General features: G+C 59.5%; 1 protein-coding gene across 1 annotated transcript; it reads left to right on the top strand.

Moving 5' to 3' along the window:
• Nucleotides 1-17,889: 17,889 nt before the first annotated feature.
• LOC140392379 (chloride channel protein-like) lies at nt 17,890-67,140 on the top strand. The gene is made up of 4 exons (XM_072477671.1): nt 17,890-17,940; nt 51,225-51,329; nt 57,859-57,945; nt 66,000-67,140. Exons 1-4 carry the CDS (start codon nt 17,926-17,928, stop codon nt 66,213-66,215), a joined length of 423 nt encoding a protein of 140 aa, XP_072333772.1. The 5' UTR covers nt 17,890-17,925; the 3' UTR covers nt 66,216-67,140.
• Nucleotides 67,141-70,789: the final 3,649 nt, after the last annotated feature.

Below are 70,789 nucleotides of genomic sequence, written 5' to 3'. Positions count from 1 at the left end.
TATCCCCCTCACTTTCTGTCGCTCGTCCGCTCTCTTGTCTTTCCCCCTCACTCTCTCTCCCTCCCTCGCTCTCTCTGTCTATCCCCCTCACTCTCTGTCGTTCTCCCGCTCTCTTGTCTCTCCCCCTCACTCTCTCTCCCTCCCTCGCTCTCTCTGTCAATCCCCCTCACTCTCTGTCTCTCCCCCGCTCTCTTGTCTCTCCCCCTCACTCTCTGTGCCTCCCCCGCTCTCTTGCCTCTTCCCCTCACTCTCTGTCTCCCCCCTCGCTCTCTCTGTCTCTCCCCCTCGCTCTGTCGCTCCCCCGCTCTCTTGCCTCTCCCCCTCACTCTCTGTCTCCCCCCCCTCGCTCTCTCTGTCTATCCCCCTCACTCTCTGTCGCTCCCCCGCTCTCTTGTCTCTCCCCCTCACTCTCTATGTCCCCCCGCTCTCTCTGTCTCTCCCCCTCACTCTCTGTCGCTCCCCCGCTCTCTTGTCTCTCCCCCTCACTCTCTGTCTATCCCACTCACTCTCTGTCGCTCCCCCGCTCTCTTGTCTCTCCACCCTCACTCTCTGTCTCCCCCCCGCTCTCTCTGTCTCTCCCCCTCACTCTCTCTCCCTCCCTCGCTCTCTCTGTCAATCCCCCTCACTCTCTGTCTCTCCCCCGCTCTCTTGTCTCTCCCCCTCACTCTCTGTGCCTCCCCCGCTCTCTTGCCTCTTCCCCTCACTCTCTGTCTCCCCCCTCGCTCTCTCTGTCTCTCCCCCTCGCTCTGTCGCTCCCCCGCTCTCTTGCCTCTCCCCCTCACTCTCTGTCTCCCCCCCCTCGCTCTCTCTGTCTATCCCCCTCACTCTCTGTCGCTCCCCCGCTCTCTTGTCTCTCCCCCTCACTCTCTATGTCCCCCCGCTCTCTCTGTCTCTCCCCCTCACTCTCTGTCGCTCCCCCGCTCTCTTGTCTCTCCCCCTCACTCTCTGTCTATCCCACTCACTCTCTGTCGCTCCCCCGCTCTCTTGTCTCTCCACCCTCACTCTCTGTCTCCCCCCCGCTCTCTCTGTCTCTCCCCCTCACTCTCTGTCGCTCCCCCGCTCTCTTGACTCGCCCCCTCACTCTCTGTCTCTCCGCTCTCTCTGTCTCTCCCCCTCACTCTGTCTCTGTCCGCTCTCTCTGTCTCTCCCGCTCACTCTGTCTCTCCCCACTCTCTCTGTCTCTCCCCCTCACTCTCTGTCGTCCCCCGCTCTCTTGTCTCTCCCCCTGACTCTCTGTCTCTCCCCCTCGCTCTCTCTGTCGCTCCCCCCACTCTCTGTCTCTCCCCCTCGCTCTCTCTGTCTCTCCCCCTCGCTCTCTCTGTCTCTCCCCCTCACTCTCTGTCTCTCCCCGATCTCTATGTCTCTCCCCGCTCTCTTGTCTCTCCCCCTCACTCTCTGTCTCTCTCCCCTCTCTCTGTCTCTCCCCCTCACTCTCTGTCGCTCCCCCGCTCTTTTGACTCTCCCCCTCACTCTCTGTCTCTCTCCCCTCTCTCTGTCTCTCCCCCTCACTCTCTATCTCTGTCCGCTCTCTCTGTCTCTCCCCCTCACTCTCTGTCGTCCCCCACTCTCTTGTCTCTCCCCCTCACTCTCTGTTTCTCCCCCCCGCTCTCTCTGTCGCTCCCCCCACTCTCTGTCTCTCCCCCTCGCTCTCTGTCATTCCCCGCTCTCTCTGTCTCTCCCCCTCACTCTCTGTCTCTCTCCGCTCTCTCTGTCTCTCCCCCTCACTCTCTGTCTCTGTCCGCTCTCTCTGTCTCTCCCCCTCACTCTCTGTCTCTCCCCGCTCTCTCTGTCTCTCCCCCCACTCTCTGTCTCTCCCCCTCGCTCTCTCTGTCGCTCCCCCCACTCTCTGTCTCTCCCCCTCGCTCTCTCTGTCTCTCCCCTCGCTCTGTCGCTCCCCCGCTCACTAGCCTCTCCCCCTCACTCTCTGTCTCCCCCCTCACTCTCTCTGTCTATCCCCCTCACTCTCTGTCGTTCTCCCGCTCTCTTGTCTCTCCCCCTCACTCTCTATGTCCCCCCGCTCTCTCTGTCTCTCCCCCTCACTCTCTGTCGCTCCCCCGCTCTCTTGTCTCTCCCCTCACTCTCTGTCTCTCCCCGCTCTCTCTGGCTCACCCCCTAGCTCTGTCGCTCACCCGTTCTCTCTGTCTATCCCCCTCACTTTCTGTCGCTCGTCCGCTCTCTTGTCTTTCCCCCTCACTCTCTCTCCCTCCCTCGCTCTCTCTGTCTATCCCCCTCACTCTCTGTCGTTCTCCCCGCTCTCTTGTCTCTCCCCCTCACTCTCTCTCCCTCCCTCGCTCTCTCTGTCAATCCCCCTCACTCTCTGTCTCTCCCCCGCTCTCTTGTCTCTCCCCCTCACTCTCTGTGCCTCCCCCGCTCTCTTGCCTCTTCCCCTCACTCTCTGTCTCCCCCCTCGCTCTCTCTGTCTCTCCCCCTCGCTCTGTCGCTCCCCCGCTCTCTTGCCTCTCCCCCTCACTCTCTGTCTCCCCCCCCTCGCTCTCTCTGTCTATCCCCCTCACTCTCTGTCGCTCCCCCGCTCTCTTGTCTCTCCCCCTCACTCTCTATGTCCCCCCGCTCTCTCTGTCTCTCCCCCTCACTCTCTGTCGCTCCCCCGCTCTCTTGTCTCTCCCCCTCACTCTCTGTCTATCCCACTCACTCTCTGTCGCTCCCCCGCTCTCTTGTCTCTCCACCCTCACTCTCTGTCTCCCCCCCGCTCTCTCTGTCTCTCCCCCTCACTCTCTCTCCCTCCCTCGCTCTCTCTGTCAATCCCCCTCACTCTCTGTCTCTCCCCCGCTCTCTTGTCTCTCCCCCTCACTCTCTGTGCCTCCCCCGCTCTCTTGCCTCTTCCCCTCACTCTCTGTCGCTCCCCCGCTCTCTTGTCTCTCCCCCTCACTCTCTATGTCCCCCCGCTCTCTCTGTCTCTCCCCCTCACTCTCTGTCGCTCCCCCGCTCTCTTGTCTCTCCCCCTCACTCTCTGTCTATCCCACTCACTCTCTGTCGCTCCCCCGCTCTCTTGTCTCTCCACCCTCACTCTCTGTCTCCCCCCCGCTCTCTCTGTCTCTCCCCCTCACTCTCTCTCCCTCCCTCGCTCTCTCTGTCAATCCCCCTCACTCTCTGTCTCTCCCCCGCTCTCTTGTCTCTCCCCCTCACTCTCTGTGCCTCCCCCGCTCTCTTGCCTCTTCCCCTCACTCTCTGTCTCCCCCCTCGCTCTCTCTGTCTCTCCCCCTCGCTCTGTCGCTCCCCCGCTCTCTTGCCTCTCCCCCTCACTCTCTGTCTCCCCCCCCTCGCTCTCTCTGTCTATCCCCCTCACTCTCTGTCGCTCCCCCGCTCTCTTGTCTCTCCCCCTCACTCTCTATGTCCCCCCGCTCTCTCTGTCTCTCCCCCTCACTCTCTGTCGCTCCCCCGCTCTCTTGTCTCTCCCCCTCACTCTCTGTCTATCCCACTCACTCTCTGTCGCTCCCCCGCTCTCTTGTCTCTCCACCCTCACTCTCTGTCTCCCCCCCGCTCTCTCTGTCTCTCCCCCTCACTCTCTGTCGCTCCCCCGCTCTCTTGACTCGCCCCCTCACTCTCTGTCTCTCCGCTCTCTCTGTCTCTCCCCCTCACTCTGTCTCTGTCCGCTCTCTCTGTCTCTCCCGCTCACTCTGTCTCTCCCCACTCTCTCTGTCTCTCCCCCTCACTCTCTGTCGTCCCCCGCTCTCTTGTCTCTCCCCCTGACTCTCTGTCTCTCCCCCTCGCTCTCTCTGTCGCTCCCCCCACTCTCTGTCTCTCCCCCTCGCTCTCTCTGTCTCTCCCCCTCGCTCTCTCTGTCTCTCCCCCTCACTCTCTGTCTCTCCCCGATCTCTATGTCTCTCCCCGCTCTCTTGTCTCTCCCCCTCACTCTCTGTCTCTCTCCCCTCTCTCTGTCTCTCCCCCTCACTCTCTGTCGCTCCCCCGCTCTTTTGACTCTCCCCCTCACTCTCTGTCTCTCTCCCCTCTCTCTGTCTCTCCCCCTCACTCTCTATCTCTGTCCGCTCTCTCTGTCTCTCCCCCTCACTCTCTGTCGTCCCCCACTCTCTTGTCTCTCCCCCTCACTCTCTGTTTCTCCCCCCCGCTCTCTCTGTCGCTCCCCCCACTCTCTGTCTCTCCCCCTCGCTCTCTGTCATTCCCCGCTCTCTCTGTCTCTCCCCCTCACTCTCTGTCTCTCTCCGCTCTCTCTGTCTCTCCCCCTCACTCTCTGTCTCTGTCCGCTCTCTCTGTCTCTCCCCCTCACTCTCTGTCTCTCCCCGCTCTCTCTGTCTCTCCCCCCACTCTCTGTCTCTCCCCCTCGCTCTCTCTGTCGCTCCCCCCACTCTCTGTCTCTCCCCCTCGCTCTCTCTGTCTCTCCCCTCGCTCTGTCGCTCCCCCGCTCACTAGCCTCTCCCCCTCACTCTCTGTCTCCCCCCTCACTCTCTCTGTCTATCCCCCTCACTCTCTGTCGTTCTCCCGCTCTCTTGTCTCTCCCCCTCACTCTCTATGTCCCCCCGCTCTCTCTGTCTCTCCCCCTCACTCTCTGTCGCTCCCCCGCTCTCTTGTCTCTCCCCTCACTCTCTGTCTCTCCCCGCTCTCTCTGGCTCACCCCCTAGCTCTGTCGCTCACCCGTTCTCTCTGTCTATCCCCCTCACTTTCTGTCGCTCGTCCGCTCTCTTGTCTTTCCCCCTCACTCTCTCTCCCTCCCTCGCTCTCTCTGTCTATCCCCCTCACTCTCTGTCGTTCTCCCGCTCTCTTGTCTCTCCCCCTCACTCTCTCTCCCTCCCTCGCTCTCTCTGTCAATCCCCCTCACTCTCTGTCTCTCCCCCGCTCTCTTGTCTCTCCCCCTCACTCTCTGTGCCTCCCCCGCTCTCTTGCCTCTTCCCCTCACTCTCTGTCTCCCCCCTCGCTCTCTCTGTCTCTCCCCCTCGCTCTGTCGCTCCCCCGCTCTCTTGCCTCTCCCCCTCACTCTCTGTCTCCCCCCCCTCGCTCTCTCTGTCTATCCCCCTCACTCTCTGTCGCTCCCCCGCTCTCTTGTCTCTCCCCCTCACTCTCTATGTCCCCCCGCTCTCTCTGTCTCTCCCCCTCACTCTCTGTCGCTCCCCCGCTCTCTTGTCTCTCCCCCTCACTCTCTGTCTATCCCACTCACTCTCTGTCGCTCCCCCGCTCTCTTGTCTCTCCACCCTCACTCTCTGTCTCCCCCCCGCTCTCTCTGTCTCTCCCCCTCACTCTCTGTCGCTCCCCCGCTCTCTTGACTCGCCCCCTCACTCTCTGTCTCTCCGCTCTCTCTGTCTCTCCCCCTCACTCTGTCTCTGTCCGCTCTCTCTGTCTCTCCCGCTCACTCTGTCTCTCCCCACTCTCTCTGTCTCTCCCCCTCACTCTCTGTCGTCCCCCGCTCTCTTGTCTCTCCCCCTGACTCTCTGTCTCTCCCCCTCGCTCTCTCTGTCGCTCCCCCCACTCTCTGTCTCTCCCCCTCGCTCTCTCTGTCTCTCCCCCTCGCTCTCTCTGTCTCTCCCCCTCACTCTCTGTCTCTCCCCGATCTCTATGTCTCTCCCCGCTCTCTTGTCTCTCCCCCTCACTCTCTGTCTCTCTCCCCTCTCTCTGTCTCCCCCCGCTCTCTCTGTCGCTCCCCCCACTCTCTGTCTCTCCCCCTCGCTCTCTGTCATTCCCCGCTCTCTCTGTCTCTCCCCCTCACTCTCTGTCTCTCTCCGCTCTCTCTGTCTCTGCCCCTCACTCTCTGTCTCTGTCCGCTCTCTCTGTCTCTCCCCCTCACTCTCTGTCTCTCCCCGCTCTCTCTGTCTCTCCCCCTGACTCTCTGTCTCTCCCCCTCGCTCTCTCTGTCGCTCCCCCCCACTCTCTGTCTCTCCCCCTCGCTCTCTCTGTCTCTCCCCTCGCTCTGTCGCTCCCCCGCTCACTAGCCTCTCCCCCTCACTCTCTGTCTCCCCCCTCACTCTCTCTGTCTATCCCCCTCACTCTCTGTCGTTCTCCCGCTCTCTTGTCTCTCCCCCTCACTCTCTATGTCCCCCCGCTCTCTCTGTCTCTCCCCCTCACTCTCTGTCGCTCCCCCGCTCTCTTGTCTCTCCCCTCACTCTCTGTCTCTTCCCGCTCTCTCTGTCCCTCCCCCTCGGTCTCTCTGTCTCTCCCCGCTCTCTCTGGCTCACCCCCTAGCTCTGTCGCTCACCCGTTCTCTCTGTCTATCCCCCTCACTTTCTGTCGCTCGTCCGCTCTCTTGTCTTTCCCCCTCACTCTCTCTCCCCCCCTCGCTCTCTCTGTCTATCCCCCTCACTCTCTGTCTCTCCCCCGCTCTCTTGTCTCTCCCCCTCACTCTCTGTGCCTCCCCCGCTCTCTTGCCTCTCCCCCTCACTCTCTGTCTCCCCCCTCGCTCTCTCTGTCTCTCCCCCTCGCTCTGTCGCTCCCCCGCTCTCTTGCCTCTCCCCCTCACTCTCTGTCTCCCCCCCCTCGCTCTCTCTGTCTATCCCCCTCACTCTCTGTCGCTCCCCCGCTCTCTTGTCTCTCCCCCTCACTCTCTATGTCCCCCCGCTCTCTCTGTCTCTCCCCCTCACTCTCGGTCGCTCCCCCGCTCTCTTGTCTCTCCCCCTCACTCTCTGTCTATCCCACTCACTCTCTGTCGCTCCCCCGCTCTCTTGTCTCTCCACCCTCACTCTCTGTCTCCCCCTCACTCTCTGTCTCTCCCCACTCTCTCTGTCTCTCCCCCTCACTCTCTGTCGTCCCCCGCTCTCTTGTCTCTCCCCCTGACTCTCTGTCTCTCCCCCTCGCTCTCTCTGTCGCACCCCCCACTCTCTGTCTCTCCCCCTCGCTCTCTCTGTCTCTCCCCCTCGCTCTCTCTGTCTCTCCCCCTCACTCTCTGTCTCTCCCCGATCTCTATGTCTCTCCCCGCTCTCTTGTCTCTCCCCCTCACTCTCTGTCTCTCTCCCCTCTCTCTGTCTCTCCCCCTCACTCTCTGTCGCTCCCCCGCTCTTTTGACTCTCCCCCTCACTCTCTGTCTCTCTCCCCTCTCTCTGTCTCTCCCCCTCACTCTCTATCTCTGTCCACTCTCTCTGACTCTCCCCCTCACTCTCTGTCGTCCCCCACTCTCTTGTCTCTCCCCCTCACTCTCTGTTTCTCCCCCCCGCTCACTCTGTCGCTCCCCCCACTCTCTGTCTCTCCCCCTCGCTCTCTCTGTCTCTCCCCCTCGCTCTCTGTCATTCCCCGCTCTCTCTGTCTCTCCCCCTCACTCTCTGTCTCTCTCCGCTCTCTCTGTCTCTCCTCCTCACTCTCTGTCTCTGTCCGCTCTCCCTGTCTCTCCCCCTCACTCTCTGTCTCTCCCCGCTCTCTCTGTCTCTCCCCCTCACTATCTGTCTCTCCCCCTCGCTCTCTCTGTCGCTCCCCCCACTCTCTGTCTCTCCCCCTCGCTCTCTCTGTCTCTCCCCTCGCTCTGTCGCTGCCCCACTCACTAGCCTCTCCCCGTCACTCTCTGTCTCCCCCCTCACTCTCTCTGTCTATCCCCCTCACTCTCTGTCGCTCTCCCGCTCTCTTGTTTCTCCCCCTCACTCTCTATGTCCCCCCGCTCTCTCTGTCTCTCCCCCTCACTCTCTGTCGCTCCCCCGCTCTCTTGTCTCTCCCCTCACTCTCTGTCTCTCCCCGCTCTCTCTGTCTATCCCACTCACTCTCTGTCTCTGTCCGCTCTCTCTGTCTCTCCCCCTCACTCTCTGTCTTTCCCCGCTCTCTCTGTCTCTCCCCCTCACTCTGTCTCTCCCCCTCACTCTGTCTCTCCCCCTCACTCTGTCTCTGTCCGCTCTCTCTGTCTCTCCCGCTCACTCTGTCTCTCCCCGCTCTCTCTGTCTCTCCCCCTCACTCTCTGTCATTCCCCGCTCTCTCTGTCTCTCCCCCTCACTCTCTGTCTCTACCCCTCGCTCTCTCTGTCTCTCCCCCTCACTCTCTGTCTCTTCCCGCTTTCGTCTCTCCCCCTCACTCTCTGTCTCCCCCCCTCGCTCTCTCTGTCTCTCCCCGCTCTCCCCTTCGCTCTCTCTGTCTCTCCCTGCTCTCTGTCTCTCCCCGCTCTCTCTGTCCCTCCCCCTCGGTCTCTCTGTCTCTCCCCGCTCTCTCTGGCTCACCCCCTAGCTCTGTCGCTCACCCGTTCTCTCTGTCTATCCCCCTCACATTTTGTCGCTCGTCCGCTCTCTTGTCTCTCCCCCTCACTCTCTCTCCCCCCCCTCGCTCTCTCTGTCTATCCCCCTCACTCTCTGTCTCTCCCCCGCTCTCTTGTCTCTCCCCCTCACTCTCTGTCGCTCCCCCGCTCTCTTGCCTCTCCCCCTCACTCTCTGTCTCCCCCCTCGCTCTCTCTGTCTCTCCCCCTCGCTCTGTCGCTCCCCCGCTCTCTTGCCTCGCCCCCTCACTCTCTGTCTCTCCGCTCTCTCTGTCTCTCCCCCTCACTCTGTCTCTGTCCGCTCTCTCTGTCTCTCCCGCTCACTCTGTCTCTCCCCGCTCTCTCTGTCTCTCCCCCTCACTCTCTGTCGTCCCCCGCTCTCTTGTCTCTCCCCCTGACTCTCTGTCTCTCCCCCTCGCTCTCTCTGTCGCACCCCCCACTCTCTGTCTCTCCCCCTCGCTCTCTCTGTCTCTCCCCCTCGCTCTCTCTGTCTCTCCCCCTCGCTCTCTCTGTCTCTCCCCCTCACTCTCTGTCTCTCCCCGATCTCTATGTCTCTCCCCGCTCTCTTGTCTCTCCCCCTCACTCTCTGTCTCTCTCCCCTCTCTCTGTCTCTCCCCCTCACTCTCTGTCGCTCCCCCGCTCTTTTGACTCTCCCCCTCACTCTCTGTCTCTCTCCCCTCTCTCTGTCTCTCCCCCTCACTCTCTATCTCTGTCCGCTCTCTCTGACTCTCCCCCTCACTCTCTGTCGTCCCCCACTCTCTTGTCTCTCCCCCTCACTCTCTGTTTCTCCCCCCCGCTCACTCTGTCGCTCCCCCCACTCTCTGTCTCTCCCCCTCGCTCTCTCTGTCTCTCCCCCTCGCTCTCTGTCATTCCCCGCTCTCTCTGTCTCTCCCCCTCACTCTCTGTCTCTCTCCGCTCTCTCTGTCTCTCCTCCTCACTCTCTGTCTCTGTCCGCTCTCCCTGTCTCTCCCCCTCACTCTCTGTCTCTCCCCGCTCTCTCTGTCTCTCCCCCTCACTATCTGTCTCTCCCCCTCGCTCTCTCTGTCGCTCCCCCCACTCTCTGTCTCTCCCCCTCGCTCTCTCTGTCTCTCCCCTCGCTCTGTCGCTGCCCCACTCACTAGCCTCTCCCCGTCACTCTCTGTCTCCCCCCTCACTCTCTCTGTCTATCCCCCTCACTCTCTGTCGCTCTCCCGCTCTCTTGTCTCTCCCCCTCACTCTCTATGTCCCCCCGCTCTCTCTGTCTCTCCCCCTCACTCTCTGTCGCTCCCCCGCTCTCTTGTCTCTCCCCTCACTCTCTGTCTCTCCCCGCTCTCTCTGTCTATCCCACTCACTCTCTGTCTCTGTCCGCTCTCTCTGTCTCTCCCCCTCACTCTCTGTCTTTCCCCGCTCTCTCTGTCTCTCCCCCTCACTCTGTCTCTCCCCCTCACTCTGTCTCTGTCCGCTCTCTCTGTCTCTCCCGCTCACTCTGTCTCTCCCCGCTCTCTCTGTCTCTCCCCCTCACTCTCTGTCATTCCCCGCTCTCTCTGTCTCTCCCCCTCACTCTCTGTCTCTACCCCTCGCTCTCTCTGTCTCTCCCCCTCACTCTCTGTCTCTTCCCGCTTTCGTCTCTCCCCCTCACTCTCTGTCTCCCCCCCTCGCTCTCTCTGTCTCTCCCCGCTCTCCCCTTCGCTCTCTCTGTCTCTCCCTGCTCTCTGTCTCTCCCCGCTCTCTCTGTCCCTCCCCCTCGGTCTCTCTGTCTCTCCCCGCTCTCTCTGGCTCACCCCCTAGCTCTGTCGCTCACCCGTTCTCTCTGTCTATCCCCCTCACATTTTGTCGCTCGTCCGCTCTCTTGTCTCTCCCCCTCACTCTCTCTCCCCCCCCTCGCTCTCTCTGTCTATCCCCCTCACTCTCTGTCTCTCCCCCGCTCTCTTGTCTCTCCCCCTCACTCTCTGTCGCTCCCCCGCTCTCTTGCCTCTCCCCCTCACTCTCTGTCTCCCCCCTCGCTCTCTCTGTCTCTCCCCCTCGCTCTGTCGCTCCCCCGCTCTCTTGCCTCTCCCCCTCACTCTCTGTCTCCCCCCCTCGCTCTCTCTGTCTATCCCCCTCACTCTCTGTCGCTCCCCCGCTCTCTTGTCTCTCCCCCTCACTCTCTATGTCCCCCCGCTCTCTCTGGCTCTCCCCCTCACTCTCTGTCGCTCCCCCGCTCTCTTGTCTCTCCCCCTCACTCTCTGTCTATCCCACTCACTCTCTGTCGCTCCCCCGCTCTCTTGTCTCTCCACCCTCACTCTCTGTCTCCCCCCCGCTCTCTCTGTCTCTCCCCCTCACTCTCTGTCGCTCCCCCGCTCTCTTGACTCGCCCCCTCAATCTCTGTCTCTCCGCTCTCTCTGTCTCTCCCCCTCACTCTGTCTCTGTCCGCTCTCTCTGTCTCTCCCGCTCACTCTGTCTCTCCCCGCTCTCTCTGTCTCTCCCCCTGACTCTCTGTCTCTCCCCCTCGCTCTCTCTGTCGCTCCCCCCACTCTCTGTCTCTCCCCCTCGCTCTCTCTGTCTCTCCCCTCGCTCTGTCGCTCCCCCGCTCACTAGCCTCTCCCCCTCACTCTCTGTCTCCCCCCTCACTCTCTCTGTCTATCCCCCTCACTCTCTGTCGCTCTCCCGCTCTCTTGTCTCTCCCCCTCACTCTCTATGTCCCCCCGCTCTCTCTGTCTCTCCCCCTCACTCTCTGTCGCTCCCCCGCTCTCTTGTCTCTCCCCCTCGCTCTCTGTCTCTCCCCGATCTCTATTTCTCTCCCCGCTCTCTTGTCTCTCCCCCTCACTCTCTGTCTCTCTCCCCTCTCTCTGTCTCTCCACCTCACTCTCTGTCGCTCCCCCGCTCTTTTGACTCTCCCCTCTCTGTCTCTCTCCCCTCTCTCTGTCTCTCCCCCTCACTCTCTATCTCTGTCCGCTCTCTCTGTCTCTCCCCCTCACTCTCTGTCGTCCCCCACTCTCTTGTCTCTCCCCCTCACTCTCTGTTTCTCCCCCCCGCTCTCTCTGTCGCTCCCCCCACTCTCTGTCTCTCCCCCTCGCTCTCTCTGTTTCTCCACCTCGCTCTCTCTGTCTCTCCCCCTCGCTCTCTGTCATTCCCCGCTCTCTCTGTCTCTCCCCCTCACTCTCTGTCTCTCTCCGCTCTCTCTGTCTCTCCCCCTCACTCTCTGTCTCTGTCCGCTCTCTCTGTCTCTCCCCCTCACTCTCTGTCATCCCCCGCTCTCTTGTCTCTCCCCCTGACTCTCTGTCTCTCCCCCTCGCTCTCTCTGTCACTCCCCCCACTCTCTGTCTCTCCCCCTCGCTCTCTCTGTCTCTCCCCTCGTTCTGTCGCTCCCCCGCTCACTAGCCTCTCCCCCTCACTCTCTGTCTCCCCCCTCACTCTCTCTGTCTATCCCCCTCACTCTCTGTCGCTCTCCCGCTCTCTTGTCTCTCCCCCTCACTCTCTATGTCCCCCCGCTCTCTCTGTCTCTCCCCCTCACTCTCTGTCGCTCGCCTGCTCTCTTGTCTCTCCCCTCACTCTCTGTCTCTCACCGCTCTCTCTGTCTATCCCACTCACTCTCTGTCTCTGTCCGCTCTCTCTGTCTCTCCCCCTCACTCTGTGTCTCTCCCCGCTCCCTCTGTCTCTCCCCCTCACTCTGTCTCTGTCCGCTCTCTCTGTCCTCCCGCTCACTCTGTCTCTCCCCGCTCTCTCTGTCTCTCCCCCTCACTCTCTGTCGTCCCCCGCTCTCTTGTCTCTCCCCCTGACTCTCTGTCTCTCCCCCTCGCTCTCTCTGTCGCTCCCCCCACTCTCTGTCTCTCCCCCTCGCTCTCTCTGTCTCTCCCCCTCACTCTCTGTCTCTCCCCGATCTCTATGTCTCTCCCCGCTCTCTTGTCTCTCCCCCTCACTCTCTGTCTCTCTCCCCTCTCTCTGCCTCTCCCCCTCACTCTCTGTCTCTCTCCCCTCTCTCTGTCTCTCCCCATCACTCTCTGTCTCTGTCCGCTCTCTCTGTCTCTCCCCCTCTCTCTCTGTCGTCCCCCACTCTCTTGTCTCTCCCCCTCACTCTCTGTTTCTCCCCACTCTCTCTGTCTATCCCACTCACACTCTGTCGCTCCCCCTCTCTCTTGTCTCTCCCCCTCACTCTCTGTCTCCCCCGCTCTCTCTGTCTCTCCCCCTCACTCTCTGTCGCTCCCCCGCTCTTTTGACTCTCCCCCTCACTCTCTATCTCTCTCCCCTCTCTCTGTCTCTCACCCTCACTCTCTGTCTCTCTCCGCTCTCTCTGTCTCTCCCCCTCACTCTCTGTCTCTGTCCGCTCTCTCTGTCTCTCCCCCTCACTCTCTGTCTCTCCCCGCTCTCTCTGTCTCTCCCCCTCACTCTGTCGTTCCCCGCTCTCTTGTCTCTCCCCCTGACTCTCTGTCTCTCCCCCTCGCTCTCTCTGTCGCTCCCCCCACTCTCTGTCTCTCCCCCTCGCTCTCTCTGTCTCTCCCCTCGCTCTCTCTGTCTCTCCCCTCGCTCTGTCGCTCCCCCGCTCTCTAGCCTCTCCCCCTCACTCTCTGTCTCCCCCCTCGCTCTCTCTGTCTATCCCCGTCACTCTCTGTCGCTCTCCCGCTCTCTTGTCTCTCCCCCTCACTCTCTATGTCCCCCCGCTCTCTCTGTCTCTCCCCCTCACTCTCTGTCGCTCAGCCGCTCTCTCTGTCTATCCCCCTCACTTTCTGTCGCTCGTCCGCTCTCTTGTCTCTCCCCCTCACTCTCTCTCCCCCCCCCTCGCTCTCTCTGTCTATCCCCCTCATTCTCTGTCTCTCCCCCGCTCTCTTGTCTCTCCCCCTCACTCTCTGTCGCTCCCCTGCTCTCTTGCCTCTCCCCCTCACTCTCTGTCTCCCCCCCTCGCTCTCTCTGTCTCTCCCCCTCGCTCTGTCGCTCCCCCGCACTCTTGCCTCTCCCCCTCACTCTCTGTCGCTCCCCCGCTCTCTTGTCTCTCCCCTCACTCTCTGTCTCTCCCCGCTCTCTCTGTCTATCCCACTCACTCTCTGTCGCTCCCCCGCTCTCTCTGTCTCTCGCCCTCACTCTCTGTCGCTCCCCCGCTCTCTTGACTCTCCCCCTCACTCTCTGTCTCTCCCCACTCTCTCTGTCTATCCCACTCACACCCTGTCGCTCCCCCTCTCTCTTGTCTCTCCCCCTCACTCTCTGTCTCCCCCGCTCTCTCTGTCTCTCCCCCTCACTCTCTGTCGCTCCCTCGCTCTTTTGACTCTCCCCCTCACTCTCTGTCTCTCTCCCCTCTCTCTGTCTCTCACCCTCACTCTCTGTCTCTCTCCGCTCTCTCTGTCTCTCCCCCTCACTCTCTGTCTCTCCCCGCACTCTCTGTCTCTCCCCCTCACTCTGTCGTCCCCCGCTCTCTTGTCTCTCCCCCTGACTCTCTGTCTCTCCCCCTCGCTCTCTCTGTCGCTCCCCCCACTCTCTGTCTCTCCCCCTCGCTCACTCTGTCTCTCCCCTCGCTCTGTCGCTCCCCCGCTCTCTAGCCTCTCCCCCTCACTCTCTGTCTCCCCCCTCGCTCTCTCTGTCTATCCCCCTCACTCTCTGTCGCTCTCCCGCTCTCTTGTCTCTCCCCCTCACTCTCTATGTCCCCCCGCTCTCTCTGTCTCTCCCCCTCACTCTCTGTCGCTCAGCCGCTCTCTCTGTCTATCCCCCTCACTCTCTGTCGCTCGTCCGCTCTCTTGTCTCTCCCCCTCACTCTCTGTCGCTCCCCCGCTCTCTTGCCTCTCCCCCTCATTCTCTGTCTCCCCCCCTCGCTCTCTCTGTCTCTCCCCCTCGCTCTGTCGCTCCCCCGCACTCTTGCCTCTCCCCCTCACTCTCTGTCTCCCCCCCTCGCTCTCTCTGTCTATCCCCCTCTCTCTCTGTCGCTCCCCCGCTCTCTTGTCTCTCCCCCTCACTCTCTATGTCGCCCCGCTCTCTCTGTCTCTCCCCCTCACTCTCTGTCGCTCCCCCGCTCTCTTGTCTCTCCCCCTCACTCTCTGTCTATCCCCCTCACTCTCTGTCTCTCCGCTCTCTCTGTCTCTCCCCCTCACTCTGTCTCTGTCCGCTCTCTCTATCTCTCCCGCTCACTCTGTCTCTGTCCGCTCTCTCTGTCTCTCCCCCTCACTCTCTGTCGTCCCCCACTCTCTTGTCTCTCCCCCTCACTCTCTCTGTCTCTCCCCTCACTCTCTGTCTCTCCCCGCTCTCTCTGTCTATCCCACTCACTCTCTGTCGCTCCCCCGCTCTCTCTGTCTCTCCCCCTCACTCTCTGTCGCTCCCCCGCTCTCTTGACTCTCCCCCTCACTCTCTGTCTCTCCCCGCTCCCTCTGTCTATCCCACTCACACTCTGTCGCTCCCCCGCTCTCTTGTCTCTCCCCCTCACTCTCTGTCTCCCCCGCTCTCTCTGTCTCTCCCCCTCACTCTCTGTCTCTGTCCGCTCTCTCTGTCTCTCCCCCTCACTCTCTGTCGTTCCCCGCTCTCTTGTCTCTCCCCCTCACTCTCTGTTTCTCCCCCCCGCTCTCTCTGTCGCTCCCCCCACTCTCTGTCTCTCCCCCTCGCTCTCTCTGTCTCTCCCCCTCACTCTCTGTCATTCCCCGCTCTCTCTGTCTCTCCCCCTCACTCTCTGTCTCTACCCCTCGCTCTCTCTGTCTCTCCCCCTCACTCTCTGTCTCTCCCCGCTTTCGTCTCTCCCCCTCACTGTCTGTCTCCCCCCCTCGCTCTCTCTGTCTCTCCCCGCTCTCCCCTTCGCTCTCTCTGTCTCTCCCCGCTCTCTCTGGCTCACCCCTAGCTCTGTCGCTCACCCGCTCTCTCTGTGTATCCCCCTCACTTTCTGTCGCTCGTCCGCTCTCTTGTCTCTCCCCCTCACTCTCTCCCCCCCTCGCTCTCTCTGTCTATCCCCCTCACTCTCTGTCTCACCCCCACTCTCTTGTCTCTCCCCCTCACTCTCTGTCGCTCCCCCGCTCTCTTGCCTCTCCCCCTCACTCTCTGTCTCCCCCCATTCGCTCTCTCTGTCTCTCCCCCTCGCTCTGTGGCTCCCCCGCTCTCTTGCCTCTCCCCCTCACTCTCTGTCTCCCCCCTCGCTCTCTCTGTCTATCCCCCTCAGTCCCTGTCGCTCCCCCGCTCTCTTGTCTCTCCCGCTCACTCTCTGTCTATCCCACTCACTCTCTGTCGCTCCCCCGCTCTCTTGTCTCTCCACCCTCACTCTCTGTCTCCCCCCCAGCTCTCTCTGTCTCTCCCCCTCACTCTGTCTCTGTCCTCTCTCTCTGTCTCTCCCGCTCATTCTCTGTCTCTCCCCGCTCTCTCTGTCTATCCCCCTCACTCTGTCTCTGTCCGCTCTCTCTGTCCTCCCGCTCACTCTGTCTCTCCCCGCTCTCTCTGTCTCTCCCCCTCACTCTCTGTCGTCCCCCGCTCTCTTGTCTCTCCCCCTCACTCTCTCTCCCCCCCCTCGCTCTCTCTGTCTATCCCCCTCACTCTCTGTCTCTCCCCCGCTCTCTTGTCTCTCCCCCTGACTCTCTGTCTCTCCCCCTGACTCTCTGTCTCTCCCCCTCGCTCTCTCTGTCGCTCCCCCCACTCTCTGTCTCTCCCCCTCGCTCTCTCTGTCTCTCCCCCTCACTCTCTGTCTCTCCCCGATCTCTATGTCTCTCCCCGCTCTCTTGTCTCTCCCCCTCACTCTCTGTCTCTCTCCCCTCTCTCTGTCTCTTCCCCTCACTCTCCGTCGCTCCCCCGCTCTTTTGACTCTCCCCCTCACTCTCTGTCTCTCTCCCCTCTCTCTGTCTCTCCCCCTCACTCTCTGTCTCTGTCCGCTCTCTCTGTCTCTCCCCCTCACTCTCTGTCGTCCCCCACTCTCTTGTCTCTCCCCCTCACTCTCTGTTTCTCCCCCCCGCTCTCTCTGTCGCTCCCCCCACTCTCTGTCTCTCCCCCTCGCTCGCTCTGTCTCTCCCCCTTGCTCTCTGTCATTCCCCGCTCTCTCTGTCTCTCCCCCTCACTCTCTGTCTCTCTCCGCTCTCTCTGTCTCTCCCCCTCACTCTCTATCTCTGTCCGCTCTCTCTGTCTCTCCCCCTCACTCTCTGTCTCTCCCCGCTCTCTCTGTCTCTGCCCCTCACTCTCTGTCGTCCCCCGCTCTCTTGTCTCTCCCCCTGACTCTCTGTCTCTCCCCCTCGCTCTCTCTGTCGCTCCCCTTCTCTCTGTCTCTCCCCCTCGCTCTCTCTGTCTCTCCCCTCGCTCTGTCGCTCCCCCGCTCTCTAGCCTCTCCCCCTCACTCTCTGTCTCCCCCCTCGCTCTCTCTGTCTATCCCCCTCACTCTCTGTCGCTCTCCCGCTCTCTTGTCTCTCCCCCTCACTCTCTATGTCCCCCTGCTCTCTCTGTCTCTCCCCCTCACTCTCTGTCGCTCCCCCGCTCTCTTGTCTCTCCCCTCACTCTCTGTCTATCCCCGCTCTCTCTGTCTATCCCACTCACACTCTGTCGCTCCCCCGCTCTCTTGTCTCTCCCCCTCACTCTCTGTCTCTCCCGCTCTCTCTGTCTCTCCCCCTCACTCTCTGTCGCTCCCCCGCTCTTTTGACTCTCCCCCTCACTCTCTGTCTCTCTCCCCTCTCTCTGTCTCTCCCCCTCACTCTCTGTCTCTGTCCGCTCTCTCTGTCTCTCCCCCTCACTCTCTGTCGTCCCCCGCTCTCTTGTCTCTCCCCTCACTCTCTGTCTCTCCCCGCTCTCTCTGTCTATCCCACTCACTCTCTGTCATCCCCCGCTCTCTTGTCTCTCCCCCTGACTCTCTGTCTCTCCCCCTCGCTCTCTCTGTCGCTCCCCCCACTCTCTGTCTCTCCCCCTCGCTCTCTCTGTCTCTCCCCCTCACTCTCTGTCTCTCCCCGATCTCTATGTCTCTCCCCGCTCTCTTGTCTCTCCCCGCTCTCTCTGTCTCTCCCCCTCGTTCTCTCTTTCTATCCCCCTCACTCTGTGTTGCTCCCACTCACTCTATATCTCTCATCGCTCTCTCTGTCTCTCCTCTGCTTCCTCTGTCCTCTCCCCCTCGCTCTCTTGTCTCTCACCCTCATTCTCTGTCTCTCCCCGCTCTCGTCTCTCCCCCTCACTCTCTGTCTCTCTCCCCTCTCTCTGTCTCTCCCCCTCACTCTCTGTCTCTGTCTGCTCTCTCTGTCTCTCCCCCTCACTCTCTGTCGTCCCCCACTCTCTTGTCTCTCCCCCTCACTCTCTGTTTCTCCCCCCGCTCTCTCTGTTGCTCCCCCCACTCTCTGTCTCTCCCCCTCGCTCTCTCTGTCTCTCCCCCTCGCTCTCTGTCATTCCCCGCTCTCTCTGTCTCTCCCCCTCGTTCTCTCTGTCTATCCCCCTCACTCTGTGTTGCTCCCACTCACTCTATATCTCTCATCGCTCTCTCTGTCTCTCCTCTGCTTCCTCTGTCCTCTCCCCCTCGCTCTCTTGTCTCTCACCCTCATTCTCTGTCTCTCCCCGCTCTCGTCTCTCCCCCTCACTCTCTGTCTCCCCCCCCTCATCCTCTCTGTCTCTCCCCGTTGTCTGTCTCTCCCTCTCGCTCTCTCTGTCTCTCCCCCTCGGTCTCTCTGTCTCTCCCCCTCGGTCTCTCTGTCTCTCCCCGCTCTCTCAGTCTCTCCCCCTAGCTCTCTCTGTCTTTACCCGCTCTCTCTGTCCTCTCCCCCGCTCTCTCTTTCTCTTAACGTTCTCTCTCTCTCTCCCTCTCCCTTCAACGTCCACTCTCTCCGCTGTACTCTCTGCCTCTCCCTCGCTGTCTAGCTCACTGATTCTCTTGCTGAGTTATTGTTTATTATTTTTAGGAAAATGATTGGAAGCTTCTGGATACGATGAGCTCAGAAGAGGTGAGATCAATCTTACAGCCACCCGGACTGATTCACCCCCTCCCTAACCCAGGGTCACTGGACAGGGATCAGGAGCAGGAACCCGGACTGATTCACTCCCTCCCTAACCCAGGGTCACTGGACAGGGATCAGGAGCAGGAACCTGGGCTGATTCACTCCCTCCCTAACCCAGGGTCACTGGACAGGGATCAGGAGCAGGAACTGGGCTGATTCACTCCCACTCCCTAACCCAGGGTCACTGGACAGGGATCAGGAGCAGGAACTGGGCTGATTCACTCCCACTCCCTAACCCAGGGTCACTGGACAGGGATCAGGAGCAGGAACCCGGGCTGATTCACCCCCTCCCTAACCCAGGGTCACTGGACAGGGATCAGGAGCAGGAACCCGGACTGATTCACCCCCTCCCTAACCCAGGGTCACTGGACAGGGATCAGGAGCAGGAACCCGGGCTGATTCACCTCCTCCCTAACCCAGTGTCACTGAACAGGGATCAGGAGCAGGAACCCGGACTGATTCACCCCCTCTCTAACCCAGGGTCACTGGACAGGGATCAGGAGCAGGAACCCGGGCTGATTCAACCCCCTCCCTAACCCAGGGGTCACTGGACAGGGACCAGGAGCAGGAACCCGGACTGATTCACCCCGTCCCTAACCCAGGTTCACTGGACAGGGATCAGGAGCAGGAACCCGGACTGATTCACCCCCTCCCTAACCCAGGGCCACTGGACAGGGACCAGGAGCAGGAACCCGGGCTGATTCACCTCCTCCCTAACCCAGGGTCACTGGACAGGGATCAGGAGCAGGAACCCGGACTGATTCAACCCCCTCCCGAACCCAGGGTCACTGGACAGTGATCAGGAGCAGGAACCCGGGCTGATTCACCCCCTCCCTAACCCAGGGTCACTGGACAGGGATCAGGAGCAGGAACCCGGACTGATTCACTCCCTCCCTAACCCAGGGTCACTGGACAGGGATCAGGAGCAGGAACCCGGACTGATTCACACCCTCCCTAACCCAGGGTCACTGGACAGGGATCAAGAGCAGGAACCCGGACTGATTCACCCACTCCCACACCCAGGGTCACTGGACAGGGATCAGGAGCAGGAACCCGGACTGATTCACCCCCTCCCTAACCCAGGGTCACTGGACAGGGATCAGGAGCAGGAACCCGGACTTATTCACCCACTCCCACACCCAGGGTCACTGGACAGGGATCAGGAGCAGGAACCCGGACTGATTCACCCCCTCCCTAACCCAGGGTCACTGGACAGGGATCAGGAGCAGGAACCCGGGATGATTCACTCCCATTCCCTAACCCAGGGGTCACTGGACAGGGATCAGGAGCAGGAACCCGGACAGATTCACCCCCTCCCTAACCCAGGGGTCACTGGACAAGGATCAGCAGCAGGAACCCGGACTGATTCACCCCCTCCCTAACCCAGGGTCACTGGACAGGGATCAGGAGCAGGAACCCGGACTGATTCACCCCCTCCCGAACCCAGGGTCACCGGACAGGGATCAGGAGCAGGAACTGGACTGATTCACCCCCTCCCTAACCCAGGGTCACTGGACAGGGATCAGGAGCAGGAACCCGGACTGATTCACCCCCTCCCTAACCCAGGGTCACTGGACATGGATCAGGAGCAGGAACCTGGGCTGATTCACTCCCTCCCTAACCCAGGGTCACTGGACAGGGATCAGGAACAGGAACCCGGGCTGATTCACTCCCTCCCTAACCCAGGGTCACTGGACAGGGATCAGGAGCAGGAACCCGGGCTGATTCACCACCTCCCTAACCCAGGGTCACTGGACAGGGATCAGGAGCAGGAACCGGGGCTGATTCACTCCCACTCCCTAACCCAGGGTTCACTGGACAGGGATCAGGAGCAGGAACCATGGCTTATTCACCCCCTCCCTAACCCAGGGTCACTGGACAGGGATCAGGAGCAGGAACCCGGACTGATTCACTCCCATTCCCTAACCCAGGGTTCACTGGACAGGGATCAGGAGCAGGAACCCGGACTGATTCACCCTCTCCCTAACCCAGGGTCACTGGACAGGGATCAGGAGCAGGAACCCGGACAGATTCACTCCCTCCCTAACCCAGGGTCACTGGACAGGGATCAGGAGCAGGAACCCGGACTGATTCACCCCCTCCCTAACCCAGGGTCACTGGACAGGGATCAGGAGCAGGAACCCGGGCTGATACACCCCCTCCCTAACCCAGGGTCACTGGATCAGGAGCAGGGGCAGGAACCCGGGCTGATTCACCCCCTCCCTAACCCAGGGTCACTGGACAGGGATCAGGAGCAGGAATCCGGACTGATTCACCCCCTCCCTAACCCAGGGTCACTGGACAGGGATCAGGAGCAGGAACCCGGGCTGATACACCCCCTCCCTAACCCAGGGTCACTGGATCAGGAGCAGGAGCAGGAACCCGGACTGATTCACCCCCTCCCTAACCCAGGGTCACTGGACAGGGATCAGGAGCAGGAACCCGGGCTGATACACCCCCTCCCTAACCCAGGGTCACTGGATCAGGAGCAGGGGCAGGAACCCGGACTGATTCACCCCCTCCCTAACCCAGGGTCACTGGACAGGGATCAGGAGCAGGAACCCGGACTGATACACCCCTACCTAACCCAGGGTCACTGGACAGGGATCAGGAGCAGGAACCCAGACTGATTCACCCCCTCCCTAACCCATGGGTCACTGGACAGGGATCAGGAGCAGGAACCCGGGCTGATTCACCCCCTCCCTAACCCAGGGTTCACTGGACAGGGATCAGGAGCAGGAACCCGGACTGATTCACTCCCTCCCTAACCCAGGGTCACTGGACAGGGATCAGGAGCAGGAACCCGGACTGATTCACTCCCTCCCTAACCCAGGGTCACGGGACAGGGATCAGGAGCAGGAACCCGGACTAATTCACCCCCTCCCTAACCCAGGGTCACTGGACAGGGATCAGGAGCAGGAACCCAGACTGATTCACCCCCCTCCCTAACCCAGGGTCACTGGACAGGGATTAGGAGCAGGAACCCGGACTGATTCACTCCCATTCCCTAACCCAGGGTTCACTGGACAGGGATCAGGAGCAGTAACCCGGACTGAATCACTCCCTCCCTAACCCAGGGTCACTGGACAGGGATCAGGAGCAGGAACCCGGACTGATTCACCCCCTCCCTAACCCAGGGTCACTGGACAGGGATCAGGAGCAGGAACCCGGACTGATTCACTCCCTCCCTAACCCAGGGTCACTGGGCAGGGATCAGGAGCAGGAACCCGGGCTGATACACCCCCTCCCTAACCCAGGGTCACTGGATCAGGATCAGGAGCAGGAACCCAGACTGATTCACCACCTCCCTAACCCTTGGGTCACTGGACAGGGATCAGGAGCAGGAACCCGGGCTGATACACCCCCTCCCTAACTCAGGGTCACTGGACAGGGATCAGGAGCAGGAACCCGGACTGATTCACTCCCTCCCTAACCCAGGGTCACTGGACAGGGATCAGAGCAGGAACCCGGACTGATTCACTCCCTCCCTAACCCAGGGTCACTGGACAGGGATCAGGAGCAGGAACCCGGACTGATTCACCCCCTCCCTAACCCAGGGTCACTGGACAGGGATCAGGAGCAGGAACCCGGACTGATTCACCCCCTCCCTAACCCAGGGTCACTGGACAGGGATCAGGAGCAGGAACCCGGACTGATTCACTCCCTCCCTAACCCAGGGTCACTGGACAGGGATCAGGAGCAGGAACCCGGACTGATTCACCCCCTCCCTAACCCAGGGTCACTGGACAGGGATCAGGAGCAGGAACCCGGGCTGATACACCCCCTCCCTAACCCAGGGTCACTGGATCAGGAGCAGGGGCAGGAACCCGGGCTGATTCACCCCCTCCCTAACCCAGGGTCACTGGACAGGGATCAGGAGCAGGAACCCAGACTGATTCACCCCCTCCCTAACCCAGGGTCACTGGACAGGGATCAGGAGCAGGAACCCGGGCTGATACACCCCCTCCCTAACCCAGGGTCACTGGATCAGGAGCACGAGCAGGAACCCGGACTGATTCACCCCCTCCCTAACCCAGGGTCACTGGACAGGGATCAGGAGCAGGAACCCGGGCTGATACACCCCATCCCTAACCCAGGGTCACTGGATCAGGAGCAGGGGCAGGAACCCGGGCTGATTCACTCCCTCCCTAACCCAGGGTCACTGGACAGGGATCAGGAGCAGGAACCCGGACTGATTCACCCCCTCCCTAACCCAGGGTCACTGGACAGGGATCAGGAGCAGGATCCCGGACTGATACACCCCTACCTAACCCAGGGTCACTGGACAGGGATCAGGAGCAGGAACCCAGACTGATTCACCCCCTCCCTAACCCATGGGTCACTGGACAGGGATCAGGAGCAGGAACGCGGGCTGATTCACCCCCTCCCTAACCCAGGGTCACTGGACAGGGATCAGGAGCAGGAACCCGGGCTGATTCACCCCCTCCCTAACCCAGGGTTCACTGGACAGGGAGCAGGAGCAGGAACCCGGACTGATTCACTCCCTCCCTAACCCAGGGTCACTGGACAGGGATCAGGAGCAGGAACCCGGACTGATTCACTCCCTCCCTAACCCAGGGTCACGGGACAGGGATCAGGAGCAGGAACCCGGACTGATTCACCCCCTCCCTAACCCAGGGTCACCGGACAGGGATCAGGAGCAGGAACCCGGACTGATTCACCCCCTCCCTAACCCAGGGGTCACTGGACAGTGATCAGGAGCAGGAACCCGGACTGATTCACCCCCTCCCTAACCCAGGGTCACTGGACAGGGATCAGGAGCAGGAAACCAGACTGATTCACCCCCCTCCCTAACCCAGGGTCACTGGACAGAGATCAGGAGCAGGAACCCGGACTGATTCACTCCCATTCCCTAACCCAGGGTTCACTGGACAGGGATCAGGAGCAGGAACCCGGACTGATTCACTCCCTCCCTAACCCAGGGTCACTGGACAGGGATCAGGAGCAGGAACCCGGACTGATTCACCCCCTCCCTAAGCCAGGGTCACTGGACAGGGATCAGGAGCAGGAACCCGGACTGATTCACCCCCTCCCTAACCCTGGGTCACTGGACAGGGATCAGGAGCAGGAACCCGGGCTGATACACCCCCTCCCTAACCCAGGGTCACTGGACAGGGATCAGGAGCAGGAAACCAGACTGATTCACCCCCCTCCCTAACCCAGGGTCACTGGACAGAGATCAGGAGCAGGAACCCGGACTGATTCACTCCCATTCCCTAACCCAGGGTTCACTGGACAGGGATCAGGAGCAGGAACCCGGACTGATTCACTCCCTCCCTAACCCAGGGTCACTGGACAGGGATCAGGAGCAGGAACCCGGACTGATTCACCCCCTCCCTAACCCAGGGTCACTGGACAGGAATCAGGAGCAGGAACCCGGACTGATTCACCCCCTCCCTAACCCAGGGTCACTGGACAGGGATCAGGAGCAGGAACCCGGGCTGATACACCCCCTCCCTAACCCAGGGTCACTGGATCAGGAGCAGGAGCAGGAACCCAGACTGATTCACCCCCTCCCTAACCCATGGGTCACTGGACAGGGATCAGGAGCAGGAACCCGGGCTGATACACCCCCTCCCTAACTCAGGGTCACTGGACAGGGATCAGGAGCAGGAACCCGGACTGATTCACTCCCTCCCTAACCCAGGGTCACTGGACAGGGATCAGGAGCAGGAACCCGGACTGATTCACTCCCTCCCTAACCCAGGGTCACTGGACAGGGATCAGGAGCAGGAACCCGGACTGATTCACCCCCTCCCTAACCCAGGGTCACTGGACAGGGATCAGGAGCAGGAACCCGGACTGATTCACCCCCTCCCTAACCCAGGGTCACTGGACAGGGATCAGGAGCAGGAACCCGGGCTGATACACCCCCTCCCTAACCCAGGGTCACTGGACAGGGATCAGGAGCAGGAACCCGGGCTGATTCTTCCCCTCCCTATCCCAGGGTCACTGGACAGGGATCTGGAGCAGGAACCCGGGCTGATTCACCCCCTCCCTAACCCAGGGTCACTGGACAGGGATCAGGATCAGGAACCCGTGCTGATTCACCCCCTCCCGAACCCAGGGTCACTGGACAGGGATGAGGAGCACGAACCCGGGCTGATTCACCCCCTCCCTAACTCAGGGTCACTGGATAGGGATCAGGAGCAGGAACCCGGGCTGATTCACCCCCTCCCTAACCCAGGGTCACTGGACAGGGATCAGGAGCAGGAACCCGGACTGATTCACCCCCTCCCTAACCCAGGGTCACAGGACAGGCATCAGGAGCAGGAACCCGTGCTGATTCACCCCCTCCCTAACCCAGGGTCACTGGACAGGGATCAGGAGCAGGAACCCGGACTGATTCACTCCCTCCCTAACCCAGGGTCACTGGACAGGGATCAGAGGCAGGAACCGGACTGATTAACCCCGTCCCTAACCCAGGGATCACTGGACAGGAATCAGGAGCAGGAACCCGGACTGACTCACTCCCTCCCTAACCCAGGGTCACTGGACAGGGATCAGGAGCAGGAACCCGGGCTGATTCACCCCTCCCTAACCCAGGGGTCACTGGACAGGGATCAGGAGCAGGAACCCGGACTGATTCACTCCCTCCCTAACCCAGGGTCACTGGACAGGGATCAGGAGCAGGAGCCCGGACTGATTCACTCCCTCCCTAACCCAGGGTCACTGGACAGGGATCAGGAGCAGGAACCCGGGCTGATTCACTCCCTCCCTAACCCAGGGGTCACTGGACAGGGATCAGGAGCAGGAACCCGGACTGATTCACCCCCTCCCTAACCCAGGGTCACTGGTCAGGGATCAGGAGCAGGAACCCGGACTGATTCACCCCCTCCCTAACCCAGGGGTCACTGGACAGGGATCAGGAGCAGGAACCCGGACTGATTCACTCCCTCCCTAACCCAGGGTCACTGGACAGGGATCAGAGTCAGGAACCCGGACTGATTCACCCCCTCCCTAACTCAGGGTCACTGGACAGGGATCAGGAGCAGGAACCCGGGCTGATTCTTCCCCTCCCTAACCCAGGGTCACTGGACAGGGATCAGGAGCAGGAACCCGGGCTGATTCATCCCCCTCCCTAACCCAGGGTCACTGGACAGGGATCAGGAGCAGGAACCCGGGCTGATTCACCCCCTCCCTAACCCAGGATCACTGGACAGGGGTCAGGAGCAGGAACCCGGGCTGATTCATCCCCTCCCTAACCCAGGGTCACTGGACAGGGATCAGGAGCAGGAACCCGGACTGATTCACTCCCTCCCTCACCCAGGGTCACTGGACAGGGATCAGGAGCAGGAACCCGGACTGATTCACCCCCTCCCTAACCCAGGGTCACTGGACAGGGATCAGGAGCAGGAACCCGGACTGATTCACCCCCCCATCCCTAACCCAGGGTCACTGGACAGGAATCAGGAGCAGGAACCCGGACTGATTCACCCCCTCCCTAACCCAGGGGTCACTGGACAGGGATCAGGAGCAGGAACCCGGGCTGATTCACCCCCTCCCTAACCCAGGGTCACTGGACAGGGATCAGGAGCAGGAACCCGGACTGATTCACCCCCTCCCTAACCCATGGTAACTGGACAGGGATCAGGAGCAGGAACCCGGGCTGATTCACCCCCTCCCTAACCCAGGGTCACTGGACAGCGATCAGGAGCAGGAACCCGGGCTGATTCACCCATTCTTCCCTAAGCCAGGGTCACTGGACAGGGATCAGGAGCAGGAACCCGGACTGATTCACCCATTGTTCCCTAAGCCAGGGTCACTGGACAGGGATCAGGAGCAGGAACCCGGGATGATTGACTCCCATTCCCTAACCCAGGGGTCACTGGACAGGGATCAGGAGCAGGAACCCGGACTGATTCTCTCCCATTCCCTAACCCAGGGTCACTGGACAGGTATCAGGAGCAGGAACTGGGGCTGATTCACCCCCCTCCCTAACCCAGGGATCACTGGACAGGGTTCAGGAGCAGGAACCCGGGATGATTCACCCCCTCCCTAACCCAGGGTCACTGGACAGGGATCTGGAGCAGGAACCCGGGCTGATTCACCCCCTCCCTAACCCAGGGGTCACTGGACAGGGATCAGGAGCAGGAACCCGGACTGATTCACCCCCTCCCTAACCCAGGGTCACTGGACAGAGGTCAGGAGCAGGAACCCGGACTGATTCACCCCCCTCCCTAACCCAGGGGTCACTGGACAGGGATCAGGAGCAGGAACCCGGGATGATTCACCCCCCTCCCTAACCCAGGGTCACTGGACAGGGATCAGGAGCAGGAACCCGGACTGATTCACCCCCTCTCCCTAACCCAGGGTTCACTGGACAGGGATCAGGAGCAGGAACCCGGGCTGATTCACTCCCACTCACTAACCCAGGGTCACAGGACAGGGATCAGGAGCAGGAACCCGGACTGATTCACCCCCTCCCTAACCCAGGGTCACTGGACAGGGATCAGGAGCAGGAACCCGGGCTGGTTCACCCTCTCCCTAACCCAGAGTCACTGAACAGGGATCAGGAGCAGGAACCCGGGCTGATTCACCCCCTCCCTAACCCGGGGGGTCACTGGACAGGGATCAGGAGCAGGAACCCGGGCTGATTCACCCCCTCCCTAACCCAGGGTCACTGGACAGGGATCAGGAGCAGGAACCGGACTGATTCACCCCCTCCCTAAACCGGGGGTCACTGGACAGGGATCAGGAGCAGGAACCCGGACTGATTCACTCCCTCTCTAACCCAGGGTCACTGGACAAGGATCAGGAGCAGGAACCCGGACTGATTCACCCCCTCCCTACCCCAGGGTCACTGGACAGGGATCAGGAGCAGGACCCGGGTTGATTCACCCCCTACCTAACCCAGGGTCACTGGACAGGGATCAGGAGCAGGAATCCGGACTGATTCACCCCCTCTCTAACCCAGGGTCACTGGACAGGGATCAGGAGCAGGAACCCGGGCTGATTCACTCCAATTCCCTAACCCAGAGTCACTGGACAGGGATCAGGAGCAGGAACCCGGACTGATTCACTCCCTCCCTAACCCAGGGGTCACTGGACAGGGATCAGGAGCAGGAATCAGGCTGATTCACCCCGTCCCTAACCCAGGGTCACTGGACAGGGATCAGGAGCAGGAATCCGGCTGATTCACCCCCTCCCTAACCCAGGGTCACTGGACAGGGATCAGGAGCAGGAACCCGGGATGATTTACTCCCATTCCCTAACCCAGGGGTCACTGGACAGGGATCAGGAGCAGGAACCCGGACTGATTCACCCTCTCCCTAACCCAGGGTCACTGGACAGGGATCAGGAGCAGGAACCCGGACTGATTCACTCCCTCCGTAACCCAGGGTCACTGGACAGGGATCAGGAGCAGGAACCTGGGCTGATTCACCTCCTCCCGAACCCAGGGATCCCTGGACAGGGATCAGGAGCAGGAACCCGGGCTGATTCACCCATTCTTCCCTAAGCCAGGGTCACTGGACAGGGATCAGGAGCAGGAACCCGGGATGATTCGCCCCCTCCCTAACCCAGGGGTCACTGGACAGGGATCAGGAGCAGGAACCCGGACTGACTCACCCCCGCCCTAACCCAGGGTCACTGGCCAGGGATCAGGAGCAGGAACCCGGGCTGATTCACCCATTCTTCCCTAAACCAGGGTCACTGGACAGGGATCAGGATCTGGAACCCGGGCTGATTCACCCCCTCCCTAACCCAGGGTCACTGGACAGGGATCAGGAGCAGGAACCCGGACTGATTCACACCCTCCCTAACCCAGGGTCACTGGACAGGGATCAGGAGCAGGAACCCGGACTGATTCACCCCCTCCCTAACCCAGGGTTCACTGGACAAGGATCAGGAGCAGGAACCCGGACTGATTCACCCCCTCCCTAACCCAGGGTCACTGGACAGGGATCAGGAGCAGGAACCCGGACTGATTCACCCCCTCCCGAACCCAGGGCCACCGGACAGTGATCAGGAGCAGGAACCGGACTGATTCACCCCCTCCCTAACCCAGGGTCACTGGACAGGGATCAGGAGCAGGAACCCAGGCTGATTCACCCCCTCCCTAACCCAGGGTCACTGGACAGGGATCAGGAGCAGGAACCCGGGCTGATTCACCCCCTCCCTAACCCAGGGTCACTGGACATGGATCAGGAGCAGGAACCTGGGCTGATTCACTCCCTCCCTAACCCAGGGTCACTGGACAGGGATCAGGAACAGGAAACCGGGCTGATTCACTCCCTCCCTAACCCAGGGTCACTGGACAGGGATCAGGAGCAGGAACCCGGGCTGATTCACCCCCTCCCTAACCCAGGGTCACTGGACAGGGATCAGGAGCAGGAACCGGGGCTGATTCACCACCTCCCTAACCCAGGGTCACTGGACAGGGATCAGGAGCAGGAACCCGGGCTGATTCACCCCCTCCCTAACCCAGGGTCACTGGACAGGGATGAGGAGCAGGAACCCGGACTGATTCACTCCCATTCCCTAACCCAGGGTTCACTGGACAGGGGTCAGGAGCAGGAACCCGGACTGATTCACTCCCTCCCTAACCCAGAGTCACTGGACAGGGATCAGGAGCAGGAACCCGGACTGATTCACCCCCTCCCTAACCCACGGTCACTGGACAGGGATCAGGAGCAGGAACCCGGACTGATTCACCCCCTCCCTAACCCAGGGTCACTGGACAGGGATCAGGAGCAGGAACCCGGGCTGATACACCCCCTCCCTAACCCAGGGTCACTGGATCAGGAGCAGGGGCAGGAACCCGGGCTGATTCACCCCCTCCCTAACCCAGGGTCACTGGACAGGGATCAGGAGCAGGAACCCGGACTGATTCACCCCCTCCCTAACCCAGGGTCACTGGACAGGGATCAGGAGCAAGAACCCGGGCTGATACACCCCCTCCCGAACCCAGGGTCACTGGATCAGGAGCAGGAGCAGGAACCCGGACTGATTCACCCCCTCCCTAACCCAGGGTCACTGGACAGGGATCAGGAGCAGGAACCCGGGATGATTCACCCCCCTCCCTAACCCAGGGTCACTGGACAGGGATCAGGAGCAGGAACCCGGGCTGATTCACCCACTCCCTAACCCAGGGTCACTGGACAGGGATCAGGAGCAGGAACCCGGGCTGATTCACCCACTCCCTAACCCAGGGGTCACTGGACAGGGATCAGGTGCAGGAACCCGGACTGATTCACCCCCTCCTTTACCCAGAGTCACAGGACAGGGATCAGGAGCAGGAACCCGGACTGATTCACTCCCTCCCTAACCCAGGGTCACTGGACAGGGATCAGGAGCAGGAACCCGGACTGATTCACTCCCTCCCTAACCCAGGGTCACTGGACAGGGAACAGGAGCAGGAACCCGGACTGATTCACCCCCTCCCTAACCCAGGGTCACTGGACATGGATCAGGAGCAGGAACCCGGGCTGATTCACCCCCTCCCTAACCCAGGGTCATTGGACAGGGATCAGGAGCAGGAATCCGGACTGATTCACCCCCTCCCTAACCCAGAGTCACAGGACAGGGATCAGGAGCAGGAACCCGGACTGATTCACTCCCTCCCTAACCCAGGGTCACTGGACAGGGATCAGGAGCAGGAACCCGGACTGATTCACTCCCTCCCTAACCCAGGGTCACTGGACAGGGAACAGGAGCAGGAACCCGGACTGATTCACCCCCTCCCTAACCCAGGGTCACTGGACATGGATCAGGAGCAGGAACCCGGGCTGATTCACTCCCTCCCTAACCCAGGGTCACTGGACAGGGATCAGGAGCATGAACCCGGGCTGATTCACCCCCTCCCTAACCCAGGGTCACTGGACAGGGATCAGGAGCAGGAACCCGGACTGATTCACCCCCTCCCTAACCCAGGGTCATTGGACAGGGATCAGGAGCAGGAATCCGGACTGATTCACCCCCTCTCTAACCCAGGGTCACTGGACAAGGATCAGGAGCAGGAACCCGGGCTGATTCACCCCCTCCCTAACCCAGTGTTCACTGGTCAGGGATCAGGAGCAGGAACCCGGGATGATTTACTCCCTCCCTAACCCAGGGTCACTGGACAGGGTTCAGGAGCAGGAACCCGGGCTGATTCACCCCCTACCTAACCCAGGGTCACTGGATAGGGATCAGGAGCAGGAACCCGGGCTGATTCACTCCAATTCCCTAACCCAGAGTCACTGGACAGGGATCAGGAGCAGGAACCCGGGCTGATTCACCCCGTCCCTAACCCAGGGTAACTGTACAGGGATCAGGAGCAGGAACCCGGGCTGATTCACCCATTCTTCCCTAAGCCAGGGTCACTGGACAGGGATCAGGAGCAGGAACCCGGAATGATTTACTCCCATTCCCTAACCCAGGGGTCACTGGACAGGGATCAGGAGCAGGAACCCGGACTGATTCACTCCCTCCGTAACCCAGGGTCACTGGACAGGGATCAGGAGCAGGAACCTGGGCTGATTCACCTCCTCCCGAACCCAGGGATCCCTGGACAGGGATCAGGAGCAGGAACCCGGGCTGATTCACCCATTCTTCCCTAAGCCAGGGTCACTGGACAGGGATCAGGAGCAGGAACCCGGACTGACTCACCCCGCCCTAACCCAGGGGTCACTGGCCAGGGATCAGGAGCAGGAACCCGGACTGATACACCCCCTCCCTAACCCAGGGTCACTGGACAGGGATCAGGAGCTGGAACCCGGGCTGATTCACCCCCTCCCTAACCCAGGGTCACTGGACAGGGATCAGGAGCAGGAACCCGGACTGATTCATACCCTCCCTAACCCAGGGGTCACTGGACAAGGATCAGGAGCAGGAACCCGGACTGATTCACCCCCTCCCTAACCCAGGGTCACTGGACAGGGATCAGGAGCAGGAACCCGGACTGATTCACCCCCTCCCGAACCCAGGGTCCCCGGACAGGGATCAGGAGCAGGAACCCGGACTGATTCACCCCCTCCCTAACCCAGGGTCACTGGACAGGGATCAGGAGCAGGAACCCAGGCTGATTCACCCCCTCCCTAACCCAGGGTCACTGGACAGGGATCAGGAGCAGGAACCCAGGCTGATTCACCCCCTCCCTAACCCAGGGTCACTGGACATGGATCAGGAGCAGGAACCTGGGCTGATTCACTCCCTCCCTAACCCAGGGTCACTGGACAGGGATCAGGAACAGGAACCCGGGCTGATTCACTCGCTCCCTAACCCAGGGTCACTGGACAGGGATCAGGAGCAGGAACCCGGGCTGATTCACCCCCTCCCAAACCAGGGTCACTGGACAGGGATCAGGAGCAGGAACCGGGGCTGATTCACCACCTCCCTAACCCAGGGGTCACTGGACAGGGATCAGGAGCAGGAACCCGGGCTGATTCACCCCCTCCCTAACCCAGGGTCACTGGACAGGGATCAGGAGCAGGAACCCGGACTGATTCACTCCCTCCCTAACCCAGGGTCACTGGACAGGGATCAGGAGCAGGAACCCGGACTGATTCACTCCCTCCCTAACCCAGGGTCACTGGACAGGGATCAGGAGCAGGAACGCGGACTGATTCACCCCATCACTAACCCAGGGTCACTGGACAGGGATCAGGAGCAGGAACCCGGACTGATTCACCCCCTCCCTAACCCAGAGTCACTGGACAGGGATCAGGAGCAGGAACCCGGACTGATTCACCCACTCCCTAACCCAGGGTCACTGGACAGGGATCAGGAGCAGGAACCCGGGCTGATACACCCCCTCCCTAACCCAGGGTCACTGGATCAGGAGCAAGGGCAGGAACCCGGGCTGATTCACCCCCTCCCTAACCCAGGGTCACTGGACAGGGATCAGGAGCAGGAACCCGGGCTGATACACCCCCTCCCTAACCCAGGGTCACTGGATCAGGAGCAGGAGCAGGAACCCGGACTGATTCACCCCCTCCCTAACCCAGGGTCACTGGACAGGGATCAGGGGCAGGAACCCGGGCTGATTCACCCCCTCCCTAACCCAGGGTCACTGGACAGGGATCAGGAGCAGGAACCCGGGCTGATACACCCCCTCCCTAACCCAGGGTCACTGGATCAGGAGCAGGAGCAGGAACCCGGACTGATTCACCCCCTCCCTAACCCAGGGTCACTGGACAGGGATCAGGAGCAGGAACCCGGGCTGATACACCACCTCCCTAACCCAGGGTCACTGGATCAGGAGCAGGGGCAGGAACCCAGGCTGATTCACTCCCTCCCTAACCCAGGGTCACTGGACAGGGATCAGGAGCAGGAACCCGGACTGATTCACTCCCTCCCTAACCCAGGGTCACTGGACAGGGATCAGGAGCAGGAACCCGGACTGATACACCCCTACCTAACCCAGGGTCACTGGACAGGGATCAGGAGCAGGAACCCAGACTGATTCACCCCCTCCCTAACCCATGGGTCACTGGACAGGGATCAGGAGCAGGAACCCGGGCTGATTCACCCCCTCCCTAACCCAGGGTCACTGGACAGGGATCAGGAGCAGGAACCCGGGCTGATTCACCCCCTCCCTAACCCAGGGTTCACTGGACAGGGATCAGGAGCAGGAACCCGGACTGATTCACTCCCTCCCTAACCCAGGGTCACTGGACAGGGATCAGGAGTAGGAACCCGGACTGATTCACTCCCTCCCTCACCCAGGGTCACGGGACAGGGATCAGGAGCAGGAACCCGGACTGATTCACCCCCTCCCTAACCCAGGGTCACCGGACAGGGATCAGGAGCAGGAACCCGGACTGATTCACCCCCTCCCTAACCCAGGGGTCACTGGACAGGGATCAGGAGCAGGAACCCGGACTGATTCACCCCCTCCCTAACCCAGGGTCACTGGACAGGGATCAGGAGCAGGAACCCAGACTGATTCACCCCCCTCCCTAACCCAGGGTCACTGGACAGGGATCAGGAGCAGGAACCCGGACTGATTCACTCCCATTCCCTAACCCAGGGTTCACTGGACAGGGATCAGGAGCAGGAACCCGGACTGATTCACACCCTCCCTAACCCAGGGTCATTGGACAGGGATCAGGAGCAGGAATCCGGACTGATTCACCCCCTCCCTAACCCAGAGTCACAGGACAGGGATCAGGAGCAGGAACCCGGACTGATTCACTCCCTCCCTAACCCAGGGTCACTGGACAGGGATCAGGAGCAGGAACCCGGACTGATTCACTCCCTCCCTAACCCAGGGTCACTGGACAGGGAACAGGAGCAGGAACCCGGACTGATTCACCCCCTCCCTAACCCAGGGTCACTGGACATGGATCAGGAGCAGGAACCCGGACTGATTCACTCCCTCCCTAACCCAGGGTCACTGGACAGGGATCAGGAGCAGGAACCCGGACTGATACACCCCTACCTAACCCAGGGTCACTGGACAGGGATCAGGAGCAGGAACCCAGACTGATTCACCCCCTCCCTAACCCATGGGTCACTGGACAGGGATCAGGAGCAGGAACCCGGGCTGATTCACCCCCTCCCTAACCCAGGGTCACTGGACAGGGATCAGGAGCAGGAACCCGGGCTGATTCACCCCCTCCCTAACCCAGGGTTCACTGGACAGGGATCAGGAGCAGGAACCCGGACTGATTCACTCCCTCCCTAACCCAGGGTCACTGGACAGGGATCAGGAGTAGGAACCCGGACTGATTCACTCCCTCCCTCACCCAGGGTCACGGGACAGGGATCAGGAGCAGGAACCCGGACTGATTCACCCCCTCCCTAACCCAGGGTCACCGGACAGGGATCAGGAGCAGGAACCCGGACTGATTCACCCCCTCCCTAACCCAGGGGTCACTGGACAGGGATCAGGAGCAGGAACCCGGACTGATTCACCCCCTCCCTAACCCAGGGTCACTGGACAGGGATCAGGAGCAGGAACCCAGACTGATTCACCCCCCTCCCTAACCCAGGGTCACTGGACAGGGATCAGGAGCAGGAACCCGGACTGATTCACTCCCATTCCCTAACCCAGGGTTCACTGGACAGGGATCAGGAGCAGGAACCCGGACTGATTCACACCCTCCCTAACCCAGGGTCACTGGACAGGGATCAGGAGCAGGAACCCGGACTGATTCACCCCCTCGCTAACCCAGGGTCACTGGACAGGGATCAGGAGCAGGAACCCGGACTGATTCACCCCCTCCCTAACCCAGGGTCACTGGACAGGGATCAGGAGCAGGAACCCGGGCTGATACACCCCCTCCCTACCCCAGGGTCACTGGATCAGGAGCAGGAGCAGGAACCCAGACTGATTCACCCCCTCCCTAACCCATGGGTCACTGGACAGGGATCAGGAGCAGGAACCCGGGCTGATACACCCCCTCCCTAACTCAGGGTCACTGGACAGGGATCAGGAGCAGGAACCCGGACTGATTCACTCCCTCCCTAACCCAGGGTCACTGGACAGGGATCAGGAGCAGGAACCCGGACTGATTCACTCCCTCCCTAACCCAGGGTCACTGGACAGGGATCAGGAGCAGGAACCCGGACTGATTCACCCCCTCCCTAACCCAGGGTCACTGGACAGGGATCAGGAGCAGGAACCCGGACTGATTCACCCCCTCCCTAACCCAGGGTCACTGGACAGGGATCAGGAGCAGGAACCCGGACTGATTCACCCCCCTCCCTAACCCAGGGTCACTGGACAGGGATCAGGAGCAGGAACCCAGACTGATTCACCCCCTTCCTAACCCAGGGTCACTGGACAGGGATTAGGAGCAGGAACCCGGGCTGATACACCCCCTCCCCAACCCAGGGTCACTGGACAGGGATCAGGAGCAGGAACCCGGGCTGATTCTTCCCCTCCCTATCCCAGGGTCACTGGACAGGGATCTGGAGCAGGAACCCGGGCTGATTCACCCCCTCCCTAACCCAGGGTCACTGGACAGGGATGAGGAGCAGGAACCCGGGCTGATTCACCCCCTCCCTAACTCAGGGTCACTGGATAGGCATCAGGAGCAGGAACCCAGACTGATTCACCCCCTCCCTAACCCAGGGTCACTGGACAGGGATCAGGAGCAGGAACCCGGGCTGATTCACCCCCTCCCTAACCCAGGGTCACTGGACAGGGATCAGGAGCAGGAACCCGGACTGATTCACCCCCTCCCTAACCCAGGGTCACTGGACAAGCATCAGGAGCAGGAACCCGGGCTGATTCACCCCCTCCCTAACCCAGGGGTCACTGGACAGGCATCAGGAGCAGGAACCCGGGCTGATTCACCCCCTCCCTAACCCAGGGTCACTGGACAGGGATCAGAGGCAGCAACCCGGACTGATTCACCCCGTCCCTAACCCAGGGATCACTGGACAGGGATCAGGAGCAGGAACCCGGACTGATTCACTCCTTCCCTAACCCAGGGTCACTGGACAGGGAGCAGGAGCAGGAACCCGGGCTGATTCACCCCCTCCCTAACCCAGGGTCACTGGACAGGGATCAGGAGCAGGAACCCGGACTGATTCACCCCCTCCCTAACCCAGGGTCACTGGACAGGGATCAGGAGCAGGAACCAGGGCTGATACACCCCCTCCCGAACCCAGGGTCACTGGAGCAGGAGCAGGAACCCGTACTGATTCACCCCCTCCCTAACCCAGGGTCACTGGACAGGGATCAGGAGCAGGAACCCGGGATGATTCACCCCCTTCCCTAACCCAGGGTCACTGGACAGGGATCAGGAGCAGGAACCCGGACTGATTCACTCCCTCTCTAACCCAGGGTCACTGGACAAGGATCAGGAGCAGGAACCCGGACTGATTCACCCACTCCCTAACCCAGGGTCACTGGACAGGGATCAGGAGCAGGAACCCGGGCTGATTCTTCCCCTCCCTAACCCAGAGTCACAGGACAGGGATCAGGAGCAGGAACCCGGACTGATTCACTCCCTCCCTAACCCAGGGTCACTGGACAGGGATCAGGAGCAGGAACCCGGGCTGATTCACCCCCTCCCTAACCCAGGGTCATTGGACAGGGATCTGGAGCAGGAATCCGGACTGATTCACCCCCTCCCTAACCCAGGGTCACTGGTCAGGGATCAGGAGCAGGAACCCGGACTGATTCACCCCGTCCCTAACCCAGGGGTCACTGGACAGGGATCAGGAGCAGGAACCCGGGCTGATTCTTCCCCTCCCTAACCCAGGGTCACTGGACAGTGATCAGGAGCAGGAACTAGGGCTGATTCACCCCCTCCCTAACCCAGGGTCACTGGGCAGGGATCAGGAGCAGGAACCCGGGCTGATTCACCCCCTCCCTAACCCAGGGTCACTGGATCAGGAGCAGGAGCAGGAACCCGGACTGATTCACCCCCTCCCTAACCCAGGGTCACTGGACAGGGATCAGGAGCAGGAACCCGGGATGATTCACCCCCCTCCCTAACCCAGGGTCACTGGACAGGGATCAGGAGCAGGAACCCGGACTGATTCACTCCCTCTCTAACCCAGGGTCACTGGACAAGGATCAGGAGCAGGAACCCGGACTGATTCACCCACTCCCTAACCCAGGGTCACTGGACAGGGATCAGGAGCAGGAGCCCGGGCTGATTCTTCCCCTCCCTAACCCAGAGTCACAGGACAGGGATCAGGAGCAGGAACCCGGACTGATTCACTCCCTCCCTAACCCAGGGTCACTGGACAGGGATCAGGAGCAGGAACCCGGGCTGATTCACCCCCTCTCTAACCCAGGGTCATTGGACAGGGATCAGGAGCAGGAATCCGGACTGATTCACCCCCTCTCTAACCCAGGGTCACTGGTCAGGGATCAGGAGCAGGAACCCGGGCTGATTCACCCCCTCCCTAACCCAGGGGTCACTGGACAGGGATCAGGAGCAGGAACCCGGGCTGATTCTTCCCCTCCCTAACCCAGGGTCACTGGACAGGGATCAGGAGCAGGAACAAGGGCTGATTCACCCCCTCCCTAACCCAGGGTCACTGGACAGGGATCAGGAGCAGGAACCCGGGCTGATTCACCCCCTCCCTAACCCAGGGGTCTCTGGACAGGGATCAGGAGCAGGAACCCGGACTGATTCACTCCCTCCCTAACCCAGGGTCACTGGACAGGGATCAGGATCAGGAACCCGGACTGATTCACTCCCTCCCTAACCCAGGGTCACTGGACAGGGATCAGAGTCAGGAACCCGGACTGATTCACCCCCTCCCTAACCCAGGGTCACTGAACAGGGATCAGGAGCAGGAACCCGGACTGATTCACCCCCCCATCCCTAACCCAGGGTCACTGGACAGGAATCAGGAGCAGGAACCCGGGCTGATTCACCCCCTCCCTAACCCAGGGTCACTGGACAGGGATCAGGAGCAGGAAACCGGACTGATTCACTCCGTCCCTAACCCAGGGTCACTGGACAGGGATCAGGAGCAGGAAGCAGGACTGATTCACCCCCTCCCTAACCCAGGGTCACTGGACAGGGATCAGGAGCAGGAACCCGGGCTGATTCACCCCCTCCCTAACCCAGGGTCACTGGACAGGGATCAGGAGCAGGAAACCGGACTGATTCACTCCGTCCCTAACCCAGGGTCACTGGACAGGGATCAGGAGCAGGAAGCAGGACTGATTCACCCCCTCCCTAACCCAGGGTCACTGGACAGGGATCAGGAGCAGGAACCCGGGCTGATTCACCCCCTCCCTAACCCAGGGTCACTGGACATGGATCAGGAGCAGGAACCCGGACTGATTCACTCCCTCCCTAACCCAGGGTCACTGGACAGGGATCAGGAGCAGGAACCCGGACTGATACACCCCCTCCCTAACCCAGGGTCACTGGACAGGGATCAGGAGCAGGAACTCGGGCTGATTCACCCCCTCCCTAACCCAGGGTCACTGGACAGCGATCAGGAGCAGGAACCCGGGCTGATTCACTCCCTCCGTAACCCAGGGTCACTGGACAGGGATCAGGAGCAGGAACCCGGACTGATTCACCCCCTCCCTAACCCAGGGTCACTGGACAGGGATCAGGAGCAGGAACCCGGACTGATTCACCCATTGTTCCCTAAGCCAGGGTCACTGTCACAGGGATCAGGAGCAGGAACCCGGGATGATTGACTCCCATTCCCTAACCCAGGGGTCACTGGACAGGGATCAGGAGCAGGAACCCGGACTGATTCTCTCCCATTCCCTAACCCAGGGTCACTGGACAGGGGTCAGGAGCAGGAACCCGGACTGATTCACCCCCTCCCTAACCCAGGGGTCACTGGACAGGGTTCAGGAGCAGGAACCCGGGATGATTCACCCCCTCCCTAACCCAGGGTCACTGGACAGGGATCTGGAGCAGGAACCCGGGCTGATTTACCCTCTCCCTAACCCAGGGGTCACTGGACAGGGATCAGGAGCAGGAACCCGGACTGATTCACCCCCTCCCTAACCCAGGGTCACTGGACAGAGGTCAGGAGCAGGTACCCGGACTGATTCACCCCCCTCCCTAACCCAGGGGTCACTGGACAGGGATCAGGATCAGGAACCCGGGATGATTCACCCCCCTCCCTAACCCAGGGTCACTGGACAGGGATCAGGAGCAGGAACCCGGGATGATTCACCCCCCTCCCTAACCCAGGGTCACTGGACAGGGATCAGGAGCAGGAACCCGGGATGATTCACTCCCTCCCTAACCCAGGGTCACTGGACAGGGATCAGGAGCAGGAACCCGGACAGATTCACCCCCTCCCTAACCCAGGGTCACTGGACGGGAATCAGGAGCAGGAACCCAGGCTGATTCACCCCCTCCCTAACCCAGGGGTCACTGGACAGGGATCAGGTGCAGGAACCCGGACTGATTCACTCCCTCCCTAAACCGGGGGTCACTGGACAGGGATCAGAGCAGGAACCCGGACTGATTCACCCCCTCCCTAACCCAGGGTCACTGGACAGGGATCAGGAGCAGGAACCCGGGCTGATTCTTCCCCTCCCTAACCCAGAGTCACAGGACAGGGATCAGGAGCAGGAACCCGGGCTGATTCACCCCCTCCCTAACCCAGGGTCATTGGACAGGGATCAGGAGCAGGAATCCGGACTGATTCACCCCCTCTCTAACCCAGGGTCACTGGACAGGGACCAGGAGCAGGAACCCGGACTGATTCACTCCCTCCCTAACCCAGGGTCACTGGACAGGGATCAGGAGCAGGAACCCGGGCTGATTCACCCCCTCCCTAACCCAGGGTCACTGGACAGGGATCAGGAGCAGGAACCCGGGCTGATTCACCCCGTCCCTAACCCAGGGTCACTGGACAGGGATCAGGAGCAGGAATCCGGCTTATTCACCCCCTCCCTAACCCAGGGTCACTGGACAGGGATCAGGAGCTGGAACCCGGACTGATTCACCCCCTCCCTAACCCAGGGTCGCTGGACAGGGATCAGGAGCAGGAACCCGGCTGATTCACCCATTCTTCCCTAAGCCAGGGTCACTGGACAGGGATCAGGAGCAGGAACCCGGGATGATTTACTCCCATTCCCTAACCCAGGGGTCACTGGACAGGGATCAGGAGCAGGAACCCGGACTGATTCACTCCCCCTCCCCAACCCAGGGTCACTGGACAGGGATCAGGAGCAGGAACCCGGACTGATTCACCCTCTCCCTAACCCAGGGTCACTGGACAGGGATCAGGAGCAGGAACCCGGACTGATTCACTCCCTCCGTAACCCAGGGTCACTGGACAGGGATCAGGAGCAGGAACCTGGGCTGATTCACCTCCTCCCGAACCCAGGGATCCCTGGACAGGGATCAGGAGCAGGAACCCGGGCTGATTCACCCATTCTTCCCTAAGCCAGGGCCACTGGACAGGGATCAGGAGCAGGAACCCGGGATGATTCGCCCCCGCCCTAACCCAGGGGTCACTGGCCAGGGATCAGGAGCAGGAACCAGGGCTGATTCACCCATTCTTCCCTAAACCAGGGTCACTGGACAGGGATCAGGAGCAGGAACCCGGACTGACTCACCCCCGCCCTAACCCAGGGGTCACTGGACAGGGATCAGGAGCAGGAACCTGGGCTGATTCACCCCCTCCCTAACCCAGGGTCACTGGACAGGGATCAGGAGCAGGAACCCGGGCTGATTCACCCCCTCCCTAACCCATGGGTAACTGGACAGGGATCAGGAGCAGGAACCCGGACTGATTCACCCCCTCCCTAACCCAGGGTCACTGGACAGGGATCAGGAGCAGGAACCCGGGCTGATTCACTCCCATTCCCTAACCCAGGGGTCACTGGACAGGGATCAGGAGCAGGAACCCGGACTGATTCACCCCCTTCCTAACCCAGGGTCACTGGACAGGGATCAGGAGCAGGAACCCGGGCTGATTCACCCCCTCCCAAACCAGGGTCACTGGACAGGGATCAGGAGCAGGAACCGGGGCTGATTCACCACCTCCCTAACCCAGGGGTCACTGGACAGGGATCAGGAGCAGGAACCCGGGCTGATTCACCCCCTCCCTAACCCAGGGTCACTGGACAGGGATCAGGAGCAGGAACCCGGACTGATTCACTCCCTCCCTAACCCAGGGTCACTGGACAGGGATCAGGAGCAGGAACCCGGACTGATTCACTCCCTCCCTAACCCAGGGTCACTGGACAGGGATCAGGAGCAGGAACGCGGACTGATTCACCCCATCACTAACCCAGGGTCACTGGACAGGGATCAGGAGCAGGAACCCGGACTGATTCACCCCCTCCCTAACCCAGAGTCACTGGACAGGGATCAGGAGCAGGAACCCGGACTGATTCACCCACTCCCTAACCCAGGGTCACTGGACAGGGATCAGGAGCAGGAACCCGGGCTGATACACCCCCTCCCTAACCCAGGGTCACTGGATCAGGAGCAAGGGCAGGAACCCGGGCTGATTCACCCCCTCCCTAACCCAGGGTCACTGGACAGGGATCAGGAGCAGGAACCCGGGCTGATACACCCCCTCCCTAACCCAGGGTCACTGGATCAGGAGCAGGAGCAGGAACCCGGACTGATTCACCCCCTCCCTAACCCAGGGTCACTGGACAGGGATCAGGGGCAGGAACCCGGGCTGATTCACCCCCTCCCTAACCCAGGGTCACTGGACAGGGATCAGGAGCAGGAACCCGGGCTGATACACCCCCTCCCTAACCCAGGGTCACTGGATCAGGAGCAGGAGCAGGAACCCGGACTGATTCACCCCCTCCCTAACCCAGGGTCACTGGACAGGGATCAGGAGCAGGAACCCGGGCTGATACACCACCTCCCTAACCCAGGGTCACTGGATCAGGAGCAGGGGCAGGAACCCAGGCTGATTCACTCCCTCCCTAACCCAGGGTCACTGGACAGGGATCAGGAGCAGGAACCCGGACTGATTCACTCCCTCCCTAACCCAGGGTCACTGGACAGGGATCAGGAGCAGGAACCCGGACTGATACACCCCTACCTAACCCAGGGTCACTGGACAGGGATCAGGAGCAGGAACCCAGACTGATTCACCCCCTCCCTAACCCATGGGTCACTGGACAGGGATCAGGAGCAGGAACCCGGGCTGATTCACCCCCTCCCTAACCCAGGGTCACTGGACAGGGATCAGGAGCAGGAACCCGGGCTGATTCACCCCCTCCCTAACCCAGGGTTCACTGGACAGGGATCAGGAGCAGGAACCCGGACTGATTCACTCCCTCCCTAACCCAGGGTCACTGGACAGGGATCAGGAGTAGGAACCCGGACTGATTCACTCCCTCCCTCACCCAGGGTCACGGGACAGGGATCAGGAGCAGGAACCCGGACTGATTCACCCCCTCCCTAACCCAGGGTCACCGGACAGGGATCAGGAGCAGGAACCCGGACTGATTCACCCCCTCCCTAACCCAGGGGTCACTGGACAGGGATCAGGAGCAGGAACCCGGACTGATTCACCCCCTCCCTAACCCAGGGTCACTGGACAGGGATCAGGAGCAGGAACCCAGACTGATTCACCCCCCTCCCTAACCCAGGGTCACTGGACAGGGATCAGGAGCAGGAACCCGGACTGATTCACTCCCATTCCCTAACCCAGGGTTCACTGGACAGGGATCAGGAGCAGGAACCCGGACTGATTCACACCCTCCCTAACCCAGGGTCATTGGACAGGGATCAGGAGCAGGAATCCGGACTGATTCACCCCCTCCCTAACCCAGAGTCACAGGACAGGGATCAGGAGCAGGAACCCGGACTGATTCACTCCCTCCCTAACCCAGGGTCACTGGACAGGGATCAGGAGCAGGAACCCGGACTGATTCACTCCCTCCCTAACCCAGGGTCACTGGACAGGGAACAGGAGCAGGAACCCGGACTGATTCACCCCCTCCCTAACCCAGGGTCACTGGACATGGATCAGGAGCAGGAACCCGGACTGATTCACTCCCTCCCTAACCCAGGGTCACTGGACAGGGATCAGGAGCAGGAACCCGGACTGATACACCCCTACCTAACCCAGGGTCACTGGACAGGGATCAGGAGCAGGAACCCAGACTGATTCACCCCCTCCCTAACCCATGGGTCACTGGACAGGGATCAGGAGCAGGAACCCGGGCTGATTCACCCCCTCCCTAACCCAGGGTCACTGGACAGGGATCAGGAGCAGGAACCCGGGCTGATTCACCCCCTCCCTAACCCAGGGTTCACTGGACAGGGATCAGGAGCAGGAACCCGGACTGATTCACTCCCTCCCTAACCCAGGGTCACTGGACAGGGATCAGGAGTAGGAACCCGGACTGATTCACTCCCTCCCTCACCCAGGGTCACGGGACAGGGATCAGGAGCAGGAACCCGGACTGATTCACCCCCTCCCTAACCCAGGGTCACCGGACAGGGATCAGGAGCAGGAACCCGGACTGATTCACCCCCTCCCTAACCCAGGGGTCACTGGACAGGGATCAGGAGCAGGAACCCGGACTGATTCACCCCCTCCCTAACCCAGGGTCACTGGACAGGGATCAGGAGCAGGAACCCAGACTGATTCACCCCCCTCCCTAACCCAGGGTCACTGGACAGGGATCAGGAGCAGGAACCCGGACTGATTCACTCCCATTCCCTAACCCAGGGTTCACTGGACAGGGATCAGGAGCAGGAACCCGGACTGATTCACACCCTCCCTAACCCAGGGTCACTGGACAGGGATCAGGAGCAGGAACCCGGACTGATTCACCCCCTCGCTAACCCAGGGTCACTGGACAGGGATCAGGAGCAGGAACCCGGACTGATTCACCCCCTCCCTAACCCAGGGTCACTGGACAGGGATCAGGAGCAGGAACCCGGGCTGATACACCCCCTCCCTACCCCAGGGTCACTGGATCAGGAGCAGGAGCAGGAACCCAGACTGATTCACCCCCTCCCTAACCCATGGGTCACTGGACAGGGATCAGGAGCAGGAACCCGGGCTGATACACCCCCTCCCTAACTCAGGGTCACTGGACAGGGATCAGGAGCAGGAACCCGGACTGATTCACTCCCTCCCTAACCCAGGGTCACTGGACAGGGATCAGGAGCAGGAACCCGGACTGATTCACTCCCTCCCTAACCCAGGGTCACTGGACAGGGATCAGGAGCAGGAACCCGGACTGATTCACCCCCTCCCTAACCCAGGGTCACTGGACAGGGATCAGGAGCAGGAACCCGGACTGATTCACCCCCTCCCTAACCCAGGGTCACTGGACAGGGATCAGGAGCAGGAACCCGGACTGATTCACCCCCCTCCCTAACCCAGGGTCACTGGACAGGGATCAGGAGCAGGAACCCAGACTGATTCACCCCCTTCCTAACCCAGGGTCACTGGACAGGGATTAGGAGCAGGAACCCGGGCTGATACACCCCCTCCCCAACCCAGGGTCACTGGACAGGGATCAGGAGCAGGAACCCGGGCTGATTCTTCCCCTCCCTATCCCAGGGTCACTGGACAGGGATCTGGAGCAGGAACCCGGGCTGATTCACCCCCTCCCTAACCCAGGGTCACTGGACAGGGATGAGGAGCAGGAACCCGGGCTGATTCACCCCCTCCCTAACTCAGGGTCACTGGATAGGCATCAGGAGCAGGAACCCAGACTGATTCACCCCCTCCCTAACCCAGGGTCACTGGACAGGGATCAGGAGCAGGAACCCGGGCTGATTCACCCCCTCCCTAACCCAGGGTCACTGGACAGGGATCAGGAGCAGGAACCCGGACTGATTCACCCCCTCCCTAACCCAGGGTCACTGGACAAGCATCAGGAGCAGGAACCCGGGCTGATTCACCCCCTCCCTAACCCAGGGGTCACTGGACAGGCATCAGGAGCAGGAACCCGGGCTGATTCACCCCCTCCCTAACCCAGGGTCACTGGACAGGGATCAGAGGCAGCAACCCGGACTGATTCACCCCGTCCCTAACCCAGGGATCACTGGACAGGGATCAGGAGCAGGAACCCGGACTGATTCACTCCTTCCCTAACCCAGGGTCACTGGACAGGGAGCAGGAGCAGGAACCCGGGCTGATTCACCCCCTCCCTAACCCAGGGTCACTGGACAGGGATCAGGAGCAGGAACCCGGACTGATTCACCCCCTCCCTAACCCAGGGTCACTGGACAGGGATCAGGAGCAGGAACCAGGGCTGATACACCCCCTCCCGAACCCAGGGTCACTGGAGCAGGAGCAGGAACCCGTACTGATTCACCCCCTCCCTAACCCAGGGTCACTGGACAGGGATCAGGAGCAGGAACCCGGGATGATTCACCCCCTTCCCTAACCCAGGGTCACTGGACAGGGATCAGGAGCAGGAACCCGGACTGATTCACTCCCTCTCTAACCCAGGGTCACTGGACAAGGATCAGGAGCAGGAACCCGGACTGATTCACCCACTCCCTAACCCAGGGTCACTGGACAGGGATCAGGAGCAGGAACCCGGGCTGATTCTTCCCCTCCCTAACCCAGAGTCACAGGACAGGGATCAGGAGCAGGAACCCGGACTGATTCACTCCCTCCCTAACCCAGGGTCACTGGACAGGGATCAGGAGCAGGAACCCGGGCTGATTCACCCCCTCCCTAACCCAGGGTCATTGGACAGGGATCTGGAGCAGGAATCCGGACTGATTCACCCCCTCCCTAACCCAGGGTCACTGGTCAGGGATCAGGAGCAGGAACCCGGACTGATTCACCCCGTCCCTAACCCAGGGGTCACTGGACAGGGATCAGGAGCAGGAACCCGGGCTGATTCTTCCCCTCCCTAACCCAGGGTCACTGGACAGTGATCAGGAGCAGGAACTAGGGCTGATTCACCCCCTCCCTAACCCAGGGTCACTGGGCAGGGATCAGGAGCAGGAACCCGGGCTGATTCACCCCCTCCCTAACCCAGGGTCACTGGATCAGGAGCAGGAGCAGGAACCCGGACTGATTCACCCCCTCCCTAACCCAGGGTCACTGGACAGGGATCAGGAGCAGGAACCCGGGATGATTCACCCCCCTCCCTAACCCAGGGTCACTGGACAGGGATCAGGAGCAGGAACCCGGACTGATTCACTCCCTCTCTAACCCAGGGTCACTGGACAAGGATCAGGAGCAGGAACCCGGACTGATTCACCCACTCCCTAACCCAGGGTCACTGGACAGGGATCAGGAGCAGGAGCCCGGGCTGATTCTTCCCCTCCCTAACCCAGAGTCACAGGACAGGGATCAGGAGCAGGAACCCGGACTGATTCACTCCCTCCCTAACCCAGGGTCACTGGACAGGGATCAGGAGCAGGAACCCGGGCTGATTCACCCCCTCTCTAACCCAGGGTCATTGGACAGGGATCAGGAGCAGGAATCCGGACTGATTCACCCCCTCTCTAACCCAGGGTCACTGGTCAGGGATCAGGAGCAGGAACCCGGGCTGATTCACCCCCTCCCTAACCCAGGGGTCACTGGACAGGGATCAGGAGCAGGAACCCGGGCTGATTCTTCCCCTCCCTAACCCAGGGTCACTGGACAGGGATCAGGAGCAGGAACAAGGGCTGATTCACCCCCTCCCTAACCCAGGGTCACTGGACAGGGATCAGGAGCAGGAACCCGGGCTGATTCACCCCCTCCCTAACCCAGGGGTCTCTGGACAGGGATCAGGAGCAGGAACCCGGACTGATTCACTCCCTCCCTAACCCAGGGTCACTGGACAGGGATCAGGATCAGGAACCCGGACTGATTCACTCCCTCCCTAACCCAGGGTCACTGGACAGGGATCAGAGTCAGGAACCCGGACTGATTCACCCCCTCCCTAACCCAGGGTCACTGAACAGGGATCAGGAGCAGGAACCCGGACTGATTCACCCCCCCATCCCTAACCCAGGGTCACTGGACAGGAATCAGGAGCAGGAACCCGGGCTGATTCACCCCCTCCCTAACCCAGGGTCACTGGACAGGGATCAGGAGCAGGAAACCGGACTGATTCACTCCGTCCCTAACCCAGGGTCACTGGACAGGGATCAGGAGCAGGAAGCAGGACTGATTCACCCCCTCCCTAACCCAGGGTCACTGGACAGGGATCAGGAGCAGGAACCCGGGCTGATTCACCCCCTCCCTAACCCAGGGTCACTGGACAGGGATCAGGAGCAGGAAACCGGACTGATTCACTCCGTCCCTAACCCAGGGTCACTGGACAGGGATCAGGAGCAGGAAGCAGGACTGATTCACCCCCTCCCTAACCCAGGGTCACTGGACAGGGATCAGGAGCAGGAACCCGGGCTGATTCACCCCCTCCCTAACCCAGGGTCACTGGACATGGATCAGGAGCAGGAACCCGGACTGATTCACTCCCTCCCTAACCCAGGGTCACTGGACAGGGATCAGGAGCAGGAACCCGGACTGATACACCCCCTCCCTAACCCAGGGTCACTGGACAGGGATCAGGAGCAGGAACTCGGGCTGATTCACCCCCTCCCTAACCCAGGGTCACTGGACAGCGATCAGGAGCAGGAACCCGGGCTGATTCACTCCCTCCGTAACCCAGGGTCACTGGACAGGGATCAGGAGCAGGAACCCGGACTGATTCACCCCCTCCCTAACCCAGGGTCACTGGACAGGGATCAGGAGCAGGAACCCGGACTGATTCACCCATTGTTCCCTAAGCCAGGGTCACTGTCACAGGGATCAGGAGCAGGAACCCGGGATGATTGACTCCCATTCCCTAACCCAGGGGTCACTGGACAGGGATCAGGAGCAGGAACCCGGACTGATTCTCTCCCATTCCCTAACCCAGGGTCACTGGACAGGGGTCAGGAGCAGGAACCCGGACTGATTCACCCCCTCCCTAACCCAGGGGTCACTGGACAGGGTTCAGGAGCAGGAACCCGGGATGATTCACCCCCTCCCTAACCCAGGGTCACTGGACAGGGATCTGGAGCAGGAACCCGGGCTGATTTACCCTCTCCCTAACCCAGGGGTCACTGGACAGGGATCAGGAGCAGGAACCCGGACTGATTCACCCCCTCCCTAACCCAGGGTCACTGGACAGAGGTCAGGAGCAGGTACCCGGACTGATTCACCCCCCTCCCTAACCCAGGGGTCACTGGACAGGGATCAGGATCAGGAACCCGGGATGATTCACCCCCCTCCCTAACCCAGGGTCACTGGACAGGGATCAGGAGCAGGAACCCGGGATGATTCACCCCCCTCCCTAACCCAGGGTCACTGGACAGGGATCAGGAGCAGGAACCCGGGATGATTCACTCCCTCCCTAACCCAGGGTCACTGGACAGGGATCAGGAGCAGGAACCCGGACAGATTCACCCCCTCCCTAACCCAGGGTCACTGGACGGGAATCAGGAGCAGGAACCCAGGCTGATTCACCCCCTCCCTAACCCAGGGGTCACTGGACAGGGATCAGGTGCAGGAACCCGGACTGATTCACTCCCTCCCTAAACCGGGGGTCACTGGACAGGGATCAGAGCAGGAACCCGGACTGATTCACCCCCTCCCTAACCCAGGGTCACTGGACAGGGATCAGGAGCAGGAACCCGGGCTGATTCTTCCCCTCCCTAACCCAGAGTCACAGGACAGGGATCAGGAGCAGGAACCCGGGCTGATTCACCCCCTCCCTAACCCAGGGTCATTGGACAGGGATCAGGAGCAGGAATCCGGACTGATTCACCCCCTCTCTAACCCAGGGTCACTGGACAGGGACCAGGAGCAGGAACCCGGACTGATTCACTCCCTCCCTAACCCAGGGTCACTGGACAGGGATCAGGAGCAGGAACCCGGGCTGATTCACCCCCTCCCTAACCCAGGGTCACTGGACAGGGATCAGGAGCAGGAACCCGGGCTGATTCACCCCGTCCCTAACCCAGGGTCACTGGACAGGGATCAGGAGCAGGAATCCGGCTTATTCACCCCCTCCCTAACCCAGGGTCACTGGACAGGGATCAGGAGCTGGAACCCGGACTGATTCACCCCCTCCCTAACCCAGGGTCGCTGGACAGGGATCAGGAGCAGGAACCCGGCTGATTCACCCATTCTTCCCTAAGCCAGGGTCACTGGACAGGGATCAGGAGCAGGAACCCGGGATGATTTACTCCCATTCCCTAACCCAGGGGTCACTGGACAGGGATCAGGAGCAGGAACCCGGACTGATTCACTCCCCCTCCCCAACCCAGGGTCACTGGACAGGGATCAGGAGCAGGAACCCGGACTGATTCACCCTCTCCCTAACCCAGGGTCACTGGACAGGGATCAGGAGCAGGAACCCGGACTGATTCACTCCCTCCGTAACCCAGGGTCACTGGACAGGGATCAGGAGCAGGAACCTGGGCTGATTCACCTCCTCCCGAACCCAGGGATCCCTGGACAGGGATCAGGAGCAGGAACCCGGGCTGATTCACCCATTCTTCCCTAAGCCAGGGCCACTGGACAGGGATCAGGAGCAGGAACCCGGGATGATTCGCCCCCTCCCTAACCCAGGGTTCACTGGCCAGGGATCAGGAGCAGGAACCAGGGCTGATTCACCCATTCTTCCCTAAACCAGGGTCACTGGACAGGGATCAGGAGCAGGAACCCGGACTGACTCACCCCCGCCCTAACCCAGGGGTCACTGGACAGGGATCAGGAGCAGGAACCTGGGCTGATTCACCCCCTCCCTAACCCAGGGTCACTGGACAGGGATCAGGAGCAGGAACCCGGGCTGATTCACTCCCTCCCAAACCCAGGGTCACTGGACAGGGATCAGGAGCAGGAACCCGGGCTGATTCACTCCCATTCCCTAACCCAGGGGTCACTGGACAGGGATCAGGAGCAGGAACCCGGACTGATTCACCCCCTTCCTAACCCAGGGTCACTGGACAGGGATCAGGAGCAGGAACCCGGACTGATTCACTCCCTCCCTAACCCAGGGTTCACTGGACAGGGATCAGGAGCAGGAACCCGGGCTGATTCACCCCCTCCCTAACCCAGGGTCACTGGACAGGGATCAGGAGCAGTAACCTGGACTGATTCACTCCCTCCCTAACCCAGGGTCACTGGACAGGGATCAGGAGCAGGAACCCGGGCTGATTCACCCCCTCCCTAACCCAGATGTCACTGGACATGGATCAGGAGCAGGAACCCGGGATGATTCACCCCCTCCCTAACCCAGGGTCACTGGACAGGGATCAGGAGCAGGAACCCGGACTGATTCACCCCCTCCCTAACCCAGGGTCACTGTACAGGGATCAGGAGCAGGAACCCGGGCTGATTCACCCCCTTTCTAACCCAGGGTCACTGGACAGGGATCAGGAGCAGGAACCCGGACTGATTCACTCCCTCCCTAACCCAGGGTTCACTGGACAGGGATCAGGAGCAGGAACCTGGAGTGATTCACCCCCTCCCTAACCCAGGGTTCACTGGACAGGGATCAGGAGCAGGAACCTGGACTGATTCACTCCCTCCCTAACCCAGGGTCACTGGACAGGGATCAGGAGCAGGAACCCGGGCTGATTCACCCCCTCCCTAACCCAGATGTCACTGGACATGGATCAGGAGCAGGAACCCGGGCTGATTCACCCGCTCCCTAACTTAGGGGTCACTGGACAGGGGTCAGGAGCAGGAACCCGGACTGATTCACCCCCTCCCTAACCCAGGTTCACTGGAGAGGGATCAGGAGCAGGAACCCGGGCTGATTCACTCCCTCCCTTACCCAGGTGTCACTGGACAGGGATCAGGAGCAGGAACCCGGGCTGATTCACCCCCTCCCTAACTTAGGGGTCACTGGACAGGGATCAGGAGCAGGAACCCGGACTGATTCACCCCCTCCCTAACCCAGGGTCACTGGACAGGGATCAGGAGCAGGAACCCAGGCTGATTCACCCCCCTCCCTAACCCAGGGTCACTGGACAGGGATCAGGAGCAGGAACCCGGACTGATTCACTCCCTCCCTAACCCAGGGGTCACTGGACAGGGATCAGGAGCAGGAACCCGGACTGATTCACCCCCTCCCTAACCCAGGGTCACTGGACAGGGATCAGGAGCAGGAACCCGGACTGATTCACCCCCTACCTAACCCAGTGTCACTGGACAGGGATCAAGAGCAGGAACCCGGGCTAATTCACTCCCTCCCTAACCCAGGGTCACTGGACAGGGATCAGGAGCAGGAACCCGGACTGATACACCCCCTCCCTAACCCATGGTCACTGGACAGGGATCAGGAGCAGGAACCCGGGCTGATTCACCCCCTCCCAAACCCAGGGTCACTAGACAGGGATCAGGAGCAGGAACCCGGACTGATTCACTCCCTCCCTTACCCAGGGGTCACTGGACAGGGATCAGGAGCAGGAACCCGGACTGATTCACTCCCTCTCTAACCCAGGGTCACTGGACAGGGATCAGGAGCAGGAACCCGGACTGATTCACCCCCTCCCTAACCCAGGGTCACTGGACAGGGATCAGGAGCAGGAACCCGGACTGATTCACTCCCTCCCTAACCTAGGGGTCACTGGGCAGGGATCAGGAGCAGGAACCCGGGCTGATTCACCCCCCTCCCTAACCCAGGGTCACTGGACAGGGATCTGGAGCAGGAACCCAGGCTGATTCTTCCCCTCCCTAACCCAGAGTCACTGGACAGGAATCAGGAGCAGGAACCCGGGCTGATTCACCCCCTCCCTAACCCAGGGTCACTGGACAGGGATCGGGAGCAGGAACCCGGACTGATTCACCCCCTCCCTAACCCAGGGTCACTGGATAGGGATCAGGTGCATGGGTGAGTGAGTGTAGTTGCTTTCAAATCCATCTCTAACCTTTGGTAAATGCTGCAGATTGTTGCCTGGGAGAAGGTCCAGGGTGAAATCCCCGTAAACTTCGATAATTGTCGGATCGACGCATCACCATTTCAGCTTGTGGAGAGAACATCATTACACAAGGTGTGTTCGCGGAGCTCGGGGTGTGTGTGAGAGATATCAGTGTTACAGTGAGGGGTGTGGGGTATATTAGAGTGTTACAGTGAGGAGTGTGGGATGCATCAGAGTGTTACAGTGAGGGGTGTGGGATATATCAGAGTGTTACAGTGAGGGGTGTGGGAGATATCAGTCTTACAGTGAGGGGTGTGGGGTATATCAGAGTGTTACAGTGAGGAGTGTGGGATGCATCAGAGTGTTACAGTGAGGGGTGTGGGGTATATCAGAGTGTTACAGCGAGGGGTGTGGGATATATCAGAGTGTTACAGTGAGGGGTGTGGGGTATATCAGTGTGTTACAGTGAGGGGTGTGGGGTATATCAGTGTGTTACAGTGAGGAGTGTGGGGTATATCAGAGTGTTACAGTGAGGGGTGTGGGATATATCACAGTGTTACAGTGAGGGTTGTGGGATATATCAGAGTGTTACAGTGAGGGGTGTGGGATATATCAGAGTGTTACAGTGAGGGGTGTGGGATATATCAGTGTGTAAAAGTGAGGAGTGAGGGGTATATCAGAGTGTTACAGTGAGGGGTGTGGGATATATCAGAGTGTTACAGTGAGGAGTGTGGGATGTATCAGAGTGTTACAGTGAGAGTGTGCGATATATCACAGTGTTACAGCGAGGGGTGTGGGATATATCAGTGTTACAGTGAGGGGTGTGGGATATATCAGAGTGTTACAGTGAGGAGTGTGGGATGTATCAGAGTGTTACAGTGAGGGGTGTGGGGTATATCAGAGTGTTACAGTGAGGGGTGTGGGATATATCAGAGTGTTACAGTGAGGGGTGTGGGATACATCAGAGTGTTACAGTGAGGGGTATGGGGTATATCTGAGTGTTACAGTGAGGAGTGTGGGATATATCAGAGTGTTACAGTGAGGGGTGTGGGATATATCAGAGTGTTACAGTGAGGGGTGTAGGATATATCAGAGTGTTACAGTGAGGGGTGTGGGGTATATCAGAGTGTTACAGTGAGGGGTATGGGGTATATCTGAGTGTTACAGTGAGGAGTGTGGGATATATCAGAGTGTTACAGTGAGGGGTGTGGGGTATATCAGAGTGTTACAGTGAGGGGTGTGGGATATATCAGAGTGTTTCAGTGAGGGGTGTGGGATACATCAGAGTGTTACAGTGAGGGGTATGGGGTATATCTGAGTGTTACAGTGAGGAGTGTGGGATATATCAGAGTGTTACAGTGAGGGGTGTGGGGTATATCAGAGTGTTACAGTGAGGGGTGTGGGATATATCAGAGTGTTACAGTGAGGGGTGTGGGATACATCAGAGTGTTACAGTGAGGGGTATGGGGTATATCTGAGTGTTACAGTGAGGAGTGTGGGATATATCAGAGTGTTACAGTGAGGGGTGTGGGATATATCAGAGTGTTACAGTGAGGGGTGTAGGATATATCAGAGTGTTACAGTGAGGGGTGTGGGGTATATCAGAATGTTACAGTGAGGGGTGTGGGATATATCACAGTGTTACAGTGAGGGGTGTGGGATATATCAGTGTGTTACCGTGAGGAGTGTGGGGTATATCAGAGTGTTACAGTGAGGGGTGTGGGATATATCAGAGTGTTACAGTGAGGGGTGTGGGATATATCAGAGTGTTACAGTGAGGAGTGTGGGATGTATCAGAGTGTGACAGTGAGGGGTGTGGGGTATATCAGAGTGTTACAGTGAGGGGTGTGGGATATATCACAGTGTTACAGTGAGGGCTGTGGGATATATCAGTGTTACAGTGAGGGGTGTGGGATATATCAGAGTGTTACAGTGAGGGGTGTGGGATATCAGAGTGTTACAGTGAGAGGTGTGGGTATATCAGAGAGTTACAATGAGGGGTGTGGGGTATATCAGAGTGTTACAGTGAGGTGTGTGGGATATATCAGAATGTTACAGTGAGGGGTGTGGGGTATATCAGAGTGTTACAGTGATGGGTGTGGGATGCATCAGAGTGTTACAGTGAGGGATGTGGGATATATCAGTGTTACAGTGAGGGGTGTGGGATATATCAGTGTTACAGTGAGGAGTGTGGGATATATCAGAGTGTTACAGTGAGGGGTGTGGGATATATCAGAGTGTTACAGTGTAGGATATATCAGAGTATTACAGTGAGGGTTGTGGGATATATCAGAGTGTTACAGTGAGGGGTGTGGCATATATCAGTGTGTTACAGTGAGGAGTGTGGGGTATATCAGAGTGTTACCGTGAGGGGTGTGGGATATATCAGAGTGTTACAGTGAGGGGTGTGGGATATATCAGAGTGTTACAGTGAGGAGTGTGGGATGTATCAGAGTGTTACAGTGAGAGTGTGGGATATATCACAGTGTTACAGTGAGGGGTGTGGGTTATATCAGTGTTACAGTGAGGGGTGTGGGATATATCAGAGTGTTACAGTGAGGGGTGTGGGATATATCAGAGTGTTACAGTGAGGGATGTGGGATATATCAGAGTGTTACAGTGAGGAGTGTGGGATATATCCTAGTGTTACAGTGAGGGGTGTGGGATATATCAGAGTGTTACAGTGAGGAGTGTGGGATATATCCGAGTGTGACAGTGAGGGGTGTGGGATATATCAGAGTGTTACAGTGAGGAGTGTGGGATGTATCAGAGTATTACAGTGAGGGTTGTGGGATAGATCAGAGTGTTACAGTGAGGGTTGTGGGATATATCAGAGTGTTACAGTGAGGGGTGGGGGATATATCAGAGTGTTACAGTGTAGGATATATCAGAGAATTACAGTGAGGGTTGTGGGATATATCAGAGTGTTACAGTGAGGGGTGTGGGATGTATCAGAGTGTTACAGTGAGGGGTGTGGGATATATCAGTGTGTTACAGTGAGGAGTGTGGGGTATATCAGAGTGTTACAGTGAGGGGTGTGGGATATATCAGTGTTACAGTGAGGGGTGTGGGATATATCAGAGTGTTACAGTGAGGGGTGTGGGATATATCAGTGTGTTACAGTGAGGAGTGTGGGGTATATCAGAGTGTTACAGTGAGGGGTGTGGGATATATCAGAGTGTTACAGTGAGGGGTGTGGGATATATCAGAGTGTTACAGTGAGGAGTGTGGGGTGTATCAGAGTGTCACAGTGAGAGTGTGGGATATATCAGTGTGTTACAGTGAGGAGTGTGGGGTATATCAGAGTGTTACAGTGAGGAGTGTGGGGTGTATCAGAGTGTTACAGTGAGAGTGTGGGATATATCAAAGTGTTACAGTAAGGGGTGTGGGATATATCAGTGTGTTACAGTGAGGAGTGTAGGGTATATCAGAGTGTTACAGTGAGCGTGTGGGATATATCACAGTGCTACAGTGAAGGGTGTGGGATATATCAGTGTTACAGTGAGGGGTGTGGGATATATCAGAGTGTTACAGTGAGGGGTGTGGTATATATCAGAGTGTTACAGTGAGGGATGTGGGATAAATCAGTGTTACAGTGAGGAGTGTGGGATATATCAGAGTGTTACAGTGAGGGGTGTGGGATATATCAGTGTTACAGTGAGGGGTGTGGGATATATCAGAGTGTTACAGTGAGGGGTGTGGGATATATCAGGGTGTTACAGTGTAGGATATACCAGAGGATTACGGTGAGGGGTGTGGGATAGATCAGAGTGTTACAGTGAGGGGTGTGGGATATATCAGAGTGTTACAGTGTAGGATATATCAGAGGATTACCGTGAGGGGTGTGGGATATATCAGAGTATTACAGTGAGTGGTGCGGGATATATCAGAGTGTTACAGCAAGGGGTGTGAGCTATATCAGAGCGTTACAGTGAGGGGTGTGGGATATCAGAGTGTTACAGTGAGGGGTGTGGGATATATCAGTGTGTTACAGTGAGGGGTGTGGGATATGTCAGAATGTTGCAGTGAGGGGTGTGGGATATATCAGTGTGTTGCAGCGAGGGGTGTGGGATATATCAGAGCGTTACAGTGAGGGGTGTGGGATATATCAGAGAGTTACAGTGAGGGTTGTGGGATATATCAGAGTGTTACAGTGAGGGGTGTGGGATATATCAGAGAGTTACAGTGAGGGGTGTGGGATATATCAGAGTGTTACAGTGAGGGGTGTGGGGTATATCAGTGTGTTACAGTGAGGGGTGTGGGATATATCCGAGTGTTACAGCGAGGGGTGTGGGATATATCTGAGTGTTACAGCGAGGGGTGTGGGGTATATCAGAGTGTTACAGTGAGGGGTGTGGGGTATATCAGTGTGTTACAGTGAGGGGTGCGGGGTAAATCAGAGTGTTACAGTGAGGGGTGTGCGATATATCAGTGTGTTACAGTGAGGGGTGTGGGGTATATCAGAGTGTTACAGTGAGGGGTGCGGGGTATATCAGAGTGTCACAGTGAGGGGTGTGGGATATATCACCGTGTTACAGTGAGGGGTGTGCGATATATCAGTGTGTTACAGTGAGGGGTGTGGGGTATATCAGTGTGTTACAGTGAGGGGTGTGGGGTATATCAGCGTGTTACAGTGAGGGGTGTGGGGTATATCAGAGTGTTACAGTGAGGGGTGTGGGATACATCAGAGTGTTACAGTGAGGGGTGTGGGATATATCAGAGTGTTACAGTGAGGGGTGTGGGGTATATCAGAGTGTTACAGTGAGGGGTGTGGGGTATATCAGTGTGTTACAGTGAGGGGTGTGGGATATATCAGAGTGTTACAGTGAGGGGTGTGGGATATATCAGTGTTACAGTGAGGAGTGTGGGATATATCAGAGTGTTACAGTGAGGGGTGTGGGATATATCAGTGTTACAGTGAGGGGTGTGGGATATATCAGAGTGTTACAGTGAGGGGTGTGGGATATATCAGGGTGTTACAGTGTAGGATATACCAGAGGATTACAGTGAGGGGTGTGGGATAGATCAGAGTGTTACAGTGTAGGATATATCAGAGGATTACCGTGAGGGGTGTGGGATATATCAGAGTATTACAGTGAGGGGTGCGGGATATATCAGAGTGTTACAGCAAGGGGTGTGAGCTATATCAGAGCGTTACAGTGAGGGGTGTGGGATATCAGAGTGTTACAGTGAGGGGTGTGGGATATATCAGTGTGTTACAGTGAGGGGTGTGGGATATGTCAGAATGTTGCAGTGAGGGGTGTGGGATATATCAGTGTGTTGCAGCGAGGGGTGTGGGATATATCAGAGCGTTACAGTGAGGGGTGTGGGATATATCAGAGAGTTACAGTGAGGGTTGTGGGATATATCAGAGTGTTACAGTGAGGGGTGTGGGATATATCAGAGAGTTACAGTGAGGGGTGTGGGATATATCAGAGTGTTACAGTGAGGGGTGTGGGGTATATCAGTGTGTTACAGTGAGGGGTGTGGGATATATCCGAGTGTTACAGCGAGGGGTGTGGGATATATCTGAGTGTTACAGCGAGGGATGTGGGGTATATCAGAGTGTTACAGTGAGGGGTGTGGGGTATATCAGTGTGTTACAGTGAGGGGTGTGGGATATATCAGAGTGTTACAGCGAGGGGTGTGGGATATATCAGAGTGTTACAGCGAGGGGTGTGGGATATATCTGAGTGTTACAGCGAGGGGTGTGGGGTATATCAGTGTGTTACAGTGAGGGGTGCGGGGTATATCAGAGTGTTACAGTGAGGGGTGTGCGATATATCAGTGTGTTACAGTGAGGGGTGTGGGGTATATCAGAGTGTTACAGTGAGGGGTGCGGGGTATATCAGAGTGTCACAGTGAGGGCTGTGGGATATATCACCGTGTTACAGTGAGGGGTGTGCGATATATCAGTGTGTTACAGTGAGGGGTGTGGGGTATATCAGTGTGTTACAGTGAGGGGTGTGGGGTATATCAGTGTGTTACAGTGAGGGGTGTGGGATACATCAGAGTGTTACAGTGAGGGGTGTGGGATATATCAGAGTGTTACAGTGAGGGGTGTGGGGTATATCAGAGTGTTACAGTGAGGGGTGTGGGGTATATCAGTGTGTTACAGTGAGGGGTGTGGGATATATCAGAGTGTTGCAGTGAGGGGTGTGGGGTATATCAGAGTGTTGCAGTGAGGGGTGTGGGATATATCAGAGAGTTACAGTGAGGGGTGTGGGATATATCAGTGTGTTACAGTGAGGGGTGTGGGTTATATCAGAATGTTACAGTGAGGGGTGTGGGACTTATCAGAGTGTTACAGTGAGGGGTGTGGGGTATATCAGAGTGTTACAGTGAGGTGTGTGGGATATATCAGTGTTACAGTGAGGGGTGTGGGGTGTATCGGAGTGTTACAGTGAGGGGTGTGGGTTATATCAAAGTGTTACAGTGAGGTGTGTGGGAGATATCAAAGTGTTACAGCGAGGGATGTGGGGTATATCAGTGTGTTACAGTGAGGGGTGTGGGGTATATCAGTGTGTTACAGTGAGGTGTGTGGGAGATATCAAAGTGTTACAGCGAGGGATGTGGGAGATATCAGTGTGTTACTTTCATGTGTGTGGGGTATATCTGAGTCTCTCTCTGTATAGATCACCTCTCTGTCTCTCTGACTCAGACGCACACCCTATTTTCACTGCTCGGGTTGAACACTGTGTACGTTACCAGCCTCGGGAAGCTCGTGGGAGTTGTAGCCCTAAATGAGGTAAGGGCCGCACTGTCTACACGGCATTCCCCCACACCCTGCACTCACCATAACTTCGGGACCTGGAGGGCCCAGGGTGGGGGAAGCGGTACTTACCACGGGGATGGCATTGACGTGTGTGGTGGGGGGGGGGGGGTTGCGGGCGCAGTACTAACTGGCAGGGGTGGTCCAGGTGCGGGGGAGGCAGCACGGATGGAGGGGACAGTACGGACGAAGGGGTGGTACAGACGGAGGGTTTGTATGGACGGAGGGTTGGTACGGACGGAGAGTTGGTACGGACGGAGGGTTGGTACGGACAGAGGGTTGGTACGGACGGAGGGTTGGTACGGACGGAGAGTTGGTACGAGCGGAGGGTTGGTACGGACGGAGGGTTGGTACGGACGGAGAGTTGGTACGGACGGAGAGTTGGTACGGACGGAGGGTTGGTACGGACGGAGAGTTGGTACGAGCGGAGGGTTGGTACGGACGGAGGGTTGGTACGGACGGAGGGTTGGTACGGACGGAGGGTTGGTACGGACGGAGGGTTGGTACGGACGGAGGGTTGGTACGAGCGGAGGGTTGGTACGGACGGAGGGTTGGTACGGACGGAGGGTTGGTACGAGCGGAGGGTTGGTACGGACGGAGGGTGGGTACGGACGGAGGGTTGGTACGGACGGAGGGTTGGTACGGACGGAGAGTTGGTACGAGCGGAGGGTTGGTACGGACGGAGGGTTGGTACGGACGGAGAGTTGGTACGAGCGGAGGGTTGGTACGAGCGGAGGGTTGGTACGGACGGAGGGTTGGTACGGACGGAGGGTTGGTACGGACGGAGGGTTGGTACGAGCGGAGGGTTGGTACGAGCGGAGGGTTGGTACGGACGGAGAGTTGGTACGGACGGAGGGTTGGTACGGACGGAGGGTTGGTACGGACGGAGGGTTGGTACGGACGGAGGGTTGGTACGGACGGAGGGTTGGTACGAGCGGAGGGTTGGTACGGACGGAGGGTTGGTACGGACGGAGGGTTGGTACGAGCGGAGGGTTGGTACGGACGGAGGGTTGGTACGAGCGGAGGGTTGGTACGGACGGAGAGTTGGTACGGACGGAGGGTTGGTACGGACGGAGGGTTGGTACGGACGGAGGGTTGGTACGGACGGAGGGTTGGTACGAACGGAGGGTTGGTACGGACGGAGAGTTGGTACGGACGGAGGGTTGGTACGGACGGAGGGTTGGTACGAGCGGAGGGTTGGTACGGACGGAGGGTTGGTACGGACGGACGGTTGGTACGGACGGAGAGTTGGTACGGACGGAGGGTTGGTACGGACGGAGGGTTGGTACGGACGGAGGGTTGGTACGGACGGAGGGTTGGTACGGACGGAGAGTTGGTACGGACGGAGGGTTGGTACGGACGGAGAGTTGGTACGGACGGAGGGTTGGTACGGACGGAGAGTTGGTACGGACGGAGGGTTGGTACGGACGGAGGGTTGGTACGGACGGAGGGTTGGTACGGACGGAGGGTTGGTACGGACGGAGAGTTGGTACGGACGGAGGGTTGGTACGGGCGGAGGGTTGGTACGGACGGAGGGTTGGTACGAGCGGAGGGTTGGTACAGACGGAGGGTTGGTACGGACGGAGGGTTGGTACGGACGGAGGGTTGGTACGGACGGAGGGTTGGTACGGACGGAGAGTTTGTACGGACGGAGGGTTGGTACGAGCGGAGGGTTGGTACGGACGGAGGGTTGGTACGGACGGAGGGTTGGTACGGACGGAGGGTTGGTACGGACGGAGAGTTGGTACGGACGGAGGGTTGGTACGAGCGGAGGGTTGGTACGGACGGAAGGTTGGTACGGACGGAGAGTTGGTACGGACGGAGGGTTGGTACGGACGGAGGGTTGGTACGGACGGAGGGTTGGTACGAGCGGAGGGTTGGTACGGACGGAGAGTTGGTACGGACGGAGAGTTGGTACGGACGGAGGGTTGGTACGGACGGAGGGTTGGTACGGACGGAGGGTTGGTACGAGCGGAGGGTTGGTACGAGCGGAGGGTTGGTACGGACAGAGGGTTGGTACGGACGGAGGGTTGGTACGGACGGAGGGTTGGTACGGACGGAGAGTTGGTACGGACGGAGGGTTGGTACGGACGGAGGGTTGGTACGGACGGAGAGTTGGTACGGACGGAGGGTTGGTACGGACGGAGGGTTGGTACGGACGGAGGGTTGGTACGGACGGAGAGTTGGTACGGACGGAGGGTTGGTACGGACGGAGAGTTGGTACGGACGGAGGGTTGGTACGGACGGAGGGTTGGTACGAGCGGAGAGTTGGTACGGACGGAGAGTTGGTACGGACGGAGAGTTGGTACGGACGGAGGGTTGGTACGGACGGAGAGTTGGTACGGACGGAGGGTTGGTACGGACGGAGGGTTGGTACGGACGGAGGGTTGGTACGAGCGGAGGGTTGGTACGGACGGAGGGTTGGTACGAGCGGAGGGTTGGTACGAGCGGAGGGTTGGTACGGACGGAGGGTTGGTACGGACGGAGGGTTGGTACGGACGGAGGGTTGGTACGAGCGGAGAGTTGGTACGGACGGAGGGTTGGTACGGACGGAGGGTTGGTACGGACGGTGGGTTGGTACGGACGGAGGGTTGGTACGGACGGAGAGTTGGTACGGACGGAGGGTTGGTACGGACGGAGGGTTGGTACGGACGGAGGGTTGGTACGAGCGGAGGGATGGTACGGACGGAGGGTTGGTACGGACGGAGGGTTGGTACGGACGGAGAGTTGGTACGGACGGAGGGTTGGTACGAGCGGAAGGTTGGTACGGACGGAGGGTTGGTACGGACGGAGGGTTGGTACGGACGGAGGGTTGGTACGGACGGAGAGTTTGTACGGACGGAGGGTTGGTACGGACGGAGGGTTGGTACGGACGGAGAGTTGGTACGGACGGAGGGTTGGTACGGACGGAGTGTTGGTACGAGCGGAGGGTTGGTACGAGCGGAGGGTTGGTACGGACGGAGAGTTGGTACGGACGGAGGGTTGGTACGGACGGAGGGTTGGTACGAGCGGAGGGTTGGTACGGACGGAGGGTCGGTACGGACGGAGGGTCGGTACGGACGGAGAGTCGGTACGGACGGAGGGTCGGTACGGACGGAGGGTAGGTACGGACGGAGGGTTGGTACGGACGGAGGGTTGGTACGGACGGAGGGTTGGTACGGACGGAGAGTTGGTACGGACGGAGGGTTGGTACGGACGGAGGGTTGGTACGAGCGGAGGGATGGTACGGACGGAGGGTTGGTACGAGCGGAGGGTTGGTACGGACGGAGGGTTGGTACGGACGGAGGGTTGGTACGGACGGAGGGTTGGTACGGACGGAGAGTTGGTACGGACGGAGAGTTGGTACGGACGGAGGGTTGGTACGGACGGAGGGTTGGTACGGACGGAGGGTTGGTACGGACGGAGAGTTGGTACGAGCGGAGGGTTGGTACGGACGGAGGGTTGGTACGGACGGAGAGTTGGTACGGGCGGAGGGTTGGTACGAGCGGAGGGTTGGTACGGACGGAGAGTTGGTACGGACGGAGGGTTGGTACGGACGGAGGGTTGGTACGGACGGAGGGTTGGTACGGACGGAGAATTGGTACGGACGGAGGGTTGGTACGAGCGGAGGGTTGGTACGGACGGAGGGTTGGTACGGACGGAGGGTTGGTACGGACGGAGGGTTGGTACGAGCGGAGGGTTGGTACGGACGGAGGGTTGGTACGAGCGGAGGGTTGGTACGGACGGAGGGTTGGTACGAGCGGAGGGTTGGTACGGACGGAGGGTTGGTACGGACGGAGGGTTGGTACGGACGGAGGGTTGGTACGGACGGAGGGTTGGTACGGACGGAGGGTTGGTACGAGCGGAGGGTTGGTACGGACGGAGCGTTGGTACGGACGGAGGGTTGGTACGGACGGAGGGTTGGTACGGACGGAGGGTTGGTACGGACGGAGAGTTGGTACGGACGGAGAGTTGGTACGGACGGAGGGTTGGTACAGACGGAGGGTTGGTACGGACGGAGGGTTGGTAAGGACGGAGGGTTGGTACGGACGGAGGGTTGGTACGGACGGAGGGTTGGTACGAGCGGAGGGTTGGTACGGACGGAGTGTTGGTACGGACGGAGGGTTGGTACGAGCGGAGGGTTGGTACGGACGGAGGGTTGGTACGGGCGGAGAGTTGGTAAGGACGGAGGGTTGGTACGGGCGGAGGGTTGGTACGGACGGAGGGTTGGTACGGACGGAGAGTTGGTACGGACGGAGGGTTGGTACGAGCGGAGGGTTGGTACGGACGGAGGGTTGGTACGGACGGAGGGTTGGTACGAGCGGAGGGTTTGTACGAGCAGAGGGTTTGTACGAGCAGAGGGTTGGTACGGACGGAGGGTTGGTACGGACGGAGGGTTGGTACGGACGGAGGGTTGGTACGGACGGAGGGTTGGTACGGGCGGAGGGTTGGTACGGACGGAGGGTTGGTACGGGCGGAGGGTTGGTACGAGCGGAGGGTTGGTACGGACGGAGGGTTGGTACGGACGGAGGGTTGGTACGGGCGGAGGGTTGGTACGGGCGGAGGGTTGGTACGGACGGAGGGTTGGTACGGACGGAGGGTTGGTACGGACGGAGAGTTTGTACGGACAGAGAGTTTGTACGGACGGAGGGTTGGTACGGACGGAGGGTTGGTACGGGCGGAGAGTTGGTACGGACGGAGGGTTGGTACGGACGGAGGGTTGGTACGAGCGGAGGGTTGGTACGGGCGGAGGGTTGGTACGGACGGAGGGTTGGTACGGACGGAGGGTTGGTACGGACGGAGGGTTGGTACGGACGGAGGGGTGGTACGGACGGAGGGGTGGTACGGACGGAGGGTTGGTACGGACGGAGAGTTGGTACGGACGGAGGGTTGGTACGGACGGAGGGTTGGTACGGACGGAGGGTTGGTACGGACGGAGGGTTGGTACGGACGGGGGGTTGGTACGGACGGAGAGTTCGTACGGACGGAGGGTTGGTACGGACGGAGGGTTGGTACGGACGGAGAGTTGGTACAGACGGAGGGTTGGTACGAGCGGAGGGTTGGTACGAGCGGAGGGTTGGTACGAGCGGAGGGTTGGTACGGACGGAGAGTTGGTACGGACGGAGGGTTGGTACGGGCGGAGGGTTGGTACGAGCGGAGGGTTGGTACGGACGGAGGGTTGGTACGAGCGGAGGGTTGGTACGGACGGAGAGTTGGTACAGACGGAGGGTTGGTACGAGCGGAGGGTTGGTACGGACGGAGAGTTGGTACAGACGGAGGGTTGGTACGGACGTAGAGTTGGTACGGACGGAGAGTTGGTACGGACGGAGGGTTGGTACGAGCGGAGGGTTGGTACGAGCGGAGGGTTGGTACAGACGGAGGGTTGGTACGGACGGAGGGTTGGTACGGACGGAGAGTTGGTACGGACGGAGAGTTTGTACGGACGGAGGGTTGGTACGAGCGGAGGGTTGGTACGGACGGAGAGTTGGTACGGACGGAGGGTTGGTACGGACGGAGGGTTGGTACGGACGGAGGGTTGGTAGGGACGGAGGGTTGGTACGGACGGAGGGTTGGTACGGACGGAGAGTTGGTACGGACGGAGGGTTGGTACGGACGGAGGGTTGGTAAGGACGGAGAGTTGGTACGGACGGAGGGTTGGTACGAGCGGAGGGATGGTACGGACGGAGGGTTGGTACGGACGGAGGGTTGGTACGGACGGAGAGTTGGTACGGACGGAGGGTTGGTACGGACGGAGGGTTGGTACGAGCGGAGGGTTGGTACGGACGGAGGGTTGGTACGGACGGAGGGTTGGTACGGACGGAGGGTTGGTACGGACGGAGGGTTGGTACGGACGGAGGGTTGGTACGGACGGAGGGTTGGTACGAGCGGAGGGTTGGTACGGACGGAGGGTTGGTACGGACGGAGGGTTGGTACGGACGGAGGGTTGGTACGGACGGAGGGTTGGTACGGACGGAGAGTTGGTACGGACGGAGAGTTGGTACGAGCGGAGGGTTGGTACGGACGGAGGGTTGGTACGGACGGAGAGTTGGTACGAGCGGAGGGTTGGTACGGACGGAGGGTTGGTACGGACGGAGAGTTGGTACGGACGGAGGGTTGGTACGAGCGGAGGGTTGGTACGGACGGAGTGTTGGTACGGACGGAGAGTTGGTACGGACGGAGAGTTGGTACGGACGGAGGGTTGGTACGGACGGAGGGTTGGTACGAGCGGAGAGTTGGTACGGACGGAGGGTCGGTACGGACGGAGGGTCGGTACGGACGGAGAGTCGGTACGGACGGAGGGTCGGTACGGACGGAGAGTTGGTACGGACGGAGAGTTGGTACGGACGGAGAGTTGGTACGAGCGGAGGGTTGGTACGGACGGAGGGTTGGTACGGACGGAGGGTTGGTACGGACGGAGGGTTGGTACGGACGGAGGGTTGGTACGGACGGAGAGTTGGTACGGACGGAGCGTTGGTACGGACGGAGGGTTGGTACGAGCGGAGGGTTGGTACGGACGGAGGGTTGGTACGAGCGGAGGGTTGGTACGAGCGGAGGGTTGGTACGAGCGGAGGGTTGGTACGAGCGGAGGGTTGGTACGGACGGAGGGTTGGTACGAGCGGAGGGTTGGTACGAGCGGAGGGTTGGTACGGACGGAGGGTTGGTACGGACGGAGAGTTGGTACGGACGTAGAGTTGGTACGGACGGAGGGTTGGTACGAGCGGAGGGTTGGTACGGACGGAGGGTTGGTACGGACGGAGGGTTGGTACGGACGGAGGGTTGGTACGGACGGAGAGTTGGTACGGACGGAGAGTTGGTACGGACGGAGGGTTGGTACGAGCGGAGGGTTGGTACGGACGGAGGGTTGGTACGAGCGGAGGGTTGGTACGAGCGGAGGGTTGGTACGAGCGGAGGGTTGGTACGGACGGAGGGTTGGTACGAGCGGAGGGTTGGTACGAGCGGAGGGTTGGTACGGGCGGAGGGTTGGTACGGACGGAGGGTTGGTACGGACGGAGAGTTGGTACGGACGGAGGGTTGGTACGAGCGGAGGGTTGGTACGGACGGAGGGTTGGTACGGACGGAGGGTTGGTACGGACGGAGGGTTGGTACGGATGGAGGGTTGGTACGGACGGAGGGTTGGTACGGACGGAGGGGGCCTAATGGATGGAGGGGTCCGTATGGACAGAGTGGGCAGTACTGACGGAGGGGGCGGGACTGACGGAGGGGGTGGGACTGACGGAGGGGGTGGGACTGATGGAGGGGGCGGTACTGAGGAGGACGGTACTGAGGGGGGGCTTACTGAGGGGATTGAGTGGGGGTTGGGACTGAGGGGTGGGGGGTGGGGGGTGTAGTGGCAGAGGGTGTGGAATGAGGATTGCCAGAGCTTGAGAGCATTTGCTGTTGTGGAGTCCCAGAGTGTGAGGGTCCCAGAGTGTGAGGGTCCCAGAGTGTGAGGGTCCCGGAGTGTGAGGGTCCCGGAGTGTGAGGGTCCCGGAGAGTGAGGGTCCCGGAGTGTGAGGGTCCCGGAGAGTGAGGGTCCCGGAGTGTGAGGGTCCCGGAGTGTGAGGGTCCCGGAGTGTGAGGGTCCCGGAGTGTGAGGGTCCCGGAGTGTGAGGGTCCCGGAGAGTGAGGGTCCCGGAGAGTGAGGGTCCCGGAGTGTGAGGGTCCCGGAGAGTGAGGGTCCCGGAGAGTGAGGGTCCCGGAGTGTGAGGGTCCCGGAGTGTGAGGGTCCCGGAGTGTGAGGGTCCCGGAGTGTGAGGGTCCCGGAGAGTGAGGGTCCCGGAGTGTGAGGGTCCCGGAGTGTGAGGGTCCCGGAGAGTGAGGGTCCCGGAGTGTGAGGGTCCCGGAGAGTGAGGGTCCCGGAGAGTGAGGGTCCCGGAGTGTGAGGGTCCCGGAGTGTGAGGGTCCCGGAGTGTGAGGGTCCCGGAGAGTGAGGGTCCCGGAGAGTGAGGGTCCCGGAGTGTGAGGGCAGTGTTACGAGTTTTCTTTTCTGTGGTCCAACATTTGCGAGCGAATAATTCTCTTCTGCCTCTGTCCACCCCACCCCTGCCCAGATCCAGCAAGCCATCCAGGGGACTTCGTCATCAGGCATCCGACTGAGGCCGCCCCTGGCCAGCTTCCGGGACATGCAGGATCTGCTCAAACCTGACCGTGTGCAGGCGGTGGTCCGGAGGATGGCCTGGCTCCTGCCCACCAGCTCGACCCCCCGGGGGCAGTCCACCGCCAAGATCGCCGACGAGCACCTCGCCACTGACCCGCCAACCTCCTGAGGTGCGGGTGCACGCCCGCGCCCTGAGCCCGGAGTGGGTGCAGCAAGAGGCGGAGGAGGCGGTGCCGAGGGGAGTGAGGAGGGATTGAGGGCAGGAATAAGGGACAGATTCTGCATTTTATTATTACGATACTCTTTGACGACACAATAGAGACTATTGGGCAGATGTGGTTTGTTTCATTTCTTGAACTGATGGCTTCGGTGGGGGGGGGGCGGCTTTGCGTTGATTTGACGGGCAGAGAGTGTCCAGTTGGAACCCACTCCCACCCTGACCTCTCCGGAGGCCGTAGAGGAAGGGCGGAGGTGGGGTGTCAAAGTGCACTCGACCTTGACCTCTGTGTCGCTCGTCACTGAAAGTCTTAACGATTCGCTTCCTCGGATTTCATTCCCTTCCTCACTCTGCAAAAACGACAGCAGGTGTCCGCATCTCTCTGCCACTCATCCCCTTCTCCCACCCCCCCCCCCCCCCTCCTCTACCGCACATCACATCTCCCCCCCCTCTTCCTCCATCACCCCACCCTGTTAGGGGATCTGGAAGGACTATCGTTGTCCCCTCCGTCCCGTCGCGTCCCACCTTGGCGGACCTGGTAGATCAGAGCCTGGCTGCCTGGAGTGGCAGACGCTCCGGTCTTTGTCCAATCGGCAGCGGGATGGACTTGATTGATTGCATTTTGGCATTGAAGAGGACTTATTTTGCATCTGTATATCCAAAGTGCTGTGTAAATCAAGAACCGGAATATTGGGAGTCAGTGGAATTGTGTGGAAGGGGATATGGGGAGAGAGGCGGACATTTTCCCCACCCCTCTCCTTGCCTGGCGAGGGCGTCCGTCATTGTTGAAGGCGGACGATGCACAAACTGAGGCCTTGGGCAAAGGCACTGCGGCCTCAACTGTCGATCGACATTAAACTTAACTGACCGACAGTGACAGGGTCTCCATGTGTGTTTTTTCATCAATGATTCATTTTCCCTCTCCAGCACAGGAGCAACAGGCGATTCCCGCCAGTCCCCGACACCTCCGTCTGATATATGGAGAGAGAGAGACATAGTCAGTGTACAGATATCTCCCTGAGAGAGAGGACTGAGAGACACCAGTCAGTGTACTGATATCACCCTGAGAGAGAGGGAACTGTGAGACACCAGTCAGTGTACAGATATCTCCCTGAGAGAGAGGGAACTGAGAGACACCAGTCAGTGTACAGATATCTCCCTGAGAGAGGGGACTGAGAGACACCAGTCAGTGGACAGATATCTCCCTGAGAGAGGGGACTGAGAGACACCAGTCAGTGGACAGATATCTCCCTGAGAGAGAGGGAACTGAGAGACACCAGTCAGTGTACAGATATCTCCCTGAGAGAGAGGGAACTGAGAGACACCAGTCAGTGTACAGATATCTCCCTGAGAGAGGGGACTGAGAGACACCAGTCAGTGGACAGATATCTCCCTGAGAGAGAGGGAACTGAGAGACACCAGTCAGTGTACAATATCTCCCTGAGAGAGAGGGAACTGAGAGACACCAGTCAGTGTACAGATATCTCCCTGAGAGAGAGGGAACTGAGAGACACCAGTCAGTGTACAGATATCTCCCTGAGAGAGAGGGAACTGAGAGACACCAGTCAGTGTACAGATATCTCCCTGAGAGAGAGGGAACTGAGAGACACCAGTCAGTGTACAGATATCTCCCTGAGAGAGGGGACTGAGAGACACCAGTCAGTGGACAGATATCTCCCTGAGAGAAAGGGAACTGAGAGACACCAGTCAGTGTACAGATATCTCCCTGAGAGAGAGGGAACTGAGAGACACCAGTCAGTGTACAGATATCTCCCTGAGAGAGAGGGAACTGAGAGACACCAGTCAGTGTACAGATATCTCCCTGACAGAGAGAGGGGACTGAGAGACACCAGTCAGTGTACAGATATCTCCCTGAGAGAGGGGGGACTGAGAGACACCAGTCAGTGTACAGATATCTCCCTGAGAGAGAGGGAACTGAGAGGCACCAGTCAGTGTACAGATATCTCCCTGAGAGAGAGGGAACTGAGAGACAGCAGTCAGTGTACAGATATCTCCCTGAGAGAGGGGACTGAGAGACACCAGTCAGTGTACAGATATCTCCCTGAGAGAGAGGGAACTGAGAGACACCAGTCAGTGTACAGATATCTCACTGAGAGAGGGGGGACTGAGAGACACCAGTCAGTGTACAGATATCTCCCTGAGAGAGAGGGAACTGAGAGACACCAGTCAGTGTACAGGTATCTCACTGAGAGAGGGGGGACTGAGAGGCACCAGTCAGTGTACAGATATCTCCCTGAGAGAGGGGGGACTGAGAGACACCAGTCAGTGTACAGATATCTCCCTGAGAGAGAGGGAACTGAGAGACACCAGTCAGTGTACAGATATCTCCCTGAGAGAGAGGGAACTGAGAGACAGCAGTCAGTGTACAGATATCTCACTGAGAGAGAGGGAACTGAGAGACACCAGTCAGTGTACAGATATCTCCCTGAGAGAGGGGGGACTGAGAGACACCAGTCAGTGTACAGATATCTCCCTGAGAGAGAGAGGGGACTGAGAGACACCAGTCAGTGTACAGATATCTCCCTGAGAGAGAGGGACTGAGAGACACCAGTCAGTGTACAGATATCTCCCTGAGAGAGAGGGGACTGAGAGACACCAGTCAGTGTACAGATATCTCCCTGAGAGAGAGAGAGGACTGAGAGACACCAGTCAGTGTACAGATATCTCCCTGAGAGGGGACTGAGAGACACCAGTCAGTGTACAGATATCTCCCTGAGCAAGGAAGGACTGAGACACCAGTCAGTGTACAGATATCTCCCTGAGAGAGAGGACAGAGAGACACCAGTCAGTGTACAGATATCTCCCTGAGAGAGAGGGAACTGAGAGACACCAGTCAGTGTACAGATATCTCCCTGAGAGAGGGGGGACTGAGAGACACCAGTCAGTGTACAGATATCTCCCTGAGAGAGAGGGAACTGAGAGACAGCAGTCAGTGTACAGATATCTCCCTGAGAGAGGGGACTGAGAGACACCAGTCAGTGTACAGATATCTCCCTGAGAGAGAGAGGGGACTAAGAGACACCAGTCAGTGTACAGATATCTCCCTGAGAGAGAGGGACTGAGAGACACCAGTCAGTGTACAGATATCTCCCTGAGAGAGAGGGGACTGAGAGACACCAGTCAGTGTACAGATATCTCCCTGAGAGAGAGAGAGGACTGAGAGACACCAGTCAGTGTACAGATATCTCCCTGAGAGAGAGGGGACTGAGAGACATCAGTCAGTGTACAGCTATCCCCCTGAGCAAGGAAGGACTGAGACACCAGTCAGTGTACAGATATCTCCCTGAGAGAGAGGACAGAGAGACACCAGTCAGTGTACAGATATCTCCCTGAGAGAGAGGGAACTGAGACACCAGTCAGTGTACAGATATCTCCCTGAGAGAGGGGGGACTGAGAGACACCAGTCAGTGTACAGATATCTCCCTGAGAGAGAGGGAACTGAGAGACACCAGTCAGTGTACAGATATCTCCCTGAGAGAGAGGACTGAGAGACACCAGTCAGTGTACAGATATCTCCCTGAGAGAGGGGGGACTGAGAGACACCAGTCAGTGTACAGATATCTCCCTGAGAGAGAGGGGACTGAGAGACACCAGTCAGTGTACAGATATCTCCCTGAGAGAGAGGGGACTGAGAGACACCAGTCAGTGTACAGATATCTCCCTGAGAGAGAGGGAACTGAGAGACACCAGTCAGTGTACAGATATCTCCCTGAGAGAGGGGGGACTGAGAGACACCAGTCAGTGTACAGATATCTCCCTGAGAGAGAGGACTGAGAGACACCAGTCAGTGTACAGATATCTCCCTGAGAGAGGGGGGACTGAGAGACACCAGTCAGTGTACAGATATCTCCCTGAGAGAGAGAGGGGACTGAGAGACACCAGTCAGTGTACAGATATCTCCCTGAGAGAGAGGGACTGAGAGACACCAGTCAGTGTACAGATATCTCCCTGAGAGAGAGGGGACTGAGAGACACCAGTCAGTGTACAGATATCTCCCTGAGAGAGAGAGAGGACTGAGAGACACCAGTCAGTGTACAGATATCTCCCTGAGAGAGAGGGGACTGAGAGACACCAGTCAGTGTACAGATATCTCCCTGAGCAAGGAAGGACTGAGACACCAGTCAGTGTACAGATATCTCCCTGAGAGAGAGGACAGAGAGACACCAGTCAGTGTACAGATATCACCCTGAGAGAGAAAGGGGACTGAGAGACACCAGTCAGTGTACAGATATCTCCCTGAGAGAGGGGGGGACTGAGAGACACCAGTCAGTGTACAGATATCTCCCTGATAGAGAGGGGACTGAGAGACACCAGTCAGTGTACAGATATCTCCCTGAGAGAGAGGGACTGAGAGACACCAGTCAGTGGACAGATATCTCCCTGAGAGAGAGGGACTGAGAGACACCGGTCAGTGTACAGATATCTCCCTGAGCAAGGAAGGACTGAGACACCAGTCAGTGTACAGATACCTCCCTGAGAGAGAGGGGGGACTGAGAGACACCAGT

The sequence above is a fragment of the Scyliorhinus torazame genome, chromosome 16 (genome assembly GCF_047496885.1).
Source record: "Scyliorhinus torazame isolate Kashiwa2021f chromosome 16, sScyTor2.1, whole genome shotgun sequence".
In the NCBI taxonomy this organism is placed as follows: Eukaryota; Metazoa; Chordata; class Chondrichthyes; order Carcharhiniformes; family Scyliorhinidae; genus Scyliorhinus; species Scyliorhinus torazame.
The sequence above is the reverse complement of the archived record's forward strand: the minus strand, read 5'-3'. Positions and strand labels throughout refer to the sequence as shown.

Bases quoted from the DNA above. Each gene is read 5' to 3' on its own strand.
- LOC140392379 (XM_072477671.1), top strand. The intron at 51,330-57,858 runs GTGTGTTCGCGG...TCTCTGACTCAG, and splicing joins AGAGAACATCATTACACAAG to ACGCACACCCTATTTTCACT. The intron at 57,946-65,999 runs GTAAGGGCCGCA...ACCCCTGCCCAG, and splicing joins GAGTTGTAGCCCTAAATGAG to ATCCAGCAAGCCATCCAGGG.